The sequence below is a fragment of the Ochlerotatus camptorhynchus genome, unplaced genomic scaffold (assembly GCF_037179485.1).
Source record: "Ochlerotatus camptorhynchus isolate MF236.1 unplaced genomic scaffold, CSIRO-AGI_Acam_v1.1 ptg000432l, whole genome shotgun sequence".
Lineage (NCBI taxonomy): Eukaryota > Metazoa > Arthropoda > Insecta > Diptera > Culicidae > Ochlerotatus > Ochlerotatus camptorhynchus.
The window spans coordinates 7,953,357-8,025,445 of record NW_027040918.1 but is presented as its reverse complement, the minus strand read 5'-3'; the positions used below and the strand labels follow the sequence as shown (position 1 = coordinate 8,025,445).

Below are 72,089 nucleotides of genomic sequence, written 5' to 3'. Positions count from 1 at the left end.
ACAAGGCCGCTCACACAAACAAACACCAACATCTTGTAGGTAGAAGTTTCCCCTATCCGATGATGGTGTTGGTTTGTGTGGGTAGCCTTCGCTTTGTGAGTAAAGGGCTTTGGAACGGTTTGTTTACAAATGCTGATGGGCTCTTTTCTATTGTTGATCCAGATTTGTGAAGCCGAGTTATTTACGAAAGAGAGTGTCGATGAAGAGAATCGATCAATGTAGATAGGACCTATTGAAAAGTGACGCGAGATTTGTTTTCCGTACTGAGCTCCAATGCTACCGACGCCAGGGAGGCAGCTCCCAGAGATGTTATGCCTTAGAACATGCCGATGGCGCCGACTGAGATTGGACCCAGGCCTGCTGGGGTGAGAGGTAATCACGCTAACCACAGACGCCGATATCTATCACGGCGAATTAGAACAACCCAAATTTGAGTTTAGTTATCTCAGAAATAAGAAATAAAGTGCAGGAACTCAGCGATGAGTAAATTTGCCTCATGTTTCCCAGGTTTTTCCAGGATTTTCCAGGGAAAAATTCCCGAATTTGAGAAAAGTAAAGATTGGATTCACTCAGTCTATTGGCACTACTCCGAGACTGAATAAAATTTTCGTCAATCTCCTCATTTTCTGGCAGATTTTTTAGGTTTTCCACACGAAATCATGAGACAAATTTACTCATCGCTGAGTTCCTACACTTTTGGCGATTATGACTGAACTAAACTCAAATTTGGGTCGTTCTCATTCGCCGTGTACGCAAAAAGAAAATAGCCAGTGTCGCTACTTGATAGCAAACTACTCATAATGGGAGGAGTCTTTGTAGCTTTTATACCACTTGGTTGCACATCATTTTGCTTTAACCTAAAAAATATAAAGCAGCGCTGCTGTCTGATATCAGCGGGCCCTTCAAAGAAGGTGGTAATCCAGCACAGCGCGTCGCAGGATGACGCCGGAAAACGGGTACTGCAAGCCAACCAGTTTGCGGTGCTCCCCGAAGAAAATGGCGATGGTGACGTCGTTCCCATCGCTGCAAGAGAGCGGATTCCCCCGCTTTTCACGCCGGAGAAGGATGTTGCCAAGCTGCGTGCCGAACTGACAAAACACAAGCTGCTGCCTCGCTTCAAGCTTTGCAGCATCGGCACCAAAATCATGTGCTCCAGCCTGGAGGAGTACAATCAAACAGGATGTTTCCTAAAGGAAAACAACGTCGACTTCTTCACGCACGATCTGCCATCGAGCAAGCCACTGAAGCTGGTATTGCGTGGATTACCGTCGTTCGAGGCGGCTGTGGTTAAATCCGAGCTGGAGCGGCTTGGGCTCAAACCTGAGGCGGTGTTCCCAATAAACCGGCGTTCCAACCACAACACCAGCTTCCGTGACCAGTTGTTCCTGGTGCACTTCACGAAGGGATCCACCAGTCTAGCGGCTCTGAGATCCAAAATCCGGGACCTGTTTCAGGTCATCATCAGTTGGGAGCATTACAAATCCCAACATCGTGATGTTACGCAGTGTATGAACTGCCTCTCCTACGGCCATGGCACCAAAAACTGCCATATGAAGACTATCTGCGGCAAGTGTGCTGGAACTCACTCGACTGCGTCCTGTGAGCAAGATGATGACATCGAGCCAACGTGTGTCAACTGCGGTGGTAACCACCAAGCCTCCAATCGCGGATGTCCCAAGCGAGTGGAGTTCATCAATATCCGTCGGAAGGCTACGATCAATAATCAGCCCAGTCGCCTCCGTAATCATCGTTCGCCTCCTGCACGCACGGAAGTCCAGTACCCAGCTCTCCAGCCCCGTCGACATGTTCCGAACTTAGAACCACTTCCGCTCAACAACCAACAAGTCAAGCATGTGAGTATTCCTAACAATCGAACAGTCCAGCATCGTCTCGCTGCTACTGCTGCCCAGCCAATGCCAGGTCCCTCCACCGCCCCTGGTTTATCATACGCTGGTGTTGTCTCAGGTGAGCCTGTCGACGATTCTCCGTTCACCTCGGAGGAACTTGTGACGCTCGTGGCCGAGGTCATCATCATCTTGCGCACCTGCAAGACTCGATCTGAACAGCTTCATGCTGCCCTGTCCCTTGTCACTAAGTATGGACCGTGAAGCCATCAAGATCGTAAATTGGAACGCTTGCTCCTTGAAGAGCAAAAACATCGAGTTTGTTGAGTTTCTCAATGAACGAAACATCGACATTGCCATCATAACTGAAACCCACCTGAAGCCTGAAACAAACGTCTACCTTCCCGATTTCCGGCTCGTGAGGCTAGATCGAACCAACTCTGGAGGAGGAGGAGTGGCTATTGCAATAAGGAGAAACATCTGCTGTCGACTGATGCCCAGCTTTCAGCTGAAGATCATCGAAGCCGTAGGGGTGGAAGTTTCTACTCCTATCGGCCCCATCACCATCGTCGCGGCTTACTGCCCCAAACAAGTCAACATCAGGGACGGATCGGCAGCAGATCTGCGACGAGATATTATCAAGCAACACGACGACGGGAAAACTTTATCATCGCTGGCGACCTGAACGCCAAACATCAAGCTTGGGGCAACAATCGGCGCAATCAAAACGGCACCATTCTGAACAACGACCTGCAGGAAGCGCAGTACAACATCTTGAGTCCGGAAACTCCCACCCGGTTGAGTCGGTCCGGTGTTCACGCTACCATCGATATATTCATCAGCAACATGGGCAACAACATCGCTCAACCTATCACCTATCAGGAACTCAGCTCGGACCACTATCCGGTGGTGACTGAGGTGGGATCCTCCGTAAATCGATTTGAAGCTTTCCGGCGCAACTATCATCGTGTTGACTGGGGTCAGTTCCAACATTGCGTCGACACCGCTGTAGACTACGATGTCCAACCGGAATCGTCCGAAGATGTTGACCGGTGTCTGCGCTCCATCGATCAAGCAATTTCCCGGGCCAGGGAGCTACATGTGCCAGTATCCAGACAGGTGAGTAACACTCTGAACCTTGACAGGCCTACTAAAGACCTCATTAGACTCCGCAACACGATCCGTAGGCAGTACCAGCGTACTGGGCTGCCTAATCTGAAGACCAATTGCAACCGTTTGAGCAAAATCATCCAAGCCAGGATGGTGGATCTCAGAAATATCGATTTTGCAAACAAGATTCGCTCTCTCCCAGATTGTGCTAAGCCATTCTGGAAAATGGCAAAGATTTTGAAAAATAAGCCGAGGCCCATTCCTCCCCTTTCCTCTCCTAACCAAAATTCGGACCCATCTTTACTAATAACCCCATTTGAAAAGGCCAATGCTCTTGGACAACACTTTGAAAATTCACATAACCTTGGCCACGCCATGGTGAGTCCCCACGAGCCTGCAGTATCACAGGCAATGGCTAGTGTCGCTGCCACCCCCGTAGTTGTCCCTGACGAAAGTAGAATATCGGCTGATGAGGTGATAGCAGCGATTAAATCAACAAAGAACATGAAGGCCGCTGCACAGTGGTCGGAAATGCCAATTTGGTGAACTTAATTGTTTTGTGGTCAAACCGTTGACTTAATCCAAAAACTGTCTTCAGAAGAATTGTTTACAAAAACATTGCGCATATTATGACAATTTTCAATATTTGTCATGGCATACTATGAAAAAATTAAGAAAAATAACTTTTTTTGCAAAAGAGATAGAAGGATAATTACTTGAGCAAAGTTGTAGTACTTACAAAAATATGAAACTTTGTTGAAAACATCAAATTTTTATGACGAATACTTGTGAAGATATGAAGCGTTTTTGATGGAAACCCCCTTAAATTCAGTTTTTTATGTATAACTTTTTTTATAACAGTTTTTTAAGTAAACAATGTTCTAATAAAATGTAAACAACATACAAATACATATTTTTGCTGAAGACAGTATGTGGCTAAAATCATCCCTTTCAATGTTATAGTACTTTTTACATTTATTTTTCCTTAATTTCAGCTGCATATAGGGGAGAAGGTGGCAAACCGGGACACAGCACCAAGTGCTCTTTTTAAAGCTTAGACTCTGTACTACAAAGTAGTGAAGGTTTGGTTAGCGCCAATTCATAAGTGAGTGAATAGGGTCACGTTGAATGTTCACGTGTTTGGCCTTTTTCTATATAAAAATAACCCTGTCTCCTCATTTATGAACGGTAAATTACGGATTATAGAAACTCATCCGTGAACAACAAGGACATTTTCTGTATGTGTCCATTTAAGTGTGCATGTGAGGAAGAGTATGTAGGTTATAGTGGATTAAAAATGGTTTTTGAATTTACTTTCACTTTCATTTATCTGCGCGAGTCAAGAAGAACATAATTATCTTGCTGTTAGGTAGTTTTATCTGTAGTTTAACAATAATAATTTTTCTGAGAAGTAACATGATAACATGATTCACTTTTCATCTGTTTCCTCTTCGCTGTCTGAAAAATATAACGAAAATTGTGCATCTTCGGAAAACTCTCTGTCCTTCTTCTGAGATTTTACACGCAAACCAGCAATTAGTGGATCTGAAGAAACTAATATCCGCCGCATGAGATCACCGTTTATTGTAGCTCGTGATGATTTTCGAGTGTGATCTAGTCTGAACCTTTTCAGTACTTTATTTTGCAACTTTTGTGCCTCTTCAGACACAAAGACGTTTACTACCACTCGAACTTAGAAATAAAACAGAATTTAGTTGGTCCAGTTTTGTGAAATCGCGGTTATAAAGTCACGCCAAAACTGCTTGACATCGTGGTCTGTCCGATAGGAACATTGAAATGGAGAATTATGTCTGAACCGTGCATAAAAATCTTAGGGACCGTGGCGGGCAAGTAAAACCAAGGGTATAGGGTTACTAACAACTGAGCTTTTTCTAGACAATAGTTCTTGAACTTAAATGCATTGATTTCTCGTCCGGAAGACAATACCTGCAAAAAAGTTGAGCAACGTTCTATCACCTGCAGGTCGACACCCAAAATCTCTGCAGGAGCTGCTGCATTCACAAAAAAACGTCGCGCAGTATTCCCACGCTGCCACGTGGCATATCAATAAGAAGTCCCAATTCTTGTTTGAAGCGTTGTCGGATAAGCTGCTTGCGGACTTTAACTTTTTCGGCATCAGGTCCAGTACATCTCCATTTTTTGACTTCTATTTTGTAGCCCAAGTGTAAAAATTATTCGAAAAATCTGTAACAATTTGTCAAATTTTGAATGGATTGAACAACGTTATATTACATTTTTATTATTTGATTTTTGCATGGAGAACTGATAATCCAAACTTAAATACTTCTCCATCGATTGGTCGCAAAAGAACATTTTGAATATTATTCATTTGAGTGGGTGTAGCCTTGCAGATATTACATCGCTGTGCTGATTTGGTGGTGGTAACAGCATTAACAACTTTGCCATCAATCATGGTCATATGTAGCCTATATTCGACTCGGATCCGACGACCATTGATTTCGAATTCTGTTGGCCGAAAATTTTGGAACTTATTATCCACATACTCTTTTTCTATGAGGATAGCTTCAGTTGTCTCACTAACCAACTGAATTCGCACGGATCGGCAGTATCTTGTTGAGGATGGTATAGGGTTTTTCACCACGGGTTTAATTTCACTCTTTTCTAACCAAAATATATATTGACAACTGGAGTACACTAAGCACACAAAGTGCTTGTCTTAGAAAATGTTTTGTTAATACATACATACAGAAAATTTCCTTGTTGTTCACGGATGAGTTTGATAATATCTGTTTCTATAATCCGTAATTTACCGTTCATAAATGAGGAGACAGGGTTATTTTTATATAGAAAAAGGCCAAACACGTGAACATTCAACGTGACCCTATTCACTCACTTATGAATTGGCGCTAACCAAACCTTCACTACTTTGTAGTACAGAGTCTAAGCTTTAAAAAGAGCACTTGGTGCTGTGTCCCGGTTTGCCACCTTCTCCCCTATATGCAGCTGAAATTAAGGAAAAATAAATGTAAAAAGTACTCTAACTTTGAAAGGGATGATTTTAGCGACAAACTGTCTTCAGAAAAATATGTATTTGTATGTTGTTTACATTTTATTACAACATTGTTTATTTAAAAAACTGTTATAAAAAAAGTTATACATAAAAAACTGAATTTAAGGGGGTTTCCATCAAAAAACCTTCATATCTTCACAAGTATTCGTCATAAAAATTTGATGTCTTCAACAAAGTTTCATATTTTTGTAAGTACTACAACTTTGCTCAAGTAATTACCCTTTTATCTCTTTTGCAAAAAAAGTCATTTTTCTTAATTTTTTCATAGTGTGCCATGACAAATATTGAAAATTGTCATAATATGCGCAATGTTTTTGTAAACAATTCTTCTGAAGACAGTTTTTGGATTAAGTCAACGGTTTGATCACAAAACAATTAAGTTCACTAAATTGGCATCTCCGACCACTGTGCGCTGGTGTCGATGGAGTGGTCAACCTCGAGCTGAAAAACTTGAGTGTTGACTTCTTCAAGCACCTTGCAGTGGTCTTCAACAAGTGTTTAATGCTTGGCTACTTCCCTGCATGCTGGAAGTTAGCCAAAGTTATTCCAATTCACAAACCTGGCAAAGACCCTACCAGTGCCAAAAGCTATCGCCCCATCAGCCTCTTGTCCTCCATCTCGAAGCTATTCGAAAAATTGATACTCAGCCGTCTGCTGGTGTTTTCAAATGATAATAACATCTTTCTCAAAGAGCAATTCGGGTTTAGGAAAGGCCACTCTACCATCCACCAACTCGCACGGGTTACTAACATCATCAAGCGGAACAAGTCCGTTTCCAATACATCTGCCATGGCATTGTTGGACGTCGAGAAGGCGTTCGACAATGTCTGGCATGATGGTCTAGTGTACAAGCTGCATCGATACAACTTTCCGAACTACCTCGTGAAGATCATCAAAAACTACTTGTCGGGCAGATCATTCCAGGTCTACTTGAACAATGTCTCCTCTGATACGTTCAACGTTGATGCAGGGGTCCCTCAAGGTAGCCTGCTTGGGCCTATCCTATTCAACATTTTCACGTCAGACGTTCCTCCCCTGCCGGGTGGTGGTATCCTGTCAATGTTCGCAGATGACACCTCCATCATCTATAAGGGTCGAGTGATCCGTGCTCTGGCGAGTAAACTACAATCAGGCCTGGATGTTTTGTCCGACTATTTTAAGAGCTGGAAGATTTGTATCAATGCAGCTAAAACACAAACCATTCTGTTCCCACACTCGAATTCACCTCGGCTTGTTCCACCTGCTAACAACAAGGTCCATCTTGATAGCACTCCCATTGAATGGTCGAGTGAAGTAGTCTACCTTGGTCTCACCCTCGATAGCAAATTGCTATTCCGATCCCATGTGGACAAGACATCCACCAAGTGTAACATCTTGATCAGGTCGCTCTACCCTCTGATAAACAGGAAGTCCACCCTGTCCCTCAAAAACAAGCTTGCTGTCCACAAGCAAATCATTCTGCCGGCTATTGAGTATGGTATGCCAATCTGGGAGAGTTGTGCTAAGTGCCACCACTTAAAGCTTCAGAGGATCCAAAACAAGATCCTCAGAATGATCCTTAACAGTCCACCGCGAACTCGTAATTCTGAGATTCACCACCTGGCCGGTCTTCAAACACTCGAGGAGCGAAAGACTTCCACGCTGGAAAGGTTCAGAGTCGCCTGTCTGCGATCAAACCACCAGATCATTCGTGATTTGGCAACCTAGTATAAGTAGTTAGGTGCTCAAGTAGGTAGGTTATCAAATTTTTAAATTCAAACCAAAACAATCCCACAAAGGGTATCCTGTAAATTAGCGCTAAACGCAATCATCACATTAGAATAACCAATTAACTAGAACAAAGATGAAGAGCCAAAGGCTAACCAATTGAAATGTTAAATCAAATGTTGAAACATAAAACCCAGAAAATAAACGTAAATTTTACTACTACTGATATCAGCTCATTTTCGCTTCGGACGGCGTGGTCGCAATAGCAGCAGTAGGTCGTGGCTGGTCGTGGCAAAGGAGGTGCCAATCGTCATCGCAAATTCTTCGAGGTAACCACCATCCATCGTCTGGCTCGCCGTGGCAGTGTCTGACGTATCTCCGGTCTGATCTACGAGGTGTGCTGAAGGTGTTCGTGGAAAATTAGGTCCGTGATGCTGTCACCTACTCTAAACACGCCAAACGTAAGTGGCCATGGATGTCCTCTTCAATAAAACGGCCCTTTTCAGGGCCATCAAGCTTACATCAGTAAAGAGTTGGAATAGAATTTATCTGTGCTTGTTTATCCATATTCAGAACCACAAGTCTCCAACGACCACACAAACTTGGAAGCAGGGGTGCAAGTGATTTTGATTGATTCTCGTAATCAACTTTCTTTTTGAAAATGTTTACTACAAATTTGGATCGCCTACAATTCAAAAACGGAAAGAGTTGAGATAATAGATATTAAATATTAAAAAAATTTTTGATCAATTAAAAGAACTTAATGCTCTTCACATTTATTCCGTCCACTAGCGGTGCTACGTCAAGCTTCCGTTCGTGCCCCTAGGCACAGACCCTTCTACTTTTTTTTTTATCTAGTTCGTTTATTTGTAAGGCTCAATCGCGTTAGCTTTACGGAGCAGGAATATAAATGTAGTAATGGTGACAAAATTGGATGATAAATAGATAATCTTTAAAAGATGACGAAGTTAAAATTTACAAAACAAAAACAAAATAAATAAAATAAAATAAAAGCACGCAGTGGAGCAAAAACACACAACTGTTCTCATACGATTCTCAAAGTGGACACTTCGTAACCACATAGAAACTTTGTAGACAAATATCAGCAAATATCAGCTTCTACTCCAAGTAACCACCATGCTAATCGCCCATTTTGCAATATACGGTTAATATAGGACTTCCAAACTTTATATCAGTCGTATATAGAGATTTTCACGTCTGGTTGTATTGGTGCGATATGTGAGAGCGTGTTAGTGAATATCCGAGGAAAATACATAATAAGTCGATGTCAAACTCATTTTGACAGATCTTTTTTTTTTTTTGTTTATTAATTTATTTGATAAGGCTCAACCGAATTAACTTTACAGAGCCGAGGATTCTTGGTCACTATACAATACATCTTAAAACTATAGTCAAAAGGTACAACACAATAAACACTTTATCTTCCGCTATCCAAAAAGCCTCCTCCATCAGAACTGGAGCCGCTTCCAGTGGTTTCATTGTATGGCAAATTGTTGTACACCAACGAGGGTCAGAGCGCGTCCATTGCAGCAATGGACGCAAAACGTGGTCAGCACTCACACACTCATCACAAAACGGTTGCTTTCCAAAGTCGACGAGGCATCGACCGAAAGAACTGCTGATGAAGAACAATGAGGAGGACCACACAATGGTTGCTGCCGAGAAAACAGACGATCGCGTAGCACACATCGAGAGTGGCCTGCTTTTGTCGACAGCCGAGTGAACACTGCTGATTTTGACAGATCTACTTTCATACATTTTTTAGGTTAGCCAGAGGAAAATAATAAACAACTTTACACGGCGTTGCCCCCGCTAGTGTGCGTGCGTTAAACGTCACTAATCTCTATAAGCTTTATATTGCAAAAAGGGCGATTATCGGGCTTGTTGTTTACTTGGGACGATACGTATCACTATGAAACTGTTACTCTACGTTTGCTGTACTGCAGCATACATGAAGTAGCAATTTCAGGTGAAATAGGTCGTTAATTTCCGAGATAAGTGTAATTGAAAATTCGAAGTAGAAGTGCACGTAAAGCCTACGTAGTGGCCATTTCAGGCATAACATTTGATAAAGGCACAAAAGCATTTATAAACAAACTTTCTAAGGCCCTTTACACGTGAACCAAAGTACGCCCACGCAAACCAATACCACTTTCGGAAAGGTAATAGTTGCCCCTATCCGATGGGAGGGGAGGGAGCCAGGCTGAGCAGTTATAACATGTTATAACGGCTGTCAAAAAATTGCAACACAGATACCACCATCAATTAACCACTTTATTCGAGCACTTAAAATGACGTTTAGTTCCACTCGAACTTTGAAATAAAACATTATTTTTAGATGTTAAGATGTTTAGATTAGTTGGTCCAGTTTTGTGACATCGCTGGTAGAGATTCACACCAAAATTGCATGACAAAGTGGTCAATATAGCGCTATAGTTAGGATGTGAGGGCCGATGGATTAATTATGTCACGCTTAATCGAGGAGAAATTTACAAGCCCCCCCGTAGACCGTAGTCTGAACGTACTATTATCTCATTTATGGCCTATTTATATATGTGCTGGTTTATAATGCTGAATAAGCAAAATTGGTGTAATCCGATCATTTTTGTGCGATCAATTGATGCGCCAATGTTCATCAACACAGAAGAACTGTTTACATCATGCTAATAACCATGGATTCGTGAACGATAGGCTTACTAGCGCGTGCATCAGCACAAGTTTAAACACCCCATTAACGAGAAAGTCAATGACTTTGGTGACTCCGGGAATAATTACGATTCATAAAACATAAAACACCTAATATATAATATTTTATGCTCACCGGTGGCTACTGTGAGCAGCTAATTGAAAAAAGTTTTTTTTTTCAATAGGGTTAACTACCCCATTTCCGGCCTATTAAGCACAACCCGCACTTAGTCTTTCTTAATCTAGCGTAGTTTAGCACCAAACGGAATGTTATTATTACTCATGGCTTTCAAATTTATTCACCTTTCCGTATGTACCGTAAGATTTGATAAAAAGAAATCAATCGTTGAGATATTGTCAAAAGTCTAACACTGCTTCTTGACGCCAAACTCGGCCTACGGATTCTAAACTCGGTCTAACGCATTGAAACGCCATTGAAACGCCAATGAATTCACTTCGGCCTATCGGATGAAGATAAAAAGTGATTCGGTCGGAGCGCTTCTTTTGTTTTTGTGAATAATGGGTGCAAACCTTTATATCACGCGTTCTCATTGACTTTGTTCCGTAGCTTATTAACTAAAGTATCGTACCAAACGCATAATTGACTTGTTAACTCTGAAATCATGGATTTATTTACAGTTTTCTGCTCGATAGGCCCAAAATGGGCGATTAGGCCGAAGTAGTTTCTACCCTATTCAATTGAGTGCCCACATGTGGGGAATGCATTTCGCTTATTATATTGTATAAATAAATGGTGCTAAGCTTTCTCAATAGGATGATTTTCAATTTTTTCATTCAATTTGATTGAATCCTGTCGGTTGGTGGAAACAGATTAAAAGACTAAGAGGCAGATTATTACTTGCCGCCTAGAGACAACATCATGATCCTGCAACGATGTGCGATAATTTCGATGAATCATCCTTTTGAGAAACATTCGTAATTCCAAAAACAGGGCCCCAATAAATGTGTTTGTCGCTAGTTGTTGCTTGTCATCTCATAAACCAACGCATCTCGAATGATATCGGAGATCAAACTGATTGGAGTTGTTATTTTCAGAGTGGGGCGTGAGTAGCATGAAGAGTGGAAAAGAACACGAGCAAACATTTGTTTCCTGTACCATAAGTTTATGACTAGTATGACTGTTACAATATGTCTACGTTTTAATGTGAGAACATGATTGCATGCTGATTGAAGGCAGAAGTGTCGAGTTGGAAAACTGTAGACATGCTCACGCGCTGGAAAAACGTGGAAAGCAGCTCGAACACGGAGTTGGAGATTCTGCAAAAAAAAATGACATTTGCTTTTAAGACTTAAAAGCGTTTTTGAAAATATCAGTAGGTACCAGCAAAATAATATTTGATTAACATTAATATTAAAAAATAGTATTAAGAATATACTTCATGTTAATTTGCTTATTTATTCAATGTTAGGTGTGGATATTGGTTAACTTGTTAAGAAACTAACATTCATTTCATTAAGAGCGTGAACAGTGAACGGTGTAATCTGAACGTCATGTACAAGAAAGAATTAATTCTTACAGACATGGGAACCTTTTGTTGTTGCTCGTTCGATGTAGGTTCTATCATTTGTATACCCAATCTCATAGTAAATTTTGCGTTGTTCTTTTCGTCCGCTACGTTCTTGGCTGTGCGACGATGACAACGCTTAATAAGAACATAATTAGATGACACGAAACCATGCAACCATACTATCACCCATGTTCTTAATTACGTTCGAACAATGTTTTAAACGAGAATATGACCCAGATCTCTCGGTGGATTTAGATTTCCTTATTATTTCCTATGTATAATAGATAAACAATACGTTGTGCTCAATGGGATATTATAATTTCATGACTTTTTCAAAATAAGCATTTTGGAAATGGATTCAGTAGCTGGATGAGACTGGAGAGGATTTTTTAAATTACCGAACAGGTTTGGGCCGAAGAGTCTTCGATTTCTATGAAACTTTGCCCATAGCTAGAGTTCATGGATATATTACCAAAGTTAATTTAAAAAAAATCAGAATTGCCTATTTTCCCGGAAAACCTTAGTTTAAGTTTATGAATTTTCTCGGACAACACCAACTTCAAAAAATCATAACTTTTGAATCAAGCATTGTACAGTCAAAGTCAATTAATAAAAATTACTTGTAATTTTGTCAGCTATTGATAAAAAAAATACAGTTGGAAACAAATTTCTCAAGAGATATGCGCTCTTCTTTAAAAAGATAGAATTGTTCTTTCTCCTCGCACATCGTCCGTACGCGTAGCAGCTTTAATTCCTACCTACCCATACATATTATAATAAAATCTAATTAAATTGGGGTCGGCCGAGATGAAACGTCTAATTCAAATGATCGGGTCGACTTTATAAAACAGATCGTTCGGGTGATTGTCGCCATTATCTATACCTAATGACGCCGTTAACAACCACATGTGTGCCACGCGATCGTCTATTTTTTCGGCAGCAACCATTGTGTGGTCCTCCTCATTGTTCTTCATCAGCAGTTCTTTCGGTCGATGCGTCGTCGACTTTGGAAAGCAACCGTGTCGTGATGAGTGTGTGAGTGTTGACCACGTTTTGCGTCCATTGCTGCAATGGAAGCACTTTGCCCCACGATGGCGTAACTGCCATACAATGAAACCACTGGAAGCGGTTTCTCCAGTTCTGATGGAGGAGACTTTTTGGATAGCGGAAGATAAAGTGTTTTTCTGTGTTGTACCTTTTGACTATAGTTTTAAGATGTATTGTATAGTGAACAAAAATCCTCGGCTCTGTAAAGTTAATTCGTTTGATCCTTATCAAATAAATTAATGAACAAAAAAAAAAGAAGATAAGTGTTGAAGATATTATACCTGGTTTTAATAAAGAGAGTTGCTAAAGCTCGTTGAAGTATTAGTCAGTAACTGTTGGTTATAGGAATTCCTCATCAAATTCATAAAATAGTGTGTTAAAATCGGACGCAAGTGTATTCACCTTGTTTATTCTGCAGGAAGCCACATTCACGTAAGTTTTTAATTACTCAAAAATTTCAATTAATCTCTTCCAAGAGCTTTAACACCAAAACAAATTTTATACTTCCACAGGACTACTCATGGATAAGGTAGCGTACTACAAAGTTCAATCATATTGCCATTGGCGTAGCTAGAAAATTTATCTGGAGGTGGCCTAAGGGGGGCTTGTTGTATTTTTTTTATTTTGCAAAGCTATGGTTAAATATAAATTTACTCAAATTGCGTCAAGGCAACTTGTTTGTGGGTACATTTTTTCTGTGACCAATAATATGACGTTGAGTAAAAAATACAGCTTTACAAATCAATCATCTCTCCTCATCTTGACTTTTGCCCTTCCATTTTATTTCTGGCCAATGCAACACAAATATCGAGATTACAGCGCTTGCAGAATAAAATAATGCGTTTGATTTTGAGATGTAATAGATTCACTTCCTCAACTTTGATGCTAGACGCCTTACAATGGTTGTCGGTGAAGCAAAAAATTGTATATTTGACTATGGTGTTCATTTTTTAAGTAGTAGTAGTAGTTTAAGTAGTTTAAGTAGGTTTGCTGCCTCGATATTTGTGTGATCGAATTGAAAGAGGAAGTGATTACCGTAGATATAATACTAGAAATGTGGATGAAATTCTTGACGTGTGCTTCACAGAATTCATTATTTTTTTTAGAAGATTAAATATTTTCAATTTGATGCCTAGACACGTTAAACGTTAGCAGAATTGGGTTGTTGAATTTTGAAAAACATGTCTGTTTTTATACATCACCTGAAAGAGCTTTGTTTTCTGAGCACAAATAAATTTTTATCGATCCCTTAGACATTTATCTTGATTTGTAAAGCAAGTTTTAAATTGACTATTTTGTTCGACAATTTTCCACAGAGATGGCGCTGTTCCGCTGGTAGGAAGTGATTAAAATCCCCATATAGAAATTGAGAGAAGTGGGAATAATTCGCTTTTGGTGCATATTCAGGTGAAAAAAAGTGAACGACAACCTAAAGAAATTTATTAGGGACTTTGTCGTTCAGTTTTTTCCCGGAAATTATAGTCAATCAAGCTACAATTAATTAAAAATGATTTTTCCCCATACAATTTTACCCGCTTTACTAACAGTCCCCAGAGAGCCAAAAAAATTCAAATTTGAGAGAGAAATTCTCTCTCACGAGCTCAATCTCTCAACATGCCATGTATTTTGTTGACACTCGATTTGTGACTTCCCTTTCACAGATTACAAAATAGAGTACCTGACACTACAAAACATGTCTGGTACCTCTATATATGCATTTGCTTTAACATTTGAAGTACCTCCTTTTTTAGATATTCTGCGCAAAAGATAATTTATGCCCCGCCCCATACATAAAATTCGGCGGAAAATTCTGTGAGGGGTTAGCTATTTTGTGTGCAGAATGTGTAAAAGAGGAGGGACTTCGAATAATAATCTAAATGCATATATAGAGGTAGCAGACATGTTTTACATTGTCCTCTGTGAACAATTATAGGAAAACAGATTGTGTGTAGTTTCCGATAGATGTCACCGCAAACAACAGCAGTGACATCTGATGGAAAATGAATGCAGAAGCTTGACAAAATGATTAATTGTCAATAAATTGCATTCGATGACAATTAGCTCTATGGCGAGGGGCGCTAAAATGGTGATGCTTGCAAATGTAATCGCACTGATTTAACATAGTTCCTGTGCACAAAAATTTATGAAATTTAGTATTTAAGTTCCATTTTTAATGTAGAGTACGGATATGCAAAAACATCAATACTCCTAAACAACCCCATTTAAGAGACATTGCATTTCACACGTTAAACTGTCTTTTGAACGGTTATCCAGTGATTTTTTTTTTATGAATTGAAAAATTATGTATCTTGACGAAGTTATCTATAACGGATTATTTTGTATGGATAGCTGTCATAATTACTTTTTAATGATTATTGTAGCACTGCAAAAACTATTTCTGTTCGCCACGATGGTGATGATGGATTTTTAATATTTGGTTTAATAGTAGTAGATTAAGAAAAAAAGGAGTCTACAAAGGTTTGAGCCTCGCGCGCGGATAAAGAGGACTGAATTTAACATTTGATATAAAAAAAAAAATGCAATTTTGAAGCTTATTTGGAAGATACCTTGAGTAGTAAGTTTTTTGGCAAATTTTGGGGGTTCGTGAGCATTCCTGACATTGCTGAAAATTATGATAGCATCAGATTGCGGGGTTGCCAGTGTAATAGGATGCTTTGTTGATTGTTCATTAACTCTTGATTGCTTGTAATACTTATGAATATTTTAGGTGGACAAAAAGGCGAACTAAGAGGTGGACGCCTGAGCTTTTCCACATTTATATCGCTGTGAAGCAACTGTAAACTCAGAGAGAATTTATATCTGTAACTGAAACCAGTTTGATTTTGTTTGCTAACCTGGTTAAAATGTCATATTTAATTATCTTAAGGATGAATCGTCCAGCTCAATCCTTTGTAGGGGTAAGATGTGGGACCATCATCGTCATCTCAAACTTAAGAAAATGCTCAGAGTTAGGTAATTCCATGAATTTTGTAACTAGCTTTTTTTTAGGTTTTGAATATTTCATCATCAGTTAAATCTTAGACATAGGAACCAAAATTAAATTATAGGAGTTTGAATTTTATAATTTTATAAATCTCTAACTGTTTTAAGGTAAAGTGCACACAGAATAATTTTCATACTCCCGAGCATAAGTTTAAGGACACCCCCAAAAAAACATGACAAATTTGTTATGTTCTTATATCTGTCATGTTACGTCCAGTTTTCGTTCTCTTTAGATCATTTGAAAGGTATTGAATGGAACTTTTCTCGTAGGTAAATTGTTCAATTTAATTTTCTAATTTTGTGTGCTAAAAGTTCACCCAAAGTTACAATATTTTTCAAAATTTACTCTGAAGAATCGTGACTAATTTTCTCAGAATTGGGTTGGCCAAATTTTGAAATAAAAGTAGTAGTAGAACACTTAGGGATCGTCCATTAATTATGTCACACTTTTAGGGGGAAGGGGGGTGGGGTGTTTGAAACTACTACGAGCCTTACAAAAAACATTTAAGGTCCATATAAAAAATGTGACAAATGGGGGGGGGGGGGGTTGAAAGTGGGCCAAATTTGCGTGACATAATTAAAGGACCTTCCCTTATGCTATTCCATTCATACCATTCAAATAACCTTTGGAGATCGAAAATTGAACAAAACATATTTGCATGGTTTTTTGGGGTGTCCTTAAACTTATGATCGGTAGTGTACATTTAGGACGTAGAAAAATGTTCAAGATGCACAATTCTTAACATTGTTAATGTTAAAATAAAAATAGTGTTGAGATCCCAAACCCATTTGTTTTAAGATTTTGTAACTAATAAAAAAGGATATCTGTGATACAGATTGTAAGTATATATTCTTCGAATACAAATGTAATTAAAAGTCAACGAAATTAGTAGATCAATTGTCATAATTCTAAGACTTTGTTAAAATTGCAAGATCCTTCCTAGACAGTAATATCATAAAAATTAAAAAATAAAGTAATTGAAGACAAATTAAATAAGAATTTTAATAATTATTATATGTTTGACCAAATCAAAAGTTTCAAAATAAATGTGCCTGAAAAAAAATGCAACGAAATTTTGTTGAAAATAAATTTGATGGGTTAAAAAAAGGTTTTGATATCATAGGCTCAGACAAGCTTTGCATCTCCTTTACTTCAAAATTCATAATTCAAAATGTTAGGAAACTTACCTAGATTCTGAGATTTACAGCATTTCTCGAAAGGAAAAATCTTCGAGAAAAAGGTTATAATTTAATTTCGAATGACATGATTCTGATGTTTGAAGAGAAAAGAAAATAATAAAGCATTTATCCAGAACATTTTTTTATTCGATGCATCGGATAACATTCGGAGTTATATGTAAAATCAAGATTTAACTATAATTCTAATCGAAAGGAATGATCTCGAAATTGGAATGATTGTGTCCCTGTTTATAACTAGTAATTTAACTTATTTTTTTCAAAAATTGGCATATTTTTTACATATTGAATGGAGTTTTGGTTAAACCCATTCGTTATCAATTTATTATTTTCACGTATTTTATGCAGGTAGGAGCTTTTTTAGTTAATTTATTTAAGAGGCAACTAATCTTCACTTGATTTGCTTTTGCGTACACTGAACGAAAATATCTGCAATACTTCGAATGATTATTGTATTACTCGAGCCCTTTAACAATATTCTGTCGTATTTCGGATGATTTCCTTATGGTTGAATTCGTGATCAACTGATGAGCTGCCCTCCAAATAAAGGATGATATTTATTTGAAAATTGACAGGGATCAGAGGACAACAATTTGAGGGTAGGATGACTTGCATTAGATTAGAATTTTAATTCAATTGTTTACATTTCCATATTGAATAGCATGAACAGTCATGCATCATGGATACAAAAAAATATTTGTTGGTAGAGGAAACTTGTAGACAATCTACGGTTTCCACGCTTTACCAATGTTCGTACCACCTCTGATAGCGATGGCTTTGCTTCCACCTCGTTTGTCTGCTCAGAGCAGCAAATGACGTTCCATAGAATTATTTACATCATCGTTTTGAATGATTTGCGTTAAGGGGCTGAACAATACCAAATGCATTTCAATTTAAGAAAGATCGTTCTGCAAAGAGCATTACGCATTGCAACTGAAGGCCCTATCCCTTCTCATAACAATGTTCATCCTGTATTCGAGAGGAAAATAATCTGACTTCAAAACAACCGTCATCCGGTTGCAGCTATCATTCGAAAAGGCAATTTCGATTTGAATGGTCTGAGGTTTTATTCGAACAGAGGACGGTGGTTTGCTACAGTGTATGAGAATTTCGTAGATAAAACATTCACACTGACAGACCACGCTGGTTGACATTTTGTTTACACCCCTGAGCGGGAAAGCCAAAAACAGGCTACATGCAATGTTGCCATCTAACCTGTTTGTGTTTAATTCAATTTTTTTTTTATTCTTAAGTTTTTCAAAATTTCCTCAACTTCTACGAAGTTTCCTGAATTTATTCCAAATTCCAAATTTTTCATTTCACTTAATTCTATGAAAATCTCTGAACATCTTTGCACTTGTGGAAAGACACCTAAGACATTTACAAATATTTTTGACATTTTAGCGAAGTACCCAAAACCTCCAAGAAGTTCATGTAGCTTTTTTGGAGTAAGATCTCTGATAAACTGCAACAAAGTTCCCTAAGCTGAAGGGAGGATCCGTGAAGTTTGAAGAAGCTTATTGAACCATTTTTAGATCTTTTTCAAAATTTCCTGAACTTTTTCAAAATTTCTTACACTTATATGAAGTTTTACGCAGCCCCTCAAAATGTTACGAAATTCGAAAAACTTCTACAAAGTTTGCTGCACTTCCACGTTTCACGTTGATTTTCGTGAACATGAATGAAAATTCTTGAATTCGTATGTAATTTCCACAACTATTCCAAGTCCATAATGTTCCTTTAACTTTAACGAAATTCCTCAAATTTAAATAAATTTTCTTCTACGCAGTTTTTAGAACTTTTCCAAGCTCCTTTTTTCTACAAATTTTTCTGTAGATCTATGAAGTTCTCAGAATTTCTACCAAGTATATTTAATGTCTATGATCTTCCCTGAACTTCTTAGAAGTCCTTGAAGTTTTACGAAGTTCACAGAAGTTAAAGAAAAATCCTTGGGTTCATGGCCAATTTATAGAGCCTGAAGACGTCTTATTATGCCATCGATTTGATATAATATAATTTCTCAAAATTTTCCAGAACATAAGAAAAGTAATCAACATAAATAGATGGCCAAAAGGAGTGAGGAAGTCTTTGCGGGGTATTACCAACCGGTGGAAACTAACGTTTTTAAATTGGATCAATACTTGACTAGCCTATTGGTTTATAAACCCAGGCAAATCGATTAACGTACCCCATTCTAGTCAAAATTCTAGTACTACACAATGTTTTTTTTGATTCGCAATGAAAGTTTGACAGATAAAACGAGGAGTTCGTGGATTTTCCTTTGTTTCGAGGGGTGTATCGATTAGCTTGGGACCGAAGATAGTACCAGAGCTGAGCCAAAAAGTTGAGCACGTTTCTTCCGGACCTACTAATCTTAGAGTTACCTCTATGGTATTACCATAGAGGTAACTCTAAGACTAGAAGGTCCCGAAATAACGTGCTCAACTTTTTGGCTCAGCTCTGGTACCATAGAGGTAACTCTAAGATCACTGGATCCCGAAGAAAATCATTATTATTTTTGGCTCACTCAGTACCAGAACAACGGTCCCAAGCAGTCCCAAGCTATTTCACTCATCCCTGCATGTTCTGCATGAATCCACACACCCCTGATGTTATCTGTCAAACTTTCATAGCGAATCAAAACAAACATAGTGTAGTAATAGAATTTCAACTAGAATAGGGTACGTTAATCGTTTGCTTGGGACCAATAGGCTACTAAAGTGGTGAGCCAATTTAAAATCGTTAGTTTCGTATTGATTGTTGGTATTACCAGGGGGTGGAAACTAACGATTTTAAATTGATTCACTGCTTGAGTAGCCTATTGGTCCCAAGCACTTCTATGGCGTACCCCATTCTAGTTGACATTCTATTACTACACTATGTTTGTTTTGATTCGCTATGAAAGTTTGACAGATAACATCAGGGGTGTGTGGATTCATGCAGAACATGCAGGGGTGAGTGAAATAGCTTGGGACTGCTTGGGACCGTTGTTCTGGTACTGAGTGAGCCAAAAATAATAATGATTTTCTTCGGGACCCAGTGGTCTTAGAGTTACCTCTATGGTATTACTCAGAACAATATGTTTGAGTGACATTCGAAAGGCATGCAACGGGTAACGGATAAAATGAAACTGTGTACATCTTGTCGGCTAAAGCTGTTACACAGCAACGAGCATGAGGATTTAGTGACCGCTCCTTCAGAGACACTAGGTACAGGTCAGCACGTTTCGCCAATGTTCTCGCCAGCTGCAACAAGAGACGCGCCTTCGTCGGTAGGATCCGGCCAACACGCTTCACCACTATTTTCAGCAGCTTCAACGGTGGAAGCTGCGTGTTCCATGGAATCTGTTCAGCCTTTGTTAAACTTGGAAAGAATAGCACTGGCCGCATTTTTGGGAATATCTATGGATACAAAAACGTAACGGCTGGATCCTTCAAGCAGTAACTACCGTGGTTCCACACATATGAAAATCTACGAACCCCTGATTTTATCTATCAAACTTTCATAAAAAAAAAGTTTGACTGATAAAATGACAAAAAAAAAGACATAGTGTAGTACTAGAATTTCGACTAGAATGGGGTACGCTTATAGATGTGCTTGGGACCAATAGGCTAGTCAAGTAGTGAGCCAATTTAAAATCGTTAGTTTCCACCGGTTGGTACCATCATGTTTACCACCGATGAAGATAACATGTTCCGGCAGTCTCTTGTTGAAACAATCGACTTAATACCTTGTACAGACATACAAAGTTCACTGTTGTACCATAGAGGTAACTCTAAGACAAGTAGGTCCCGAAGAAACGTGCTCAACTTTTTGGCTCACCTCTGGTACTATCTTCGGTCCCAAGCTTGTCGAATCACCCCTCGAAACATAGGAAAAACCAATAACCCCTCATTTTATCTGTCAAACTTTCATAGCGAATCAAAACAAACATTGTGTAGTACTAGAATTTCGACTAGAATAGGGTACGTTAATCGTTTGCTTGGGACCAATAGGCTACTAAAGTGGTGAGCCAATTTAAAATCGTTAGTTTCATATTGATTGTTGGTTGTACTACCGTTGTACTGCTTTAAGCTAGTACCACAAATTGTACGTTTTGAGGTACTAGATTAAAGAAGTACAACCATAGAGGTAACTCTAAGACCACTGGGTCCCGAAGAAAATCATTATTATTTTTGGCTCACTCAGTACCAGAACAACGGTCCCAAGCAGTCCCAAGCTATTTCACTCACCCCTGCATGTTCTGCATGAATCCACACACCCCTGATGTTATCTGTCAAACTTTCATAGCGAATCAAAACAAACATAGTGTAGTAATAGAATTTCAACTAAAATAGGGTACGTTAATCGTTTGCTTGGGACCAATAGGCTACTAAAGTGGTGGGCCAATTTTAAATCGTTAGTTTCGTATTGATTGTTGGTACAACGGTACTAATTTGTATGTCTGTCTGTGGTATAAAGCTGACATATTACTGAGAGGTTTACACGATAATAAACATCCAGCCACGAATGAACAAAACCAAATGTTGACTTTGATACTCAGAGGTTGCCTAGATCAAGATAATGTGTTTATGTCAAATTCATGCAGGTTGTTGTTAAGGTTGTCTTCATTATCAGCTAAGATGATTTTTATCAGCACTGATGCACATATCTTTAATCGTCATTTTCTAAATATGACGATCTTCCAAATAGGACTGATATACGAGTACCGTAAAACGGGGTAACATTGATAGTTTTTTAAAGTATATTCTAAATATATTTTACAGCAATGAATGTTTTTCAAATTGAATATTTTTAAAACAAGTACTGAGGATCCAAGAATTAATTCGTTAGTTATATGTTTAACGGAAATTGAAGCATTGACACTATTTTTTTCAGTTTTGTGACCGAACTCAAGTCTTTTGATTTGGGGTTACTTTGATAATTCTCGATGAATGTAGAAAAAAAAATGGGTTCAACTCAAACAATTTAGTTCTTTAAATATGAAACTTTGAATGAGTATATAATCAGAAAACATAATAAGCAATAAGAATAAAACATTGAATTTGTTATGGCTATATCGGAAATACATTTCATAGTTGATGGTTTTAGCACAGACAAACAGACATAACTCATTGAATATTTCTCACTGTAAAACATCGTCACTAAAACATTACCGCCATCTGTTGAGTACACTGTGGTGGGTAGTACGCTGAATAGATGGCGGTAGTGTGTAAACGTCAAACGCAAAGGAATTGACTATGCGCGCCGCAGGTGGCGGTACTACCAACTAAGCTACTTTTAAATTTACCGTTAAATGCGTGTTCGATGAACAACTTGCGAGTGTTATGTCTGCTTGTCTGTGGTTTTAGTGCTTTTTCAAACAGGTGAAAAACACAAATATTGTTTTTAATGTTTGTAAAATATATTACATAAACTATATAAAAACTATATACGATATCAACGGAAATACCCTAAGATACAATATGGAACCAATGTTTCTAATTTGGGAAAAGCGCAGCGAGTAAATTTAATATTTATATTATACTATCAAAGCTACCCCCATTATCAAAGATACCCCGTTTTACGGTACCGGCATAAGTATCGCTTTTCAGCCCCAACTATGAATGATTGCATGTCTCTAACTGTTTGTTAAGCTGGAATTTGAATTTAATCAACTTTAAGCAGAAAACAAGCCTTTCACTGAATGCTTCATATTACAAAGAAGGTGTCTTCACGATCGATTCAGGATCAATTCTACACCAAGCAGTGCTAAACAAATATGATTCATACAATCTATTAACCATTAACGGTGCTTTCAGACATGAGCGTGCATTAGCGAAACGGAGCGGGATTTTCGTTGATATGCGAGAAACTTTTGTTAACTAGTATTTTGTCTCTGTCATAGCAACGCAAATCCCGCTCCGCTCCGCTCTGCTCCTGCACGCTCATTTCCGGCTTAACCTCAACTCGCCACCTCACATGACGGAACTTATCCGTGTTCACATTTATTCGGTCTTTGGCATCCCCTGCTGGGACGAGTAAGAGTTTTGTTCTGTTCCGTTTCGTCGCGGGAGACCTGGCCATTCTGGTTGGTAGGTAGGTAGGTACTTGTTGGATCGGAAACGAACGACAATGATGACCGATGGTGACTTTTCCGCTTTCATTCCCGAAGTGATGAACATCGATTATGCATTTCGGTACATCTGCTGCGAATGTGTGTTTTGTCCTATTGTTGCCTTTTTTTGGGGTGAATGGCTACGTAGAACAGTAATTACAACAATCTGGGATTTATCTGAACACGGTTAAGGCCTACATAAACAAGCTGGTTTATTACATTAGACGCAATAATTACCTAAAGGTTTGACATTGACTCACTTCGAGAACAGTTTTGGTAATTAAATATCTAGGACGCGTTCGGAAACTGGGCGAAAGGTGATTGGCTTTGGAAGGCTTATGGTTGGGACGGAGTTGCCTTCAAAGAGACATTTTTCTCATGAGTCTTAAGACGAATGTCACTTTTACACGTTTTTCACCTCGATTTTCAAAATAACGCGGATTTTTATCCACACATTCTAATGGCGGAAAGATTCATCGAGGATAATTCGCGATGTAATCCAGATTTTGATAAATCTAGATTAAATTGTAATACCGCATTAGGGTAAGCACCAAGAGAGGATTCAAATTAGGAAGCACACAGCCATTCTTTCTCGCATAGTAGAAAATCTCAAGGTATGAGTGAATTCAGTTACGCAGGCGGAAGAAAAATATTATATTCTGCTCATAGCTGCTTGAGGATCTGCTGTCGACTTACTTCTATTTTGTTCAATGAAGCCAGTTCAATTTGAAGAAAAACATGCTTAATGCTTTCCAGGAAATATTAACTCTGGAGTGATTAGTGACGGTCCGGAAGTCATAATTAATTTTGATCATGCCAATGTGTTTTAGGTTGCTGGGTGAAGTATGCGACAAGAAATTTCTTAGGCAGCTGCATATTGTACCGTCGTGAAAGAAGATTATTTCAAAGATGCTGTACTGTGGATTAATCAGCTATTATGCAACTCCGTTATTGCCAGATCAACTGTAATTACACAGAGAACCAATAGACGTTGCTTGGGACTAGCAATCACCCTCAATGTGTATATACTGATGATCTAAAGCTAGGCGTTACCAGCGGTAAACGATATGCTGAATTGATGTCCTAACGATTCAGTAACGCGGAGGAGATTGGGTTTGAACCCACGGTCAAAATTGTTCACCGCTATCTCCTTATATCACAAAGCTTCAACTTGTCGCTAGGCTTCGATTCGGCGGTGACCTCACCAACGACAACAACTGTTCTTGAGAAGGATTTGATATGGATTTCCGATCAACACGATATCATATTATGAAAGAAAGTCGATTTAAAGTATAACTCTATAATGTGAAGGAGCTTGGGATTGAAGCCATGATGTTTTGCTCAGTAAGCAAAATCGGTCGCTACAAGGCAATTACGAGCAAGTTCCTGTTCAATTTGCTGTCACTAGACTTCGATCATGGCGGCGTACTCGTTCCTCCACCCGCATTACAATACGCTTTATCTCATATAAAGAATTAATTTGATTTACATTTAAACTATATAATGCGAAGGAGCTTGAGATTGAACCCATAATATTCTGCTCAGTAAGCAAAATCGTTCACCACAAGGCCACCGTGCTCCTTATTTCACAAAACAATTACGATTAAGTTCCCGTTCAACTTGCCGTTACTAGATTTCGGTCCTGGTGGCGACCACACCGCCGATGACAATATCTGCTCTTGAGAAGAATTTGATATGGATTTTCGATCAACACGTCTTAAACCAACGATCTTCTATTCAGTAAGTAAAAGCGGCAGCCATCAAGCAGGACGAGCTCCTCATTTTTTTAGGCATTATTTGGTTACGGTTCAATACAATTTAAACAAAAAATTCGAAAGGATCCCATCCGAAGCATCTGTAATTAACCGGCCTGCTAATGTTTCATAAGCTTAAATTCAATCGCTCTTGCAAGTTTACAACTAAAAAAAAAAATACTCTGTTAAAACTCCTCCTTTTTAGTTGAGCCTCTGCTTGTTGGTCCATGACCCAATTAAAAAGCAATTGGATATCAAAATCTCATGTCGAATTGGGTGTGAAAATCAAACATAAATTATTCCAAGGGTTGATCATATGCCTTTAGAACTGCGAATCAAATGTAATGAAGGTAAACATTTGGTATTTGTTCAAAACCTTTGAATTTCATTTGAAAATCTAGGAGAAACACCACTTTTCCACTTAGCTTCAAGAAACTTGCTTCAATCCGCTGTAATTAAACCACTTTTTGAGAAATCTTCTCAACCACAACAAAGGATGCGTACACCCCTAAAAAATGTAGCTTTCTGTCAGTTGGGCTAATTAACGAATACAATTCGTTTGGTGGGTCAATGTTAAGTGGTTAAGTTAAATAAAAGTTAAGTTTATAGCGTGTACACGGAACCAATATGACATATTCCTGTTATGTGGAAGTCTAATAAATTTGCGTTATAAGAAAATTCAATGAAAATGGTATGGTTGAAAATGTGTCAGGTAAATTATATATGAATATCTGATATATCTACAATGCTGATAAGTTGGTAACTTTATATGATCATCATATGATAAATGGAAATCGGTAAAATTATAAAAATAACTGAAATGGATTTGAAATCCATAAGAAGAGCGTAAAATTATTGACTTCTTAGGCTGAGTGTGATTTTATGAATGAATTTGAATTCATTGCGCTATCCAGATCTTATGTAGCAAACGGTAAAGGACGAAGCAATGAAAGAGCCAACGAAAACATTCAGTCACTCATGAACAGGCGACTCACACCGCTTACCTTCGCTCACATAGCATGTAAATGAAGCATTTTCTACAGGAAATGTACGCTCAGTCGTTCAAAACAAGAATTGGGAACCATCACGGAAGCATAAACGTGCACTCAAAAAAAATGACACGTTCCATTCATGTGTTTTGGAATATGATGACCGTTCATTACTTGTCACCATAGAATCATGTGCTTTTCACACGGATGTCATGAGATTTACACACACAAATAATATGTTTTTGTTGCTTATGAAATCAATACTACCACACATTGATTTCATGTGTTAACTTATCGAAGTCAAAGAGATCCCCATATAATTATGCGCTACTGTTTCCTACTAGTGTATTTAACGTGTATGACACATGAATTGCAATGGATCTCACTATAAAGATGAGAAGAGTACCTAAAGTCTCAAAACAAACATGGAAGGCAACAGCTAGCAGAGAAGACTTGTTAGTGGAGTTAGGTTTTCCTAACAAAATCCTCGAAATTATTAACTGTGAGTATGTGAGTATTCTTTGTAGGAAATTATATGTTTAAATAAAGGGATCACTATACACACTTAGAAATAACTAATTTTACACGTGACGGAATCCGTCTTTGACATAAAAGTAGAGACGTAAACAAACATGTCATGTAATGTTTAGTGCTCCGAGACTGAAAAGTTTGTTGCTCGACGAAAAGTAAGTTTGATTGAGCTATATTTCAAGTCTGCTATGGCTCAAATTTATATCAAAATTGACGCTCGTATGTCACTCTCAGAGCACCTAAATTTATATGATTTTAATTCTAGAACGAAAATGAATTCTTTTGGACATCCGATTCTACTACTACGTATACAGAAAAAAAGTACAACTTTATTCACGAAGACAGCGATATTTGATTTGATAGGTTAAGCTATCTACTACAATTAATCTACTGTACACACAATATGAAAATATAAATCAATATATCTATAATGAAATATATCGTGTTTATCATTTTTACATACTGAAACCCGTTCAATAATTATTTTTTAAGAGGACCGTAGTAATGTATTAAGTTTCAAAGGTATCGGATAACATTTTTCTGTTTGTATGGTACTATTGGAATGCAGTATGCATGACTACGATTTGCTTAAATCAAATTCCGTTATCTTTTTCACAGCAACAAATCAAATCTAAAACCAATAGTTATATGTACTATTAGATTGCAACAAGGTCTTTCATGAAATTCATGTGCATCACGCTTAAATTTAGCATGTCTGGTACAACATATTTATATGCAAAACATTTCATGATTAGAAATCAAGCACATGACGTTGACATTTAAATCAAATGAAATTCATGTGTGCTGTAAGTGAATGAAGCATACATTTGAAATTTATGTGTTTGCCACATTGCGCCAATTCAAATGTGAAACACATGAACGGCACGTGTAGATTTTTTTAAGTGTGCTGACTGAGCTACTGACTGAGTGCCCTGCAGTCAGTGACTCGTTTACTTTCCAATCATTTAGACTCTCACAAGGCGGTGAATGATGAGGCGGATGACTGTTCATATTCATATGAAAAAGACTCATTTAACCTGAATGTTTTGCGCACTGCCCATAAGCATAAGATTTACTTTTCGCTACAATATCATATAGGGGAAATGGATGTAATGTCGGCCTAAATGCCCCTAATTTGGGCCCATATATAAATTCAGCAATCGACTAAATTTTCAATAGCGACCATAAATATCCCAATGACGCGTTCATCTAGATAAATTTGTTAAATAGCAGATTTATAGCGATGGGCCCACTCTTAGATCCATAGGCCAACATTAGAGCCATTTCCCCTACATGTCATAAATCATTCTAATTAAAATATGTTTGAAAATCACATGAAATTTACTTTGTGTTTTGACACATATATTTTATCGGTTCTAAATATAAATCGAAAAAAAAAACATCAGGAGGGGGAAGGTTGTGATTCGAGTGCTTTCACAGATGCGTTTTGTTACTGTAGCTGAATTGAGATTCGATCCAGGACTGCGACTGTTGAGGTATGATCATAGAGGTAACTCTAAAACTAGTAGGTCCCGAAGAAACGTGCTCAACTTTTTGGCTCAGCTCAGGTACTATCTTCGGTCCCAAGCTAATCGATGCACCCCTCGAAACATAGGAAAATCCACGAACCCCTCATTTTATCTGTCAAACTTTCATAGCGAATCAAAACAAACATAGTGTAGTACTAGAATTTTGACTAGAATGGTGTACGTTAATAGATTTGCTTGGGACCAATAGGCTAGTCAAGTAGCGAGCCAATTTAAAATCGTTAGTTTCCACCGGTTGGTATGATGCTGTCGGTGTCTAGGCCCCGGCTGACTTCGAGATAGAGTTCGTTAAATTAGCTTGAAGTAAGAACAGCTCTCGTGAGATGGCATGCAGCAGACAAAAATGATCACCAAAAATTCATTTTATGTCGGATATTTTTGAAACTCTCAGGGAATGAATAAACACATATTAGCTATGTTTTTGCAAAGTTGGTTTATTCAACCTCCTCTCCTAGGCTAAATGCCTGCATCTTGGACATAACGCTACCAATCAAATCCTGTGCCAAACTTGCACCATCTTTCTTACACACTTTCATCCACTCTTTCTTGAAATCCTTTTCGTTTTTGACGACCTTCCCTGTTTTCCGGAGCTTGCAAATTGTTCTATTGGGCGAAGTTCTGGCGAGTTTGGCCACTGTAACCTTCGTGGGACCGGAGGAAACACAGCAGGCGCTTCTGGAGGCATTCTTCTTGGAAAATTTGTCAACCTTCTTCTTCCGGAACCTCCAGGTGGAACTTGCCAACGAAAAGCGTCAGGCCGGGGATCTGCTTGGCGTCCACTTTGATGTACGTCTCGTCGTCCATTACGATGCATTTCCACTGCAGCATCCACTCGCGGTACAGCTTCCTGGCGCGGGATTTGGCCACCGTATTCTGATTATCGGTTCGGTTAGGCGCCTTCCTTACCTTGAAGACATGAAGTCCGGCCCGCTTCAATGTCTGCTGAACGAACCAGACGGAAGAATTGACCTTCTTGACCACGTCCCGAATCGAAAGGTTCGGATTGCGCTTGAAGTAATCCCTCACCTTCCTTGCGTTCACGGGGTCGGTCGTCTTCGCTTTGCTTCCGCTGATAGCTCGCCGCTGGGTCGTCTGGATTTCCTTGAACGATTTTACCACACGGGACACGGTAGAATGATAGAGGGAACTCTAAGACTAGAAGGTCGCGAAGAAACGTGCTCAACTTTTTGGCTCAGTTCTGGTACTCTCTTCGGTCCCAAGCTAATCGATGCACCCCTTGAAACATAGGCAAATCCACGAACCCCTCATTTTATCTGTCAAACTTTCATAGCGAATCAAAACAAACATTGTGTAGTACTAGAATTTCGACTAGAATGGTATACGTTAATCGATTTGCTGGGACCAATAGGCTAGTCAAGTATTGAGCCAATTTAAAATCGTTAGGTGCCACCGGTTGGTAGAATTATCGATTCCAAGCTGTTTCTCGATCCACCTGTGGGACTGAACTGGATTTTCCGCGATCGCTCCCTTATTTTTTTTATGGAAGCACTTCTTGCTTGGAAGCCATCTCTATAACCATTTGACAGATTGTGACGTGATTTTGCACATGAAAACATTACACTTTAAACTAGTTTTACTCAAAATTTAATCAATTTTTACCCATGTAATAAAAAGCTATACACAAAAGAAAGTGTTGCATTTTTCTCGAGTAAAGGCTGACTAAAAGTAAATTAGTACGCACAAAAAGACCTGTAATTCTTGATTCAATAAGTCTCAAAAGTCCATTAATGGATGATTTACAGTACTTTTAATAAAACTTCAAAGTTACAGCATTAGATGGTTACATTTCTATAGTTCGAACGAAATCTCGGACCTTCCGAGAACCTCGGAGCTGATGGAGCCCACGGAATCAGCATTTGCTGGGATGTGCTTGACTGCCCCGCCACTTCGTCAAAGTCGCTGCTTTGAAATTGTCCAGCATTTTTCGATTGGTCGAAATTCTGGGCAATACACGCTTTTTCAGGCATTCTCCGTTGTCTTCTTGGGATGTCATCGTCAAGGATGTGACAAATGGTACTGATTTCAGGGCACAACTGCAAAACGCTTGCCAAATCATGGCCTTCTTCGCGAACTTGTCGACAAACACGAATTTGAATCTTCCCGGCACATCCCCACGTCCTGTCGCGATGTAAAACTTTTGACTGGGAATCTGCTTAAAATCGAGTTTGACGTATGTTTTGTCATCGATCAAAGTGCAGCCCGTGTTTCGTCAAAACACGGTCATAGAAGAGCTTTGCACGCTTTTTGGACACGGAATTCTGCTTCATATGCCGATTCGGATGTTTGCTGGCTTTGTACGACTTGTATCCTTCCCTGGCAAGGATGTTCTGAACCGTTTGAAAGTTGGCGTTGTACCTTCTGGCCACATCTCGGATCGAAAGACCGAGGTTGGCTTAAACGCACCTCAACACCTTGTAGCTGACAATCCCTGGTTACAGTTTTTCGTAGGTCCGCTGATTTTTTTTCCACACTCAGGGCTTTCGTGTAGGTTTTGAGCACTCGACAAACTGTTGTTTTCGCTTCAGCAATTTAGCGAGCTTGGAACCTAGCTTGGAACTGGACCACTCCGGATTTTCCAGGTGTTTGTGCACAATATTTTTTCTTCTTTCGAGTTCCATTTGACGTTATTTCTGAACGCGATCGACTACTTTGATCAAACTGGCACCAGTTTTTTTTTTCTATAGAAGTGTAAACAAATCATTGCCAAAGATTATCGATTCTCAACACTAGAGGCGAGGGGCGTACCAATTTGCTTTTAGTCGGCCTTTACAATCTTTAAGATGTATTTTACTGGGAAAGATATTCATCCCAAAAACCATAACAATTGTTTGTTGTTGGACTTCTTAAAAGGCAAATCCATATGACTACCTAATGATTGGGATAGATCCGTTTACAATCTTCAAGCGTCAAAAATGAAAGGAAGCTATTCCAATGAGATATACATGTTTTCCTATAGTGCAAACTTAAATATCTGTCTATTGGTTTCTACATGTTTACACGTGACATACCAACAAACGTCAAAAATCGTAACTCCAATAAAATATAGATGATATAACATTACGAAGGTAGCATGCAACTTACCTTTTCCCTCAGGGGCTGCCTACTCTGTCGATTGAGAAGTTACGTTCCCAACAAATAATTGAGAGCTCTTATAAAACACCTGAGTTGATCAAACGTTGAATAATAGCTTCCAGAGTTGAACAAGAATGTAGTTGTATTGCCATTTGATTAAAAGTTTTAAAAGCTGTTGGAGCACTCTTAAATGATTGTTTACGTTCGGTTTAACTATATGCTTTATAAGACCTACGATAACTTTTATAGCACCTTAGTTAAACTGATTCACAAGAGCTATACAGAACGTGGAATAAACGCATCAAAACAAACCATTGAGAGCTCTTATAAAACACCTGAGTTGATCAAACGTTGAATAATAGCTTCCAGAGTTGTACAAGAATGTAGTTGTATTGCCTTTTTGGTTAAACGCTTCAAAAGCTGCTTGGAGCACTCTTAAATGATTGTTTACGTTCGGTTAAACTGTTTGACAGGAGCCATATAGAACGTGGAATAAACGCATCAAAACAAACCATTGGGAGCTCTTATAAAACACCTGAGTTGATCAAACGTTGAATAATAGCTTCCAGAGTTGTACAAGAATGTAGTTGTATTGTCTTTTTGGTTAAACGCTTCAAAAGCTGCTTGGAGCACTCTTAAATGATTGTTTACGTTCGACCAACCACCAACCACAATTTTGTTGCTAAAAATAGCACAAGTGATAGGCACGTTTATATGACCATAAGGCAATGATTATTCGACTGCAAGAGAAGTCACTCAAGATGAGCTTCATATACTTCTCTCATATGATCAAAATATGTATTCAAGAATAGAGCAGATGGAAACAGAAGCAGCTGGCAATCCGGGATCATGAGTTCGAATCTTGCTTCGAGAAACCCTCGGTGGAGTAGAGGTAAATTATATATATAGGTGTTTATTAATAAATGCAAACATTAATTTAAGACATATATCATATAATCCAACGATAACATTTCTAGATAAATTCTCTCAACTAATTATTAGAGAGATTAATTGAAAGAATATCAATCAAAGATTAAAACCGATGCTAGTTACTACTTCCTCCATGATCACAGAATGTGAATTATGGCATAATTACATATTTTTTTCAATGTGCTCAAATAAATTAAATTAATAAAAACTGTACAAGCAATTATTTTGGCGTACCACGACAATTGTTAAATTAATTTTAATCTGTGAATATTGTGAGTACTTACACAACGGTTATTAAGGAGTCATTAAAAAGTGCTATAAACGCTTTTCACCGCTTGCTGTACAATGATTATTTAGGAGTCATAAAAGAGTGCAACAAACGCCTCTCAGGTTCACTCTCTACTAAATTTCAAAGCAGGTGTCAAGAAGTGTCTACAAACGTTGTATACGAGCTTTCACCAAAATAATAAAGCTTGAGTTTAAATATGTATCTATAAACGTTGTATAAAAGTTGCTTCTATCCGGTTGTTAAGGAGTCATTAAAAAGTGCTATAAACGCTTTTCACCGCTTGCTGTACAATGATTATTTAGGAGTCATAAAAGAGTGCAACAAACGCCTCTCAGGTTCGCTCTCTACTAAATTTCAAAGCAGCTGTCAAGAAGTGTCTACAAACGTTGTATAAGAGCTTTCACCAAAATAATAAAGCTTGAGTTTAAATATGTATCTATAAACGTTGTATAAAAGTTGCTTCTATCCGGTTGTTAAGGAGTCATTGAAAAGTGCTATAAACGCTTTTCACCGCTTGCTGTACAATGATTATTTAGGAGTCATAAAAGAGTGCAACAAACGCCTCTCAGGCTTACTCTCTACTAAATTTCAAAGCAGCTGTCAAGAAGTGTCTACAAACTTTGTATAAGAGCTTTCACCAAAATAATAAAGTTTGAGTTTAAATATGTATCTATAAACGTTGTATAAAAGTTGCTTCTACTCCTATACCGCGTATACATATAATGCTGTAGTTGAACAGGTTCTCCAAACCAGTGTAAACAAGAGTTTTACAGCAGTTGTAATAAACAAATTGTACAGTTATTATTGAGCATGCAGTTGAATAAAATCACAATGGAAGCGTTTCTTCAACAAGAAATTGATTTTGGGCAAACGTTTTACTGAATACGTTAGACAACACCTTTGTGTTGCAGTTGTATAGGTTCTCCAAACGAGTGTAAACAAGGGTTTTATAAAAGTTGTGGTGAACACATTGTGCAATTATTATTCAACATGCAGCTGAACAAAATCAAAACGAAAGCGTTTCTTCAACTGGAAATTGTTACTTGGGTTGGGCCCGCACCGTCGCTCGTTGCTCTCTGCGTCGTCGCAGGCGTCGGGGCACTTGCGGCAGGGATTCTCGTAGGAATCCTGTGAGCACACGTGGTTAATATTGTTTTGGTTGCGGCGCACTTTTCGGACGTAGGTTCAAAATTTCATCCACTCGCGCACTAATGTGGACCGTTCTAACGGCAGATTCTGGTCTGGTTTCCCGGAGCACGAAGGAGGCAATTCTTCACTCCTTCGGCTACCACACAACACACGGACACTCGCGAACTACCAATCCCATGCAGTCGAGAACGCATATACCTATCTAATGGCGGGGATGTTTCGGGACACTTCGTCCGAACACTAGAATTACGCACTACCGTGACTGGGTTTTGCTTCTTCTGGCCAGGTTATCAGCCCGTTTCACTCTCCACACTAGGCAAAACTCCGTATACTTTTCTTTATAGGATAGGATGGTGCAAAACACACCGTTTAAGCAAAATCGTCAATTGCTGGCGTATGGAAGCTAAAATCATGAAGAAAGTAATGGTGTATGGTTCATTGCCATGTTTTTTTTCGAAGATCAAGTGATTTCGAACTACAAAACGATGAATTTTCATGATTTTGAAGGTATTTTATAAATTGGTTCCAAAATGATAGCGGGGAAAAACGCCTGATTCATGGTGCAATATGCACCACAACATTGGGGCAAGACGCACGACAACAATGGCCAAAACGCACCACAACATTGGGGAAAAATGCACCGCATGCATAACCCCTGCAAGTAGATAATGCAAAGGGATGATACAAATGATTATTCCTTTATGTTACATCATAAATAAGGTCTCAATAGAGTGTTAAACTGTGATTCATCAAGTAAAAATATACGAAAAGTGTTCGTTCAACTTTTTGCGATAAATGCTGTTAAAAGCTTAATTTCCTGTCGACGGTTTTAACAACTGTGTCATATTTTGCACAAAAGGCTATTTTTTAAAGGAATCAGTAGGTCAATATATGATTTTAGGATCAAGAATCAAGAGACCCCATCAAGCAATTGAGCGCCTATTTATCTTCTCCCTCGCTCGCAATGGGAGGACTGGACTTCCTTCCCACAAACTTTTGCCAGCCCTTGAGAAGGGGTGGTAGTTGTCTACTCGAGCAGTATATTTTAATTTAATGGGACATGCTCTAATGTTACAATGATTGTCTTATAAGATATGTCTTTTAGTGAACAATAGTCATCACGAAAACAGGTATATTTTAATGGATTTTCTTATAGTGCAAACTTTTATGAAATTCCATTAGTTTCTAGATGTCTGTTCCCACCCATATCAACAGTTTTTCATCATAAAATATATCATATACATCTTACTCACCGCTTAACACGTTCGAAGCAAAGGAATATCATGTACTAAGTATTCATTTAATATCACAATCATAGTTTTTAAGTGATAATCCAATGAAATCTATAAATAATCATGTAGATTGAATGAATCATCTTACATTGCTATGCTATAAGATGGATCCAATAAACCGCAAACCTTGCTTTGTATCAGTGTATATTTTTATAAAAAAAATACGGAAAAAAATTTCAACAATTAACTTGCAAATACTTCCACCCTTCATCGATGAAAGGACGGCCATAAAGAGGATTCGTTAAGGATGTAACGAAAGAATCGTTTTCAAATAAGAACCAATAATGAATTCAACATTAAAATACTAGTCAGGTAACACTACCAACATCGCAGTGCACTCACTGCTTGTCGCGGGGTACTTGTCGTATTTGCACATCTATCGTCTACTTGCTAATCTTTCCCATTGCCGAAACCGAAAGAAAACAGTAGAATCAATAGCGCCGTAACTTTTCACCATCTTTCCCAGCAAATGCAAAACCTCTGTTCCTAAATCGAAACTTAGAACCCGTCCGTTAAAAGCCAAAGCTAAATCGCAACTTCTCATGAAAAATGATAACCCGTAACGTGGCTAGATCACCTTTTCGTGGTACGTTGCGGGATGTAAGATCTACCACCGATTCCTAGTCTTGACTACTTCAAAGTAGAGGAACAAGATTTTTCAGTAATCAAAGAAACACATCTTAGTCCTTGTTACTTTTCATGCCTTGTTGATAGTGATTGGCTTTGTCCATTGGCTTTGTCCACCGAGGATGATCTTGATACAAGGAAAAAATGAGTTTGTTGGTCTTCATCTATGTGATTCCTAATCTTCTATTATTTGTTCCATAGTTTGAAGTGGTTAAGACAAGGGTTCTGATGCATGGTCATTATCGGTGGCATCGCTTTTTTTGTTGTTAAGGAATTCAATTTTGACTGACAAAGGGGCGCGCCTTTGGAGGGTGTTCCAAATAGGGTATAAATAGCGGGACCTTTAAATTAGAATCGATTCCTTACGATGAAGGCAAGAGTGACAACTGTATCAGACCCGAATACTTCATCATTTCTGAATAGTGATGGAGTAATACGACATGCACTAAACTAAGGACACGGGATATAAAGTCTGGAACGCGCAAAAATGGGTCAACTTCAAACTGGTGTATTTCTGTTAAAAATGCAAAAAAAAACTACAAGGGACAGCCCTCTGGGGTTGTACGCAATGGCAACGTAGGACTACGTGGTCTTATATAATAAATCTTATTTTCTAACTTCAGCAGTAGCTTGTGTTTTGTGTTGGAATAGGAATTTGAGCGGGGTTTTCTCTGTTTATACTCTTTAGTATGACGTGCTTGACATAAATGGCCCACAGAAACTCACGAAGAGCTACTGATTCCGATCAATAGCGGTGCGGCTTCTTCTTCCTTATATAGATGCTCATATATGGGCTGCAGCTCGCTGCTTGCAGACAGCTTTTCGTTGTGTACTGGAGAACAACGTTCAACGTCACGTACCAAAAGCTCTGCTGCTGCTGATGCCGACGATCGGACACCACCATACACGATAATTTGAACTGAATCTGATCAGCGGTTGAGGTCAGCCTTGATCGCTAGCTGCTTGCGGGGAGTCTTTCGTTGTGTACTGGAGAACACCACCACTCACCACGTGGTGATTGAATAAACACCGTTTGGTGAGACCGGATGTAATTTAACTTTGACATCTGTGCTAGGGAAATCGATTTTCGCAGGCAATCGGTGATAATTTTAATTATCATAGCAACAGTTGCACATTCGTGCATTTTTCAATAGTGACATTTTTAAAAATGATATAATCTTAAATTTATCTTTCATAATTTTGTTACATGTTCCATTTTGGGTTTTGCACAAAATGTACCTCAATATAGAAATCAAAGACGTTGTCCTACGTCAAAAACCTGAAATGCTGCATTTGGAAGTTGAGTGTATATAAAATGGTTGCTATGATGAGTTTTCACCGTTTGCTCTCCAGTTTTCAAGACAAGCAACGTGTTAAAATTTTGCTCGCGCAGCAAGAGAATCCGATGTTCTCACACGCCAAGTTGGCTAAATTGCTGGATTTGGCCAAATCAACCGTGACAAACGTTTTAAAAGTGTTCGGAGAAGAACACCGCCAGGAAGCCTGGAAGCGGCGGCAATCGTAATCCGGACGTGGCAGCGACGACGAAGAAGGTGGCGGTGAAATATAAGCGGAATTCTAACCTCTCCATCTGGGACGCCGCTGGAAAACTCAATGTCTCCCATACTACTGTGCAGCGGGCCAAGAAACGAGCCGAGTTGTCGACGTTTCAGAAGGTGAAGGTGGCGAACCGAGATTACAAACAAAACACGTCGGCAAAGCAGCGGTCCCGAAAGCTGGCCGGACTTGGCGAGCTACCACTATGGGAAAAAAGCAATCGAGTGGTACGATGCGAACAACGTGTTTGTGGTACCCAAAGACCACAACCCTCCCAACAGCCCAGAACTGCGCCCTATCGAATTGGGGCCTTGGTCAAAGGGAATCTAAAAAAAAACTGATAAATCAAAAAAAAAAGAGAAGCAGTTTAAATCTAACTGGCGTTCGGCGGCGAATAAGGTCGATGAGACCACTGTGCAAAATTTAATGGAAGAGGTTAAGCGGAAGGCATGGCAGTTCGGATTTGGCAAACCAAAAGAATAAACGAACATTTTTTTCCTTTAAATGTATTGAACTATCAAAAGAAAAATAAGAAGATTTTTGTGATATGAATTTTGACTGAAAGAAACGATTTTTTTGTCGACCAATTTTTGCGCGTTCCAGTCTTTACTACAATAGATCAAATTCCTGGTCGCAGTAGTGTTATGTCCCGAACAGAAAAAAGGTTTAAAATTATGGACGCTTTCAAATAGATAATAATCGTAAAACAAGAACTTTTTTTTTAAATTTTTGAACTTTTTTTAAACCGATTTTTCATAAAATTTATACTGAGGAAACAATGTCTAAATTTTAAATAATTTTATGTGATAAAATACACAAAAATGTGTAGTATAAAAACGTTTAAAATTTTGATCACAATTTCTTGTTCAATTATTAGTATTGGTTTTCAAGTGTCCATGGTTTTAAACATTAAAAAAATCATGATTTATTTTTCAAAAAAAAAAAAAAAAAAAATTAAAAATTGGACAAGGGAATTTTGAGACCTAGGCATTTAAGTTTTTATTTAATTTTTAATGTTTGCTTCAAATAAATAAGAAAACATTTTTCTCTTTCAAGGACGCCATTTTTAAAATTTTACAAGATCTAAAATGCTAAAAATGTGAATCATTGCCCATAGCAAACAATTGGGTTCTTTAAGGGTATTGAGGTAAATGCATATTCGTAATCTGCATTAAAAATGGAACCCAAACCCAACATTTCATAATTTTTGGTACACTGGAACTATTTTAAATAAGAACGATTACATTTGCAAAAATCACCTCATTAGCGCCCCTCGGTGTCACTTTGTATGGGAGCGAGCTGTCAGTTTGTCAGTTTAGTGTCAAACAGTGAAGTTATTATTTTGCTTTAAATCTTGATTTTAAAATCGAGATGAAAGTGTGTGGGTTCGAAAAAAATATCGCTGTGCTCAGAAAACGAAGTTCTTTCAGATGATATATAAAAACCTATATATTTTTCAAAATTAAAGAACCCTATTACGCAAAGTCAAAAAATCAATTTCTTTTCGTTATTTTACCTAGAACTGCTCAGGACAAAAAAAATCAAATCTCTCCAAAAGTTGTTCATGATGGACTGCGGTCAAATGTGTGATTTAAATATTCTTAATTCTTCATTTAGTTCAAAATTAGATATCAGCAAATTTTAAACCGTTTCACTTAATAAAACAAATTACGTTCTTATTGCAGCTTAATTTCGTTTATTCCAACATGATTTCATAATATGCACACCTGCGACCCACTTAAGGACAGCTTAAGTATTTTACCCCACCGTTTTCGGAGTGTTAATTTGGTTCAATTAGTCTCTTACAGTATCTGAGTTTATTTCTTAATTTTCCATCAAACTTCCTTCTTTAAAAGTCGTACTAACATTACGCCCATGGACCAGTAACATTCACTACTCACAAGTAATCATTCCTGGGAAAACTGCGTCAGCATTCCCGCCCAAGCAAGTCAATGCGTGTTAGTGTGCATCCCAGGAGTGGTATAGTTGTGTATGGTAGGTATAGACTCCACATCGTCAACCGTGTTGTTGAGGGGCTGCCCGTGGTTTTCGATTTCCCTTTCGCCATGCAACAGTTTTTCCGCCACACTCTATAAAAGAGCGTGAAATCTCTTCGAGCCAGTTTAGACTGCTTTCAACAACGTGTTCGAGCGAGCGTTCTGAGATTGACCGATTGATTGCCCGGTAGGATTCAAGTGGCTTAACGTCTGCCAGGTGGTATCGCGGTGTGTTTGTGGTGCACATTTGCTGCTTTTGTCCCAGGAAGGATAGCCTATCTGCCGGTGCTGATCTTCAGAATCCGATAGTGACGGCGAACGATGGTGACGAATGGAATAGTGAATAATTTACACTTCTAAACACCGCACCAGCAGCAGCAACAGCGAGGTGATTGATCATTGCATGTGTGCAACCGAGTGAAATTGGCGCGCTAACCAAAGGAGTCAGAAATAGTTTATGTTTAATTAGGTTCACAATTGAATCAGTGCAGGATAATCATGAAACGAGTAATGCTTCAAATAACTCTGTGGATGGTGCTTTTGGATTCTAGTTTGGTGATGGGAAAAGCGATCAATGGCAAGACGAAATCGAACTCGATGCATAGTCAATCTTTGGAGGTACCTAAATTGATGGAAGTGCAATACGACGACTATCCGGTAAGAAAGTGGTACTTTTATGTGTTTATACGAGACCGTTGTCACATGTTTCACTACTGTTGCAATATCTTGGATAATGTTTAACGGATTTCCGGTGTTTTTATCTTGGTGGAAAGGATATCCGTTTCCTTTTGTTGTGGTTAAATTGGTCGTGTCACATGGTGGTTGGTACAATGTTAGTTTAATTTTTGGATAATATGTCAGCCGTTTTAGCATATCAGAACTGATTAATTTATCTTTTTTTTTCCCTTGATTTCCGTGCTGTGCACCAATGCTACCGACGCCAGGGAGGGGGGCTACAAAATTGTGAGTTGACTACCTGAAAAAAGCGGAATACATCACAAGTTCCTACATCACGCCTCCCCGAGGCACGTATTTAGACTACAATGTGCAATCTTCATCAGTGTCATTCCCACTAAATAACTTATCAAAACCTACCCCCCTCCACTCAATAGTCCTATCAGGCCTGTTTCAGATGAGTTGATGCTAGACAGCAGCGCTGTTTTGTACCTTTTCAGGTTAAAGCAGAATGATTTGCAACCAAGTGGTACTCGATTATGACAACTGGGTTTGAAAAGAACGTTTATTTCATGAAAACAGTGATAAAATAATCACTTTTTATTTGTACATTGAAAAATGCTTGACATTACCTTTTTTCAATAATTTCTTGTTGAAAATCATCAGTCAGAAGCTTTGCTATTGATGCGTAGAGATATTTCTGATTGATTGGTGATAAACTTATTGAAATTGGTCCAGGGGCTTAATGTTGAAAATCTTTCATCAATTTGTTACATGTTCCATTTTCGGTTTTCACAAAGTGTATCCCCATTTAGAAATCACAGACGTAGTCCTACGAAAAAAAGTGAAAACTGAAACTGCTTACTACCTAAATATCTTTTGACATTTTTAATCATAATTATTTGGTATCGATTTGGGAAATCTTGTTGAAAATAACGCAAACCAAAATGAACGATTTTTAGCCGGACGGCTTAGAAAGTGACGTTATTATTATTTCTAAGTAAATTCCAAAGTGCTGAATTGATCAACTATAAACTGACGTTATAAATCCAGGCGCTTAGAGCCCAATTTATCCATGTTATCTTACAATTAGTTATAATTTCAACTAGGGCCATTTACTGGAGCTAAGGCCAAAACTGGCTCACATACCCCACATGAAACAAATTAATTCAATTATGCTGAAATATGAGTAACTTAATAGCTATCAACAATAGGCTTACACAAAACAAAAATTTCAATTTTACTGGTGATGTAAACGTCCATGCCTGCAAATATTCATGCATGTAAACTTCATGTTAAGACCAACAACTTATAAGACATGTTGCTTACAAAGATGGATGGTTATATACAATTTATGGAATATCTCATGACATGTCTCATAAATTTACACGATATATAAAGTGAACTTGTATGATATATTACGCTCCATTTATGTGCATCATAGTAACATACACTACTTTTTCGAACTGTGTATAGTCTCCAGGACACATTTGTTTGTTAAGTCACGAATGACCCAAGAGCGTTAAAGTGACTATAACCAATAAAATAAAAACATTTGTTGGTTATAGAATTTCATATTTTTACGCTGTATTAAATCAACTACATGACATATTTCGATACCCACTTTTGATGATTGAATGTCATCAGGTGACCGGACATTAGTCATAAATACGTTTGCCATACGTACGATTGCCATAACGACGATAGCCATAATAAACGATAGCGATAATAGACGATAGCTATAATGTACCCGGTATATAGTACTATATGTATTTTGTCAACAAGCCCGAAAATTTAGTGTTGCCAAAACCGAACGGTTTTATTTGGAAATTTATTTTACGATTCCTATGATTTTGGGCCACCGAGAAGTAGAAAGGAATCATCTTCATGACTAAGACTTTACTAGTTTATATTTTATTGAAAATTATGATCGCGTGGAGCGAAAATACAAAATCTTCAAAACCCGTTCAATTGAACCCCTCCATACACAAAAATATGCTCCTAACGCTTCTAACGTATCGCACTAATAGGACTGTTTCCCCTACTGTACTCACAAACAATTTTTCTCTTTAGAAAAATGAAATCAAAATGCATTAATCATTTCTTGCTTTGAGTTGACTCCTTTTTTATATCTTGAGCTGTTCTTTGACAGATAAAAGCTTTTGAAAATTCTCGAAAGTAACATCTTCCTTGGACATGACACAAAAAAAATGTGGAAAATTCAATAGAAATATTTACAAATAATTCTTCTCTTTAAAATTACTCCTTCTGTATATGATGAGCAGTTCTTTGAAAAATAAAATAGTTGTAAAAATTCAATTTAAATAATCACAAATTATGTTTCTCTTAGAATTGACTCCTTCTTTACATCATGAACTGTTCTTTGACAGATAAAAAAGTTTGAAAACTCCAATTGAAAATTTTCAAAAGTAACAGCTCTCTTGGAGTTGACTGCTTATTTACAGCATAAGCTGTTCTTTTGTTTTTTTTTTAAATGAAACATTCAATTGAAGTATTCATGTACATCTGACAGCAAACATGTATTTGAAAAATGTTAGTTAATTAGATTATAAGAGTTATGGCAAATGTCCAATATGGCTATCGTACATTATGCCTATCGCCCACATAAGAAAATAACAGTATGGCTGACGTCAATTCTGGCACTCATCCGTATGGCTAATGGGTCATCATGTCATCATGTCATTATGCACCTATACAAACGTGAATTAAGAAAATTGAAAAGAAAGATTCTCGAAAATAAAGCAAGCCATGACATATTTTTGTCATATAGTAGGGACCCAAATAAATTTGTAAATATGCACCGACTTTTAATCCGGTGGTTTCATTTTTAGTTAAATATTAAATCCACTTTTTTAATTACTTTATTTGATAAGGTTCAACCGAATTAACTTTACAGAGCCGAGGATTCTTGTTCACTATACAATACATCTTAAAACTAAAGTCAAAAGGTACAACACAATAAACATTTTATCTTTCGCTATCCAAAAAGCCTCCACCACCAGAACGGGAGCCGCTTTCAGTGGTTTCATTGTATGGCAGATTTGTCAACGGGGGTCAGAGCGCTTCCATTGCAGCAATATACGCAAAACGTGGAAAGCACTCATATATTCATCACGAAACGGTTGCTTTCCAAAGTCGACGACGCATCGACAGAAAGAACTGCTGATGAAGAACAATAAGGAGGACCACACAATGGTTGCTGTCTCCTTCTGTCGACAGCCGAGTGAACACTGTACATCCACTTTGCAACATAATAATTATGTTGGATGACCATGCACGATACTACAGAATCATCATAAAATTTAAGTGGCATTTGAATCATATTTGGCTTTGATAATCAACTTTTAAAAGTGTCCGGGTTTATGAACTAAGTGTCTAGATTCCGGTAAATTACGGTATTACATTTCGATGCATTAGAAATATTTGTTCAGCAATGAGTATCAAAAATAGACAGATTTCAAAAATCTCAACAGGGCTACCTCTAAATCTCGTTTTTCAGAGTTGCCGCCGAGATTCCATGCATATATTACGTAAGGTTTTTTAACATAAATTCTCTTACGTTTTCTTATACAGAAAAACAATCTGAATTTAAACTGACGCTTAAAATCTGCTCTCTTTTAATTTTAAGCTATAGTTCACTTAAACAACAAATTGATATAACAAGATTGCATACAACATTTATGATTTATATCACGTTAAAATTTACATGAAATATTGTGTGAATTTACGCCAAATCCAGCGTTACTAACGTGTGCGCTATATATATCGCAGAAATTTACATTAATTTTCCATTCAAGGGAGGCAGGGAATCTCAGAAGTACCTTTCGAAATCATGAAGAATACAGCTCATGTTAATGTTCGATCTTACTAAGGGGGAGCAGGTATAATAAAATCTCTACCAAACACTTCGTGAATTTTGATTATTGTGGATTATAATTTGATTTGCTGTGTTGTGATTAAAAATAAATTTTATTATTACGTCCAAGAGGATGCACTTCAATCATGTCGAAAATCTCATGTAATTTTTATGGCCACACAAATAAACAAATGCAGTAAAAGCAACGTAATGTAAGCTCATGCACTGTATTAATGATAATTTTGCCTTTTTGGCAAGTAATATAACACCATATTTTTGACGCGATTGAAGTGCATCCACTTTGATGTGATATCAAAATTAACTTTTTGCTGTGTATACCGATCAATTCAGCTCGAAGAAATCGGAAAATTTTTCTGTGTGGGTGTGTATGTGCATATTTGTGTAATTATATTGTATAATTCTTTAGATTTTCTCGGCGATTGCTGAACTGACACGTTCCGGTTTATGCGTTTCAAGCTCCCATAGAACCCAAATGATTTTCATCCCGATCTGACATTTGGTTCCGCAGATATGAACAATAATGTGAATGTGCCGTCGGAAAAGTGGTCATACTCGGCCATGAGTTTAAACATATCAAATCACATCACAAGGCAAGAACATGATCATTGGCACTTAGGTAATGTACCTAGGACCACATAGGCCTCATTTGAACATATTCCGGGTACCCTCAAGGAATATTTATTTATTTGTCGTCAATCAAGTGGAGATCGTTTTGTTACAATGATAATCACATTTTATGTCTAATTTAAAAAAAAATACAATAAGCATAAATATTTTCCAGGCTAAGTTGTATCTGCTTTAAGGTGTTTTACTGTGAAATCCTCATTTTCGCTACCACTTCGAAACTTTAAGTGCACAAATACCAGCTTCTACGACACGTACCACAATGAAACTGTTACTTCACGTTTGCTGTGCTGCAGCATACATGCAGTAGCAATTTCAGGTGAATAATTTTTGAGATTTGTGTAATTGAAAATTTTGTGGTGGATGTGCAAATGGCCAGACTATAAAGGAATCTACAAGGAATCACCTTAACACTGCATAATGTTCGCGTGTCGCGGTGCCGGTGATGTAGTTGTAAGCGTGATTGCCTTCCACTCCACAGGGCCTGGTTGGTCAGCGGCCCATGAGTTGGTGGGTCGATAGGTAGGGTCCAGGTTAGGGAGCTGCCTTTTTTATGTCAAACATCCGGTCATGTTATGGGTACCCTCGCGGAAGTGGCCACAATCTGATATGAGTCCAAACTCATACATGTAAAAACAAGAACAATGGCAGTCATACAGAGCGCCCAGGATCACATTGCACAGTTGGCCAGATCCGTGAGCTTAGCGGACAAAATAAATGACTCCTCGGTATGACGTTGGTCGTAGCGATTTTATGTCTTCCGTGAAGTACCTATTTATATTTTGTGTACAATGCATTCTTTTTTTTTTTTTTTTTAATTACTTTATTTGTACAGGCTCAATCGAATAAACTTTACAGAGCCGAGTTATCCTTTGCGTTATACATTATTACTGTCTTAAATTTAAAGTTAAAGGAACTGGACCGAGTACTCGCGGTTGTCTCGAGGTTAGTGGAGATTTACAATTTTTTGGATGGGAAAAGGGAAGAAGGAGGTTTGAAATGTGGTTTACGATACAACTATTTAATTAATCCTAAAGCATGAAATTATTTCTATTCATCTTGAAAACAAACATTGAAAAAAAAAACCCACACGTACAAAATACAAACTAAACACAAGGTTAATCAAACTTACAATCTAAGGTTAATATCCTTAAAGTAAACATATATGAGTTTCATAAACTCCAGATCGCGTCTAGCCAAAATATCCCGAACTGGAACATTAGGTTGTCTACCTCGAGCCCGAAGGGAATCATAAAAATGTGATCTGACTCCACGATACTCCACACAAGACCAAAGGATGTGATCAGCGTCCTGGTAACCTTGTCCACATTCACAGAGATTGCTGTCTCCCAACCCCACACGGAACAAGTGAGCGTTTAGACAATAGTGATTGGACATGAGACGAGACATCACGCGTATGAAGTCTCGACTCAAGTCCAACCCTTTGAACCATGCAAACTTCGACACCTTAGGGATAATTGAATGTAGCCATCGTCCCAAGCTCCCTTCACTCCATTGATGTTGCCAGCTAACGAGCGACTGCTGACGATAGATAGAGAAAAATTCACTATAGGCGATCTGTCGATCATAAATGTCGCCTTCTATAGCGCCCACCCTCGCAAGTGAATCCGCCTTCTCATTGCCCAAAATTGAGCAATGCGAAGGGACCCACGCGAAGGTGATGATGAAAGAGCGCACGGATAAAGTACTAAGCAGTTCTCGTATTTTCAAGAGAAAATACGAGAAGTGCTTTACCGGCCTAATGGAACGGATAGCCTCGACAGAACTGAGACTATCCGTAAAAATAAAGTAGTGGTGTGGAAGAAGTGAAGCAATAGTTTCCAAAGTGTAGTGAATTGCTGCCAGTTCAGCCACATACACAGAACAAGGAGCTTCAAGTTTTCGAGAGGCGCTATGAAATTCATTAAATACACCAAAACCTGCGGACTCCTCTATTAGAGATCCATCTGTGAAAAACGTTCTTGCAGAATCAACATGGCCAAACTTTGCAGCGTATAATGACGGAGCAATCATAGGACGATGATGCTCTGGAATTCCGCGGATTTCCTGCGTCATAGATAAATCAAAATTCACTGAATTGCCGAAATCGGAGAAGATTACACGATTGGGAATATTTCTTGAAGGGCTGACATCCTGTGTTAAATATAGGTAGTACAAAGTCATAAAACATGTTTGAGGATTTAGCTCCAGAAGCTTCTCAAAATTTTCGATCACCAGTGGGTTCATTACTTCGCAACGGGTGAGGAGCCTCAGAGATAACTCTGAAAAACGGACGGATAGTGGCAACATGCCCGCCAGCACTTCGAGACTCATAGTATGAGTCGAGTGCATGCATCCTAACGCGATACGAAGACAGCGATACTGGATCCGTTCCAGCTTGATGATGTGCGTTTTAGCTGCCGACTGGAAACAAAAACTACCATATTCTAAAACCGATAAAATCGTTGTCCGGTACAACGTCAGAAGATCTTGTGGATGGGCTCCGCACCACGTTCCGGTAATTGATCGAAGGAAATTGATCCTTTGTTGGCATTTCCGCTTCAGATACTCAATGTGGGATCTCCAGGTGCATTTGGAATCGAACCAGACCCCGAGATATTTAAAAGACATGGAATGAGTGATCGGTTTACCCAAAAGTTGAAGCTTTGGTTGTGCTGGGCTATGCTTCCTAGAAAAAACGACCAACTCTGTTTTCTCCGTGGAGAATTCGATACCTAGCTGAATAGCCCAAGTAGACAAATTGTCCAAGGTATCCTGTAAGGGTCCTTGCAGGTCAACCTCTTTTGGCCCTGTGATAGACACTACGCCATCATCTGCAAGTTGTCTCAACGTGCAATTGTCACGAAGACAATTGTCAATTTCTCTAACGTAGAAATTGTACAAAAGGGGGCTTAAACATGAGCCTTGGGGGAGACCCATGTAGCTAAATCGAAAAGCTGTAGAGTTTCCATGAGAAAAGCTCATATGTTTTTCTGACAGCAAATTGTACAAAAAATTATTAATTAATGGAGACAATCCACAAATGTGGAGTTTCTCTGAAAGAACTTCAACGGATACTGAATCAAAAGCCCCCTTGATATCCAAGAACACAGAAGCCATTTGCTCTTTCTTAGCAAAAGCTAACTGAATTTCCGAGGAAAGCAACGCGAGACAGTCGTTCGTTCCCTTACCCCTACGGAAACCAAATTGAGTATCTGAAAGAAGGTGGTTCGTCTCAACCCATTTGTCGAGGCGAAAAAGGATCATTTTCTCCATCAATTTCCGAATACACGACAGCATCGCGATGGGCCGATACGAATTGTGATCCGACGCGGGTTTATCAGGCTTTTTAATGGCTATCACCCTTACTCGTCTCCAATCGTCGGGAACAATATTGAGCTCCAAGAACTGATTGTACAAGTTCAACATGCGCCTCTTAGCGACGTCTGGGAGGTTTTTCAGCAAGTTGAACTTGATTCTATCAGATCCCGGGGCAGAATTGCCACACGAAAGGAGAGCGAGTGAAAGTTCGACCATTGAAAAAGGGTGACTGATTTCGTCTACCGAATTCGCGGTTTCGCGAGGAATCAACTGCGACGGCACGGAATCCGGACACACTTTTCGCGCGAATTTAAGAATCCATTGATCCGAGCATTCCTCGCTTTCGTTGTTAGTAGACCGGTTACGCATTCTTCGCGCCGTACTCCAAAGCGTATTCATAGACGTTTCGCGCGACAATCCGTCTACAAACTGCCGCCAGTAACCCCGTTTTTTGGCCTTGATGAGGCTCTTGAGTTCGCGTTCAAGAGATGTGTATGCGTCGAAATGCTCGCGTGTTCCGCGTTTCCGAAAAAGTTTAAACGCGTCGGACTTTTTACGGTAAACCTCCGTGCATTGTTGATACCACCAGAGCGATGGTGTTTTCTTACGAATAGACGATCGCGGCACCGGTCGTGTTTGAGCTTGAAGTGCGCTGTCGACGATGAGATTAGAGAGGAAATTATATTCCTCCAACGGCGGAAGCTCTTCCACTGACGATACAGTATCGTCTATCGCGGATTGGAACTTAGTCCAATCAATGTTACGGGTTAGATCATACGCGACGTTAACGGATTCTGACGAGTTGAACCCACTGGCAATCGAAATTTTGATCGGCAGATGATCACTACCGTGTGGATCCTGGATTACATGCCAAGTGCAATCCAACGATAGTGAATTGGAGCAAAAGGTGAGGTCTAATCTGCTACCATTCGAGGATGGACCAGCCAAACGTGTTACTTCTCCATTGTTAAGGATTGTCATGTTGAAGTTGTCGCAGAGATCATAAATCAAAGTAGAACGGTTATCATCGTACAGCTCCCCCCAGCCTGTACCGTGGGAGTTAAAATCTCCCATGATCAACCATGGAGCGGGAAGTACCGCACATATGTCGAAAAGTTGTTTGCGATTAACAGAGACTCTAGGAGCAATATATACAGAAGCAATACAAAGGCTTCCTTAAGGGAGCGTTTCATTTTGTCCCCGAGCTGTTTGTACGCCGGGCACGACGAGAGAGCATGAGGAGGAGTTCCATTGCAGTACACGCATTTTGGTGCAGTAGCTGCGCAGGCGCCATCCTCATGCTTCTCCCCGCATGTGGAGCAGCGTGCCTTGTTGCCGCAGTGGGAGGCCGTATGTCCCAACCGCTTACAATTCTGGCAGTTCATGACCCGAGGTACAAACAACCGCACAGGAAGACGAAGTTTTCCCAGCTCGATGTATTGAGGAAGGGCAGATCCAGAAAAGGTCACCCGAAACGAGTCTGTGGGGGTAAAACTCTTTTTACCCTCGCTGAGCGATACTGACTTCATTCTATGAACGGCCAGTATCTTTACCGGAGGAAGCAAGGGGTTCTTGAATCGGCCAACCGCTTGCTTCTCCAGTATCTCGGGGTTCAGGCTCGCCTCAGTGACCACGCCTTCGATCTCCACATCAGAGGCTGGAATGTACACCCTATATTCCAGTGTGAAAAACTGGGAAACAGCAATTTCATTGGCCTGTTTCAGGTTAGCGACGGTCACACGAAGTTTGTTGTGCCTAACCTTCGTTATTTCGGTCACGGCAGAGAATCGCTTTGTCAGATCATCAGATATCTGAACAACATTCAAGGGTTTGTTTTTGGGCTGAAAATAGACAACCCATGGGCCAGTCGAGTCATTCGGGTAGGCCCGCAATCTGGAGCTTTTCTCAGCCTGCTCATTGTCAGACTGAGACGACGAACCATGGATGACATCATCATTTTTCTGAGATGAATGGTCATCCATGTCGTCTTCTGACAAAACATCCATTTTGTTCAACTAGTGGGAGCGCAAAACGCTCTCCCTCTGAACGCACAGACACAATACACAGAAAACACTACAAACACAGAAATACAAAATGAAAATTTAACTAATGGGGGAGGAAAAGAAACAAGAAAAAAAAAACAAAAACTTATCTGATAATCCTATACTACTACCACCGAGCGTTATATGTGTAGGCGTTTACACAGATGGCTGGAAGAGACGCGCTGCGTGGATGACCTTCGCTGTGGTGCACTTGATCGAGGCGCGGTACTCAGCGCACACAGGCGCACGATGATTGATGAACGATGTAGATGTAGAAACGGGTGCTCACACTCGATGATGATGATGATACGTGAGCGGGTATGCGTGAGCGCGTATGCGTGACCACGCAACGATGATGCCCAAATTGGTTTGCGAATTACCAATAGCACGGATTAATCGTTCCGAAAATGACACTTTCTACTACAAAAAAACTCACTTTTCGATCAATTTACCGGGAACTATGCCAGGAGTCACTTAGTGAGAAAAAAACTGATAATTTATATCAAGCGAATACCGAGAAAACTTCCAAAACAACGGAGCGCGAAACAAGTCGACCGTACTTCTTGCTAGGACGCAGTGAGATCAAAATGCCTTTATCAAGCAAACTTTTAAGAATAGCACAATGCATTCTAGAGACTTGATTTCTTCGACAAAGTTCGCCTTAATATTACGCATACAAATATTGACAAAGACGTCAAAACCTGAGAGGGAGACACTGTGCTATCATGAAGTTCATTTTATACTTTGTTTGTCTGTCAAGCAAATTTTCGCATTCGAATTTAAATAAAAATAGTCGAAATTGACTATCCAACCTCTTCTTGTATCTGACAAGTACAAAATATCATTGCATCCAATAATTCCATAAATTAAAAAATAATAATAGCGAAGTGAGTGGAAGCAGGGCCCAACAAAGTCACTTTCTTTCGAAAATCGTCAAGCGACGACGAAGCTGTCAACCATCACTTTCAATTGGGTTCTCTAAGGGTATTGAGGTAAATGCATATTCGTAATCTGCATTAAAAATGGAACCCAAACCCAAAATTTCATCAATTTTGGCACACTGGAACTATTTTAAATAAGTACGATTACATTTGCAAAAATCACCTTATTAGCGCCCCTCGGTGTCACTTTGTATGGGAGCTAGCTGTCAGTTTGTCAGTTTACTGTCAAACAGTGAAGTTAATATTTTGCTTTAAATCATGATTTAAAAATCGAGATGAAAGTGCGTGGGGTTGAAAAAAATATCGCTGTGCTCAGAAAACGAAGCTCTTTCAGATGATATATAAAAACCGATATATTTTTCTAAATTAAAGAACCCAATTGAAAGTCATTCTGTCTTCTCTTCGGGCAGATCCCTTTCAACATCAACAGAGCCACTTTCGATCAGTTTTCATGCTGTTTGTTTTGGCTTGACTCACGTGTTCATCTCGTGTTTCATTGTCAAATGAACTTACGTTCGCATTGAAGCGAAGCTGGTCGATCCAAATTTGCGAAAAAGTTTGTTGATTGTTTACTTGGCTCATGCACATAGAGCTGTACACGTGATGTCAAATTTATCATTGTCGGGCGGTTTGTTTACCCATCAATATGGGTATTTTTGAAATCGGGGTGACGTCTAGAGGTTGGAAATCGATGACCGACGCCATTTTAAAATTCAATATGGTGGCTTCCGACTTCAGAAAAAGTGGGAAATACTGACACCGTCCCATTTTTTTTATTTGGGGTGACGTCTAAAGATCGAAAATCGATGTGCGACGTCATTTTAAAATACATTTTAAGAAAAAAAGTGGGATATACTGTCCATCAATATAGGTGTTTTTGAATTGGGATGACGTATAGAGATTGAAAATCGATACTCGACACTATTTTGAAATTCAAGATAAAGGCTTCCGTTTTCAGAAAAAGGAGGACATACTTATGCCGACCCATCAATATGGGTATTTTTGAAATCGGGGTGTGGTCTATATATATTTGACGCCATTTTGAAGTCCAAGTTCCGAGTTCCTGTAAAATACCCATCAATATTGACACTTTTACTGAAACCCGATGGCCACCATCTTGGACTCCAAAATGGCGTCGAATATCGATTTTCAGCATCTACGCATGGTCCCGTTCCGAAAATACTCATATTGTAGGGTATTAGACACTTTTTTCTTAAAACCGATGGCCTTCATCTTGGATTCCAAAATATCATCGAATAACGATTTTCGTTCTACGTTCCGAAAATTCCCATATCTTAGGGTATTTAACACGTTTTATGAAAACCGATGGCCTCCATCTTGGATTCCAAAATAGCGTCGAATAACGATTTTCGGTATCGACGCGTCGTTCAAGTTCAGAAAATGCCCATGTTAGACTTTTCTGAAACCCGATGGCCACCATCTTGGATTGCCAAATGGCGTCAAATACCTATTTTTGACATCTACGCGTCATCATTGTTGCGAAAATACCCACATCTTAGTGTATTTGACACGTTTTCTGAAAACCGATGGCCGCCTTCTTGGGTTCCAAAATGGCGTCGAATATCGATTATCGGCATCCACGCGTCGTTCACGTTCCGAAAATACCCATTTTAAATTTTTACTGTGCCCGATGGTCACCATCTTGGATCTCAAAATGGCGTCGGACATCGATTTTCGGCACCTTCGCGTCGTCCCCATTCCAAAAACACCCATCTTGGACTTCAGAATGGCCTCGTTGATTCAATTTTCATTTAATATAAAATAACAATTTATATTGTGCGGATACTATCTGGATATGTATATGGATATCTGGAAATGTTGATGCTCGACGACACGACGCGTGACAAGTCGAATGTGTAACCAGTTGGTTACAATCCGTGGATTTTCGTTTGAATGAGTTGTTGTTGTTTGGAAAACTCACGTATTTTAATATCAAAGACAGAAGGCAACACACAGCAGCGAGAGGGTTAGTACCGCTGCAAAAACACTCGAACGATACTAAAGGGAGGAAAATCATAGTGTTAAGCTAAAAATGGAGAATGATCGGCAAAAGGCATGCGAGTGGCCACTTCTAAAAGAAAAAACCTTCTAATTGGCAGAAGTAATCAGGCGTCCGTGTAGACCGGTATCGTAAAGTGCAGTGCCATTTAGTGTACCCCCCCCCCCCCCTTGTGGGGTTTCTGGGATGTTGGACTGCCTCCGTTCAGGACCTCGTACCGTAAATAAAACGGTCTTACACGGCTCGGCTCGGAAGTCAAGATGGCTTCCGAGCCTAATAGTAAATGATCCTCGATCGTCCGTCAGGGACGATTCCCTCAGACCGGTGGCCTTAATTGTCAAGGAGGGTCCCGTCTCGGCTCGACCAAAGAGGCCATGCCACGGTCAGCCGATTTTGTCATCGACGGAAGACGCCTGCCAGCCAAACGAGCCAGCAACGCCTGCTGAGCCGTATGTGGCTGATGAACGCCACCAGATCCGCCATTCTCCCAAAGCTGCAACAACACTGTCTGCAGCCCGCGCCGCAAGTTTCCGGCCACACGGTAGTGCAGGAGCTGCAGCAGTGAGTACTAAATTTTAAACCCTCGCATACACGCCACATATACAGTGGATTTGTTTGCGAATCTACAAAACATCAAAGTCGGGCCTAATGGCTTTATGTACGATTCTGAAAACTTTGAAACGGGGAAAGCATGCTTCTAATAGGACTAAGGAATCAAAAATATGTACCTCAAAATGACAAAATGACAAGCGATCAGCGAACCAAATTATAACGCTATGTCAGAAATGGAAAGCAATAATGATATAATCGTCTTTCATGACAAACGGGCTTTGCAATTTAGATCGCTCGGGCCGGTTCAATGAAACGACCAAATTGTTGGCACAAAGTAACGCCGAAGATGATACGAAGATGATACACGTGTGTTAATGTGATTTTTTGTGTTATGTATGTGAAAACCCACACCCACACGCCACAGAAAAGGGCAAATAAATGTTTTAGAAAATGTGAATATTCCTGTGTTTCATACTTTGTCCGCGTAGCCCCTCCGAATACCCAGTAACATGCCGGCCCTGCGACACAGTTCAGGGGTCTCATGCTACTGAGCTTAGTTACCCGGGAGTGTCTGGTCATGCCATAGTCACAAATGAGTCCCGAATTGAAGTGAAAGTGGAAGAAACGAAGGAAGCAGTTTTCGAGTCATTGCGTCAATTGAAAGAAGTTTTTGTTTCAAATGAAATGAAATGAAACGGCACCGGTGGTGTAGTGGTAAGCGTGATTACCTCTCACCAGGCCTGGGTTCAATCCCAGTCGGCGCAGCCGGGATGTTCTGAGGCATAACATCTCTGATCACGCCTTCCTTCGGATGGGTTTGATTTGATTTCTTTATTAAAGAGACTTTCAGCCCCCTCCTTCGGATGGGAAGTAAAGCCGTTGGTCCCCGGTTCATGAGTTGATGGGTCGATAGGTAGGGTCAAGGTGTGGGAGCTACCTTCCTGGCACGTCGGTAGCATTGGTGCTCAGCACGAAAAACAAGATCAACGGAAAAAACAAACCAAAAAAAAAAAAAAAAAAAATGAAATGATGATCTTGACGAACGAAACAAGCGATATCCATGTCATATTTGACAGTAGGAATGTTCATCGTAACTCAATAACAAGAAACACAATGACTTACACGAAAATGATATTGCCCAAAATGAAGCGATCCTGCGGAAAGTTCATTTACTTTTCCTTATTTCGAAAATACCGAACCCTGAGTGGAAGTAAGCCAAAATCTATCAAGCGATATATCATATGATATAAAAATTCAACAACAAGATCATTGACGCTTATATCTTGAGCTCACATGAATCACTACTGAAAAGATTCCGACTGCTCTTGGGGAAGTGTACAGAATTTGTGTTGAGGTAAAACACAAACAAATAAGAAGAGTGATATACTTTTGGGAGGGATCAATTTTAGATTGAACATCTTATAATAAATTTCCATGTTGAAAAACCAACAATGGTCATACATCCAGAAAATGTAAATACGGCTGTATTTTTGGTTTTTCTTTTGCAACCGAGTGATTTCGTTTTTAACAAATGGATCACGTGTGTGTTTATTAACAGGTTCAAAAGTTGTTTGTTACAGGTTGATATTGTCGCCAGTGTTGGAAAAGTTCGCGATATTTCATGAAGTTCACCAAGGGAAAAGTTCTTGAGTCATAGTGAGTTTTCGTGAACTTTTCCATCACTGATTTTCGCAGAACAATTTTACCTGGTGTCTCACTTTCCGGCAGGTGCTTCAAAATTTAATATTTTGTAATCGTAAAATTGATCATATTTGTAGGTCTTTGGCGAACGTTTCAGCTCAGTTGATCATAAGTTAACAAAGTTACATCATGTCAAAGTTGACCATTTTGAATGAAAATCGGCATGCGCTGCTATTTTATCGAACACAGCTGTACGTGCATATTTCCAGCGCTTCGAATGATTCATGAAACATGTCTTGCAACATAACCATAGAGGTAACTCTAAGACTACAAGGTCCCGAAGAAACGTACTCAACTTTTTGGCTCAGCTCTGGTACTCTCTTCGGTCCCAAGCTAATCGATGCACCCGTTGAAACATAGGAAAATCCACGAGCGAGAATTTCGACTAGAATGGGGTACGTTAATCGATTTACTTGGGACCAATAGGCTAGTCAAGTAGTGAGCCAATTTAAAATCGTTAGTTTCCACTGGTTGACACAACCCTCCGCTGAACTGCTTTGAATGGGAAAGTAAAAAAAAAATGCTGGTTGGATCAAAATATCCACATGCAAAATTCACACTTCGAAAGTAACAAGCAAACTCAGAGCAATAATCGCAGTCGAGGTGAAACACAAGCTAGTATCCTTGCTAAGTTCTGCATCACGGCATGGATGCTACGTTCTCAGAATCAATGCTCAGTATGAACCCAACGAGGAAAAGAAAATATACCGTAATTCTGATGAACACGATAACTAAATAATAACCATCTGCATTAGAGAGATCAGATCAGATTGACCGCCCACGGTTGCTGCTCTGTTATTACCAGATCAGCTGCAATTACACAGAGAACCAACAGATGATGTTTGGGACTAACATTCATCCTCAATGTGTAAGAACTGGAGATCTAATATTTAGCAATACCAGCGCCGGCCGTGTCCGAATGCAGGTCAACTAGGGAATGGGAAGGAATGTGTTGACGTGGTACTCGCTGTGAAGGAAACCGAGAAATCCTCTGCGCTTCCACGAGAAATCACTGGGATGTTGGATGTGGGGAAAAAGGTTGCACGCACACGCAGGGATCGTTCTTTGGTAGAGCGATTATAATACACAAACACACACACACACACACACACACACACACACACACACACACACACACACACACACACACACACACACACACACGCGCGCGCGCACTCATCCAATTTCTATTTTTAGATCAGGACCCACACTGTGGTAAGTGATGCGATCGGTGTTAAAGAAGAATTTGTTTTCATTAAAATCTAGTGGGTATAGAATAAGGCAAAGTGAAAAATTGCAAGGAAGGGGACGGGCCTGGGATTGAACTCCCGACCTTCAGTAAGCAGAAACGGTAACCACTGAGCTACCGAGCCTCGTCAAATAATAACCATCTGCACTATTCCTTACAAAAGTTCGATAATATTCGTTTTTCCAGGATCTAAAGACTATCGTTTACTACGTCCAAGCAACATACTTGACGAATCTTTTTATGCTATTTAATACCTCGTAGACTGGCCCACAAAAATAAAAGTTCTAATTTTCCACCGGCCAACCCCTAGATTGGTTCTCTTAGGTGAGAAAACCATTATCCGAAAGTTTCAGCTCATTTTTTTCTAAGATGAACTGGCGCTTTTAGTTTCAATTTTGTGTGGGGAATTTGGATAAAATACATGAAAGAATGATACTCCTACACTCAAAAAGTTTCCTTATTTTCGATTTGATTAAGATTTCCAAACTTGTAAATAGTTCAAATAATGAGTAGCAATTTTGCTGAAGATTGTATCATGAATCCAGTAAGTTTTATTGAGATATTCGCTTTTGAATGTATATCTAATCTAATCTAATCTTATCTAATCTAATACAAACGCAGCCAGTACTAGAAAGCATCTTGGAAAATGATTAAAATAGATAATACTAATTGTTTTTCTTGTCAACATTTATGTTTGCAGCATATCTGAGATATGACACAAACATCAAAACGGCCTGGCCTACAGCGTTGCAATTTGCCGCAAAGATGATTCTGTGAAATGATTTCAAAAAAATTTCAATCGCATGAAAAGCCCAGCTAAAATGAAGGAAATCTATCAAAATTTATTATGCTCATCCTTCTCGGTCATTCTGGCAACTGAAACAAGCTGAGACGAAAGCGTGAAAAGTGAAAAAATCTTTGGAAATGCCTTTAATGTATTCAGAGACGACAGAAATTTTCATGCAACTCAGAAGAAGTCAGGCGGTGGAGTCCTTATAGCTCTTTCGACCAATTTTAACTCAGAACTCATCATTACACCAAAATTTACAGAATTTGAGCATATTTGGGTGAAATCACACATAGCCGGTGAAACGCACGTGTTCGCCTCAGTGTATTTTCCACCAGACCATGCTCATAAAAGCACTTATGAAGCCTTCTTGCAAAGTGCTGAACAAATTCTATCTGAGCTTCCTCCTAAGGTTAAAGTTCACATCTATGGAGACTTTAATCAACGCCATGCTGACTTCATTCTGGACTCTGAAAATGAATGTATCTTACTCCCAGTCGTTGGGGATAATGAAACATTGCAGTTCATTTTTGACAAAACTGCTAATTTAGGACTGAACCAAATTAACCACATCAAAAACCCACAAAATTGCTATTTGGACTTTTTACTAACGAATATTTATGAAGATTTCTGTGTGACCGAATCATTAAATCCACTGCGGAAAAATGAAGCGTTTCACACAGCAATTGAATATTTTTATTTGTGCATAAAAACCAAAGACCCAACGACTGCGAATACGAAGAAGTCTTTGAATACAAATTAGCAGACTACGAAAAAATAAATTTTAAATTAAATAGTGTCAATTGGCAATTAATTTTAAGGAATGTAGGAAATGTCGAAATTGGTATAGACGTGTTCTACAAAATTTTAACACAAATAATTTCGGAAGAAATTCTTTTGAAGAAAAAAAAGACGCACCAGAAACACACAAAATCCAGTCTGGTATAACAGATAAATAAAAAACTCGAAAAATCGGAAGCAAAAAGCACATAAAATTTATAAAAAAACACAATAGTAGTAATAATTTATTAATTTATTTGGATATATGCGATCAACTGAATTTAGCTATCAGTACTGCATTTGAAGAATATAAAAATAAATATAAAATATAAAAACAGAACATGAAATAAAGTCCTGTCCAAAGAACTTCTTTAATTACGTAAAAACCAAATTAAAATCTGACAATTTTCCTTCAATAATGCAACTCGACGAAAATGTCGGTGATAGCTCGGAAAAAACTGCAATCTGTTTGCAAAATTTTTTCAAGAAATCTATACGACATTTTCTGAAGAAGATCGCGACCGTGATTATTTTACATTTTTTTCCAGAATTTTCAAGTGCATGATATTTTGCAGGCTTTAAAAAATTTAGACGCCTCAATAGGTCCTGGACCTGACAGAATTCCTCCAGTATTTATTAAATGTCTAGCAATGGAACTCACTGCTCCATTGTTCTGGATTTTTAATATGTCCCTGGAATCTGGAACCTTCCCAAAAACTTGGAAAAGCTCATTCCTAGTGCCTATCTTTAAATCTGGCCGAAAATCTGACGTACGTAATTATCGTGGTATAGCCATTATCTCTTGCATTTTAAACTTTTCGAGGCAATTGTCAACGAAAAATTATTTCTCCAAATCAAAAATAGAATTACTGACATGCAACACGGCTTTTTCAAGGGTCGCTCGACCTCGACAAATTTACTTGAATTTATAGACTATTCATTGAATGCTATGGATAATGAAAACCACGTAGAAGCTCTCTATACAGACTTTTGACCGCATAGACATACCAATGCTACTTTTTATATTGCAAAAAATTGGAATTGAGTCAGGGCTCCTAAAATGGCTTGAATCATATTTAACTAACCGCCAACAAATAATTAAATTCAACGGTAAGAAATCGAGTCCAATTCAAGTCACTTCAGGCGTCCCCCAGGCTCTCATTTGGGACCTCTTCTTTTTATTCTATACGTAAACGACATTTCTTTCATTCTCAAAAAACTTAAATTGCTTATTTATGCCGACGACATGAAGCTCTTTTTGGAAATAAGAAATGAAGAAGACATCAATATATTCCGGAATGAAACACACATATTCTACATATGGTGCAAAAAAAGTCTACTAGAATTGAATGTAAAAAAATGTAACTTAATATCATTTAGCAGGAAAAGAACAACTTCAAATATATCAATTGCACTAGGAAATCAAAATGTAGAAAAATGTGAAAGAGTTAGGGATTAAGGAATTATCTTAGACTCTAAACTAACTTTCATAGACCATTACAACACAATTATTCACAGGGCAAATAACATGCTAGGCTTTATCAAGCGCTTTTTCTATAACTTTCAGGACCCATACACAATTAAAACACTATATATCGCCTATGTGAGGTCAATACTGGAATATTGCAGCATTGTATGGTCTCCTTTTTCAATCACGCACGAAGAAAGATTAGAATCCGTACAAAAACAATTTCTATTATACGCTCTTCGTAAATTAGGTTGGACATCATTTCCTCTTCCATCATATGAAGCACGCTGCATGCTTATAAACATACAAACATTAAAAGAGCGTCGTGAATATGCAATGGTTTCATTTGTAAACGATATCGTTTCGCAACGCATTGACTTCACAGAACTTTTATCAAAATTAAATTTCCATGCACCTACTCGGCAACTCCGAAATCGAAATTTATTTGTCATAAAACATCATCGCACAAATTATGCAAAATATGGGCCATTAAACCACATGATGGCCTCTCTAATCAATACTGCGAAACCATTGACTTTACAATGTCTCGGCATAAACTAAAACAACATTTTTACTCCATAAGGCATTATAACTCATAAAAAATAGGAAAGCTGACACTGCTTAATTTTTATTAAAGAAAACATTATACTTTTAACCTTCTGTCCAAAGTTGACGAAATAAATAAGTAAATTTATGAAAACAAAACTGTATTCTAATATGTACTAGTCTACGTTGGTCGACGAAAAAAATAAATAAAAAAATAAAAAAATAAATAGGGGAAATGACGGCTTCGGCATGTTAGACTATTTTCGGCAACCCAAATTGAAACACTATTTTCACTGGATTTTCTTACGAAAACACTTCGCTGAATGCATGCAAACGATTCTTTATGCTTTCAGCTTCAATTTGACTATATTTTTACCACTGAGAAAAAGCAATCTAGCAAGGTTTTCTTGAAATGAAACACACGCACTACAAATTGTAGCTGATTTCGAGTTGCCGATAATAGAACAGCAGATTTACATGCAGTTCAAATGGAACGGTTGCCGAAGAAAAACTGGTTGCCGACAATACTCGCTCTCACTAGAGAAGATTGGAGTTTTGTAAAAGCGTTTCAAAACAGTTTTTGACAATTCTTTCGACTGAAATTGTTAGAGCAGCTGGCAGCAAAAGATTGTAAACAAACCAGTACTGCATATGTGTGCGTTCCTTAGAGAAAAAGGCTATAGAAAGAAGGTCGCTGCTTAGGTTGCCGAGAATACGTAAATTCCCCTACATATATTTAATCAGCGATGAATTTCGTGAATCTACAGGGGTGCAAGATGCGTGGACATACCGTATCAAACGCTCCGAGCTATGTTATGAATTTAACAATCATATGTGATATAACGAATGGTTTTTATAATAAGTATAGTATAATTGAAGGATCTGACCAAATGCCTCCCAATGTTCCCAAAAATCCTAATTTATAGATAAAAATGGTCTGCTTGACTGTGATCAACAACTTTTCCGGACTTCTCTATAGCACGATTTTTCCAGTAGCCCTTTAGCTGCTGTCTGTTGTCCTCCGCCAGACGCTTCGGTTTCATCACACCGCTAGCAATGAACGCCGTACACGGATCTTCGTTCTCTTTTGTTTTCTTCTTACCTCGTTTGCCAATCAGCACTAATGGTAGTTCAACTACCTCTTCTCATTTTAAGGGGGTAGTACACTTTGAACGTCCAAAAAGTAAGGCATTTTCGTTAATTTTTTAAGCAATAAATCACTCAGGGATGGCAAATATGTTATAACCCATTTATTAGTCATCCTTCGAACTACAATTTGTATTTTTTTGAACTCGATTGGCGTCTCCCCGTGGCCGGTGCACCAGGTCGCGCAGGCGTCCTCGCGCGGAAGTCGGAAAACGGCGTGGGAAAATACTCCTTTCCATGTGATCCTGGAACATAGAAATACGTATTCCGATTTTTTTTAAATTAATTTTTTCAAAAGTTGTGGCCTTAGGAAAAAAAAGTCAATTTTTTCACCCTAAAAATGCTTACAAAATCGTGGATTAAAAATCTATTTTTGACAAAATCGAAAATGTGGATACGTATTTCTAAGCAGTATTTAATTTTGAACATGAAAACCTAGGCGATCTCCAAATTTGATGAAAACTGGTTAGAGTTATTTCCCACGCCAGTTTGAAAAACCCCGTTTCGAGATAAACGCGTTTAAAGATAAAATTGCTCTCTCAGCGCGCTGGTACATGTTTTAGGAAATCGCTTCGTAAAGCGGTAAGGAATATTCTGGCGGACTTGGAGTTATCATTAAAGTATACATCCCAAGGAACATTTTAAGCCAAAAAAAAATGCATTTTTTTGAAAAATCAAAGTGTACTCCCCCCTTAATCAAAAAAAAATAGTAGAAGGGTCTGTGCCTAGGGGCACAAACGGAAGCTTGACGTAGGACCGCTAGTGGACGGAATAAATGTATAGAGCATCAAGTTCTTTTAATTGATCAATTATCTATTATCTCAACTCTTTCCGTTTGTAGGCGTACCAAATTTGTAGTAATCTTTTTCAAAGAGAAAGTTGATTAAGAGAATCAGTCAAAATCACTTCCAAGTTTGTGTGGTCGTTGGGGGCTTGTAGTTCTGAATATGGACAAACAAGCACAGATAAATTATATTCCAACTCTTTACTGATGTAAGCTTGATGGCCCTGAAAATGGCCGTTTTATTGAAGAGGACATCCATGGCCACTTCGCTTGGTGTGTTTAGTGTAGGTGACAGCATCACGGCCTCATTTTCCTGGAACACCTTCAGAACACCACGTAGATTAGACCGGAGATACGTCAGACACCGCCACGGCGAGCCGGCCGACGGATGGTGGTTATCTCGAAGAATTTGCGATGACGATTGACACCTCCTTTGCCACGACCAGTCAATTGTTGCTTGTTGGGTTATAGAAAAGTGGACTAACCAACTGCTGCTATTGCTGACGTCCGGAGCGAAAATGAGCTGATACCAGACAGCAGCGCTGCTTTATATCTTTTTAGGTTAAAGCAGAATGATGCGCAAACAAGTGCTATAAAAGCTACAAAGACTCCTCCCATTATGAGTAGTTTGCTATCAAGTAGCGACACTGGCTCTTTTCCTTTTGCGTACACGGCGAATGAGAACGACCCAAATTTGAGTTTAGTTCACTCATAATCGTCAAAAGTGTAGGAACTCAGCGATGAGTAAATTTGTCTCATAGTTTCCTGTGGAAAACCTAAAAAATCTGCCAGAAAATGAGGAAATTGACGAAAATTTTATTCAGTCTTGGAGTAGTACCAATAGACTGAGTGAATCCAATCTTTACTATTCTCAAATTCGGGAGTTTTTCCCTGGAAAATCCTGGAAAAACCTGGGAAAACATGAGGCAAATTTACTCATCGCTGAGTTCCTGTACTTTATTTCTTATTTCTGAGATAACTTGGGTAGTTCTCATTCGCCGTGATAGATATCGGCGCCGGTGGTTAGCGTGATTACCTCTCACCCCAGCAGGCCTGGGTCCAATCTCAGTCAGCGCCACCGGCATATTCTAAGGCATAACATCTCTGGAAGCTACCTCCCTGGCGTCGGTAGCATTGGAGCTCAGTACGGAAAACAAATCTCGCGTCATTTTTTCAATAGGTCCTATCTACATTGATCGATTCTCTTCATCGACACTCTCTTTCGTAAATAACTCGGCTTCACAAATGTTTCCTGCCGTCTTCGTTGAATTAGATGCTAGATTGTTGCTTCTTCCATCGAAAATATCCGGCCGTGGCGATTCAAAGTTGATCAAGGTTGATCAATTAATTTGTACCCCTGCTTCCAGTTTGATTACATGAGCATTTTGTGTGATCGTTGGTTCTGAATATGGACAAACAGGCAGATGAATTCTATTCCTACTCTTTACTGTAATATAAGCTTGGTGGCCCTGAAAAGAGCCGTTTTGTTGCCAAAGTTGGTGATGATTTAACCTCCGAAATCAAACAGAGTGCGTCTCTGTCACTTCAAAACGTAGATGACATCCATGGCCGCTTATGCTTGGCGTGTTTAGTGTAGGTGACAGCATCACGGATCTCATTTTTAGGGAACACCTCGTAAATCGAACCGGAGATACGTCAGACACCGCCACGGCGAGCCAGACAACGGATGCTGGTTATCTTGAAGAATTTGCGTTTGGTACTGAATATGGCGATGAGTGTGCAAAATATTACGCAATTCCGAAGGAAGACGTGACCAGAGATTTTTTATGCCTCAGAAAAATCCCACCGACCTCGGCTGGGATTGAACCCAGACCCATCGGGGTGTTAGAAAGCAGTCACGCTTACCACTACACCACCGGCGCCGGCTAAGGAATCCATCTCTGACATAAAGGATGAGACGTAAACAAACAAAAATTAAGTGCTCCGAGACTGAAAAGTTCGTTTTTCGACGAAAAGTACGTTTGATTGAGCTGAATTTCGCGTCTATTATGACTCAATTTTATGTCAAAATAGACGCTCGTATATGTCAGTCTCAGAGCACCTAAATTTACATGATTTTTTATAAGTGTGCACAAGCTCGGATGTTGCCCTGTGGAAAATATGAACTTTTATTTTTAGTGGTAATCTAGTTGATACGTTGCATAAGCTATACAGGCAGCTTTGATCGAAATGTACATAAGTATCTAATATCTTCTTAATATTAACTTGAATCGTGATGCTGTCTGCAGCAATGTTGTTCCTTACTGCGTAAACTACGTGAGCTGAAATTCTGAGATTAGTCGAGCTTGCTGAACCAATTATATGCACGAAAGAGTGGAGTAATTTTATTTCTCCATACATTTCAATCAATATCCCCATATAAATTTTAAATTTAAAGCGCCAGCTCGTGTTCCATCCGAATGAGCTTAAATTTTCTGTTTTGTGTTGAGCAGTGCGAATCTATCTTAATTATATGTCAACGGATATTAGTCTTCCGTGCTATAACCCCCCTCGTTTATTCTTTACTAACAACAGTTCCCCCCGACTATGATCTCTACATGAAACAGGCTATTCAAGGAGTTCCAGATCAACTTCGACTTTTCTCAATTCTCCGTATTTTTGCTGAAAATTACCAACAATTCAATTGCAATAGAAGATTTTTCACTGATTGATCACGCATTGATGGATCCACTGGCTTCGGCGTCTTCAATGAATACTCAACCGCCTTTCGGAAACTTCAGGAACCTTGTTTCGTATATATTACTGAGCTAGTAGCAATCACCTTCGCATTGAGGATGATTTCCGACATGCCTATAGACCATTACTTCATCTTCTCGGATAGTCTCAGTTCGATTGAGGCTATTCGGTCGATGAAACAAGGTAGGCACTCATCTTATTTCCTTTCAAAGGTAAGGGAGTAGATGAGTTTGCTGGTCGAATGATCATATATGATTACCTTTGTATGGGTCCCCTCACATTGCTCAATCCCAGGCAATGAGAAGGCAGACTCTCTCGCAAAGGTGAACGCACAACAAGGCGAGATTTATGATAGAAGAATTTCACATGATGAATTTTTTCCCATTAGTACGTCAGAGTGTGTTTGCCATGTTATTTGCTAGATAATAGCATCATCCATCAAATTGTTTATCGAAAATATCCCGAAACGATTTTACATGGCCGTTAATTTCAAACCAGACGGTTAAACTTATTGGATCAAATCAACAAGCAGGATGACCCAACCAAAAAATGCCTTATGCAGCTGTTTTTTTGCCTCTATAATCAGGTCTGCAACTAAAATTGTTTGTTGTGGAGTGTCCTATACGAAAACCCTTAGTGACATGATATTTTTTGTCTTGACGATCATAGTGAGATGACTAGCAACATGCTTTGATCGTCAATACAAAATGACAGACTGTTTATCAGCAGTGAATGAAGCACTTGTGATACAGTTTTTGTTTTGTCGCACGTCGATTGATGACGATGTTGCCTTGACGTCAGCAGACAGCGAATAACGAATAGCGAGCAAGGGCGCTATAACCTAGGCGAATACAGCATTCCCTCCGTATAGGTTACGTCCGCACACCGCTCTCTGTTGTCCTTCGACTAAGGTCGGCTGGATCGATTGAGGGATGGCAGTGGGTGGGCGGTGTCGTCCACGGTTGTACGGAGGGAGGACTGTACGCTCGAACACAAGGGGTAAATACCTGTGTTCCATCCCAGGAGATCGGACAACCAAGGAGTGTACATTAACTTTCTTAGCTCTGTCACTCCTGTGGTAGATATAGTTGGTGTTAAATAATAATGCTTAAAAAAATGAAAATTAAGTCAAGTAATGAAACGCTTAATTTGAGTAAACCCAAATAAGCGTGAATGTGAATAAAATCTAACTATCATTGCTTTGTGAGGGCAAATCTCGAGACAGCTATCAGCGCTGTGTAAAAGGGGGAACATTCTTTGGGTATAAATATGGGCTACCTAAGCTTGCAGCAGAAGAATCATCGAGGCCGTCGGCGTTGAGGTGGAAACATCGACCGGAAACGTCCGGTTCATCGTTGTCTACTGCCCCCGGCAATGTACCGTTAGCAATGGTACAGCACAGCAGTTCAAGAACGACCTTGCCATCATAACCCACACCAATGCCCGCTTTGTAATCGGAGGGGACCTGAACGCCCGGCACGAGGCCTGGCGGAACTACCAGCAGAACCAGAACGGCCGCCTGCTATTCGACCATTCCCAGCATGGTCTCTATTCCGTCTGGTTTCCGGACGAACCAACCTTCACATCACCGACGGGCAACCCATCGACGCTGGACCTGTTCTTGGCAAACACCAGATTAGCCAAGCCGGTTGCCGTCAACGACCTGAGTTCGGACCACCAACCGGTGCTGACCGAGCTGGGCTACAACGTGGCCCCTGCACCGTGCCAGCGGAAGGACTACCGTCGAGTCAACTGGGTCCAGTTTCGACGCGTGGTCGACCGCCACATCGACGACAACCCACCGCTCGACACAGTGGAGGACATCGACCGGGCCCTGGAGGGTCTCCATCAAGCCATATCCGTGGCTGACGAAGAGTGCGTTCGACGAGTTCCTGTGAGGGGTAAGTTTCAAGCAATTGATTCCCACACCAAACTCCTGATTCGGCTCAGAAATGTTCGTAGACGCCAGTTTCAGCGGACTGGGGATCTGCAGCGTAAATACGAAATGGTCGATCTGAATCGGCAGATCGCTTCCAGAATGGTCTCAATCCGGAACGAGAGTTTCGGGCGGCTCGTTCAGAACCTGGACGACCGTTCCAGACCATTCTGGAAGGTTGCCAAGGTGCTGAAGTCTCACCCCAAGCCCATTCCACCACTTAGAGTCAATGACGAACGGCTTATCACCAACGAAGAGAAGGCCAATGCAATTGGGGAGCACATTGCCCAGTCGCATTTGCTTGGCTCTACAATCCCAAGTCCACTCGAGAACCAGGTTGTGCAGTGCGTCCAGACGTTAGATGCCTCCCCTTGTGCCGTCCCTCCAGAAGAACGGATTACAGAGGAACAAATTTGCTCAGCGCTGAAACACAGTACGAACATGAAGGCTCCCGGGTTTGACGGAATATTCAACCTAGAGTTGAAAAATCTCAGCGCGAGGGTGCACTCGCTGCTGGCTGCCATCCTCAACAGATGCTTGGAGCTGCACTACTTTCCAAGCATCTGGAAGGTGGCAAAAATCATCCCGATCCGCAAACCTGGGAAAGACCCTTCACTACCGTCAAGCTACAGACCGATTAGCCTGCTCTCAGCGCTGAGCAAGCTGTTCGAAAAATTGATCCTCAGCCGACTAAACAAGTTTGTGGAGGAACATGACATTCTTCTTCCGGAACAGTTCGGGTTCCGCAAGGGGCATTCCACCAATCATCAGCTAGTGCGGGTGATGAATAACATCCGAAGCAACAAAGCTGTATCCAAGTCCACAGCCATGGCCTTGTTAGACGTCGAAAAGGCGTTTGACAATGTCTGGCACGACGGACTTATATACAAGCTTTGTAACTCCAACTTTCCACCATACCTTGTGAAAATCACCCGTAACTATCTCCAGCAAAGGTCGTTCAGGGTGTCGTTGAATAGTTCCCTTTCGGGACAATTTCCGATCCCAGCAGGTGTTCCGCAAGGGAGTCTGCTGGGACCACTGCTTTACAGCATCTACACGTCGGACATCCCTCCTCTAGGAGACGGTTGCGTGTTCTTTCTGTTTGCAGATGACACCGCGATAGCCGTCAAGGGTAGGATGCCTCGTGAAATTACGAACAAGCTCCAACGATGCCTTGACACCTTTACTGATTATGCCACCACGTGGAAAATCAAAATCAACGCCTCGAAAACCCAAGCAATCATGTTCCTTCACAGACAATCGCCAAAACTTAAACCGTCTCCCTCCTGTACCGCAATAATGGATGGTACAAGGGTCGAGTGGTCCACTGATGTTACTTATCTCGGGATGTTGTTCGATGAGAAGCTCCTGTTCCGCTCGCACATAGAGAAAACCCTAGTTAAGTGCTCCGTCTTGGTTAGGTGTTTGTATCCGCTCATTTGCCGCAGATCCCGCCTCTCAAGGCAAAACAAACTGGCTGTTTACAAACAGATCATAGCCCCCACGATCTTCTATGCCGCCCCGGTGTGGGAATCGTGCGCTCAGACCCACAGGAACAAAATCCAGGTTGCACAGAATAGAGTGTTGAGGATGATCCTAGATCGTCCATTCGACACAAGAATAGCAGACCTCCATCAAGAGGCAGAAATTCCCAAAGTAGATTCCAAAATTGATGATATGACAACTAAATTTATTCAAAAATGCAATCTTTCTGAACATGCTTTAATAAGCAATTTGTACATAGTAGGTTAAGTGTATATAGTAGAGTAGGTTAGTTTTAAGCTGTAAATAGTAGTATTAAGTAGTTTCTCTTCAAATTCTAAAAACAAAACAAACCAATCCCACCAAGGTGGTCGACCGTGTACTAAGTCTAGGACTAATTCTGTAAAACAAATTTTGAATTTTGCCCATACCTAAAGATGAAGAAAGCAATTAAATCACTTAGTAAAAATTTATATGGTAATCGTCCAAGTTAAACTAAAATAAAGATCATTTAAACTAAACTTGCAGCAGAAGTCATTCTTGTGACGAACGTTGAAGACGACGGACGAGCAGCAGCAGCAGCAGTAGCAGTAGTAGCAGCAGCAGCAGGAAGAGCATCAGCTGCAGTGAAGCATAGCAGCCGAGATTCGTGTAGCCGTGACCGAGGCTGGAAACCTCGGTCCGGTCACGACAACTCCCAACGACTTATATAGCCTATTTTCAAATCCTGCATACGGAGCGGTTGGTACGGTATGTCCCCGCTCTTTGATTACCTGTGGATTAAATGTTAACCACTGTCTATACTTATTAAGTAGACATGGTAAACATTCACTTCCACAAAAATTAACTAAACGCTACACAGTAGGCCTGGCCGCTTTATTGTTTGTTTCACATCCTTGATGTGCAGCAGGCATTAATAATGACAAGAAAAATGATAAATGTATTTCTATCATTTTCCAGGATTCTTTCAAGTACTGGCTGTGTATGTGTAGACTACACTGTGTAGACTAGACGTCGATTGATGACGATGTTGCAATGCTCGTCATAGTAGCCCAAATTTATGCAGTGACATTGACAATTTTCAGCACTGAAGGTGGCACACTGTAATACTTGACTCATTCATTTAAAATCGTTTAAATTTAAAATTCCAGGACATTTTTCATAACCACAAGCAATTTGCTACACCGTTTGGAAAAAAGTCATGTAAATTGCTGCGATATCTAGCGCGCACGTAATTATCGCACGAAATCTCATGTTTTTATGCTTTCTTTATTTGCGATATTTTTTGCCAATGGCTAGTTCATCTCGTTGAGATGGACGATATCTGATGTAAATTTATGAGCGATATTACATAAGCACTATTGGAATTAAGCTTGCAAACAAATTTCGTTTTCAATGCCAAATCTAGCCCAGAATTAAACATGGAAAGCTTTTATGCGCTGGTTAAAATTAAGATTTATTTTTCTGTGTAAGCTCATTAATTCTTTATTACTGCTTATTCCAGCAGTTTAGACAATACATTGTATTATATCAAGGTCAAAAGCTCATCTGAAAATAAAAAGTTACGCTGTTTGACACATGTTGAGGGAGGTTCAATCATATTACATTTGGACATCATCACACATACGACTCATCCCCCTATGCGAAATACAGGAATCCTCCGAATAGCGCTATTTCTCGACTGTCCTTCAACCTGTTGTTCAATTGAGCTGATTTGTTGTTTGTGATTAATCACCTACAAAAAACAGATCAATTTGTTGGAAGGCAACCGATTAATAGCAGAAGAAAGACTGCACCACCCACCGCGCTATTCGGAGGATGCCTGTATGATCTTTCTGAAAATAAGCACAGCAGGGTGTCATTGTGATGCTGACATTCACGTAGCAAAAACGGCTCTGCTTTCATGAATGTGAGAAGATAACACGTTAGAAAATCTAAGTGAGACCGTCCGGGGAAACAGACTCTCGATTCGCCCACTTAAGGAAAGCTCATGATGCAGTCTCTTATATTTACTGAAAATCTTAAGTTCTATGAAATCTTCGATTAAACTATCATTTCCAACTATTTTTTTTACCCTTCGTAGATGGTGGTACCTAAGCGGGCAGCAATGCTCTTGGACCGACTGATGGTGGCACTGCATCATGCACTGGAGCGTGGCGAAGGCGAGGACGGCGGTGGTAGACCCATCAATAAGGTGTACCGAGATGCCAAGTACGGTGGGCGTCCCGTTACGAACGGGATGGTCAAGCAGAATGGCCAGCAGCAGCAGCAGCAACAGCCCAGCAAAACGGAGCAACTTATGAAGTCGTATTATGCCGGTAAATTGAGCATGCTAATGTTTATGTCATTAAACGGTGAACGGTATCCACTTGAGCCAAAGTTTGATTGATTCCAGAGGCAGAGGCCGGGGACTCAGAGGAAGCCAATGTGATACCCGATGAGCTCGACGAGTTCGAGGGCCGCAAGGAGCTTCTGGACGAAATGGTAAAAAACTAAAGAAAACGATTTCTATTGGTGTGGTCAAGCCGGTAAATGGTGCTCGGTTGATGCGTTGCTAATTACGCTTCCTTTCTAGATGGACATCCAAACGAGAGGAACTGAGGACAAATCGAAAAAGGGCCGATACTGGAAGTGCTACTTCAATGCCGTCAGCTGTTTTTGAACAAATGATGATGAACAATGAATAGGGCTGAGACAAGTATTAGATCAAAACTAGTTAGTAAGTTGTACTTAAATCGAATATGAAAACAATCAATACCAGCTAAATCAACCGGGGGGCATCTACAGAAGAAACAGAAAAAAATCCGCAAACCAAGGAACAGTGGAAAGAACTGAAATTGTTTTACAAGTAGGCTTTAAGTTTGCCATCTGTTGTATAATAAAATTATGCACTATCATCCCATAGTAGTCGCATTAATTGAATGTCATATCTCTTATTTATGATTTGTTTCCTGATGTTCAATATTCATAACTGATAATTATGTGTTTCAGCGCTTCTGACCTAATATGGATGGGTATGGAGCTTTTGGATAATGTTGAACGGAGGTCGAAAGCTTCTTCCATCTTCATCTTAGCTAGCGTAATTCACCTTTGCCAAAGGTGAAAGCTTGACGGAGCTTTTATCGTTTTTTGCCGTATACAGTCTAGATCGAAAAGCTGATTTACAATACATGAGTGGATGTGTTAAACACTGTTGAATATGGCTCCTTCATCTCACACAAATTAGATTTACTCAAATTTGCAAAAACGACCGTAACTCATAAACTGAGAAATTTTTCCTGGAATATGAAGAGATGTTACAAAAAATGTCTCAAATTGGAGTGACACTCATCGATGCACGGTTACTAATGATTGAAAGATAACTTGTGTATTACTCCTAGTACCTTTCGGGATTTCTCATGTATGCCTCAAGCAAACCCACACGTATCAACATATTGTCACGAATAGGAATTATTGACAATAATATTGATGATGTAGAAATATGGTCAATATCGTTATATTGACGCCAATATAGAATGTATTGACAATACGATTATTATAAATAAAAGCAATCGTGTATGGTCCACTTCAGAAGTGTACGTTAATGTCCAATTAATGCCGGTTTTCGATAGTATTGGTCTAAAGGAAATTCGATTGAAAGTCCACATCGATGGACTCAAGTCACGGAATCAATAAATAGTTTTGATTTCCTCTACCGTTGCGTTGGAGTTAAAATGCAATCAAAAGTACTTAAAGTAATGCGTCAAACGCATACTTCTTTACGTAACTCATACATTAATGGATTTGGAGACTTGAAGTATTTCTTCAAATCTACAGGCAAAAAAGTGCGCGTTTGACTTGCTCATATACTGTCAGCGACTGTGGAACAGTTCTAGCGACGTTTCATCACTACCTAAAGCCCCACGTTGCCGAAAGCATTTCCAGTCGATGGTGTATAATGCAATTCTTCTTTACCCAACTGTTGTACTATTATCAGCATTGTTGACGGTTACTCCTCGAACGATTAAACATATTTATTTCCGTTGTTAACCTTTGCATACCCAACCTTTCTACTATCAAAACGAAACAAAAAATGCTTAAATTTTGCCGTATCGATATTGATCAAATACCTGCAAATCAATCAGGAATTGTTTCTTGCTTTTGATTTCTCAACATATTAACATAATTTTTGCTGAACAACGATAATATAAAAAAAAGCGAGAGACAAGATTTTTTTTTCAGAAGCCGTAAATTTCCATGCTATTTTATAATAATACCAACATTACGGACAACCTTCGCAAAATCTAAAATTAGAGCTTTCAATCCATCAAATACTGTTTTATCAATGTAGGTCTTCAAATATCGTAACTTATGAGCGAAATAGTTTGGGTACGCAAAGGTAAACAAGGCAGGT

General features: G+C 39.3%; 1 protein-coding gene across 2 annotated transcripts; it reads left to right on the top strand.

Moving 5' to 3' along the window:
- Nucleotides 1-39,184: 39,184 nt before the first annotated feature.
- Nucleotides 39,185-70,612, top strand: AstCC (Allatostatin double C). Of its 2 annotated transcripts, none has more exons than XM_065234274.1 (4): nt 39,185-39,704; nt 69,780-70,014; nt 70,092-70,180; nt 70,272-70,612. In XM_065234274.1, exons 1-4 carry the CDS (start codon nt 39,546-39,548, stop codon nt 70,356-70,358), a joined length of 570 nt encoding a protein of 189 aa, XP_065090346.1. In that variant the 5' UTR covers nt 39,185-39,545; the 3' UTR covers nt 70,359-70,612. The 2 variants fall into 2 exon arrangements, with proteins under 2 accessions (XP_065090346.1, XP_065090347.1); XM_065234275.1 differs by having other exon boundaries at nt 70,092-70,210; nt 70,272-70,358.
- Nucleotides 70,613-72,089: the final 1,477 nt, after the last annotated feature.

Bases quoted from the DNA above. Each gene is read 5' to 3' on its own strand.
- AstCC (XM_065234274.1), top strand. From the start codon at position 39,546: ATGAAACGAGTAATGCTTCAAATAACTCTGTGGATGGTGCTTTTGGAT. The intron at 70,015-70,091 runs GTAAATTGAGCA...GATTGATTCCAG, and splicing joins TATGAAGTCGTATTATGCCG to AGGCAGAGGCCGGGGACTCA. The intron at 70,181-70,271 runs GTAAAAAACTAA...CTTCCTTTCTAG, and splicing joins AGGAGCTTCTGGACGAAATG to ATGGACATCCAAACGAGAGG.